At 36.0% G+C, this 72,089-nt stretch overlaps 1 protein-coding gene across 1 annotated transcript; it reads left to right on the top strand.

The window, feature by feature from the left end:
• Positions 1 to 25,240: 25,240 nt before the first annotated feature.
• Positions 25,241 to 26,635, top strand: LOC309977932 (DDB1- and CUL4-associated factor 12-like protein 2; the record flags this gene model as incomplete). Its single annotated transcript, XM_082864307.1, has 1 exon — positions 25,241 to 26,635. Exon 1 carries the CDS (start codon positions 25,262 to 25,264, stop codon positions 26,633 to 26,635), a length of 1,374 nt encoding a protein of 457 aa, XP_082720433.1. The 5' UTR covers positions 25,241 to 25,261.
• Positions 26,636 to 72,089: the final 45,454 nt, after the last annotated feature.

Here is a 72,089-nt window from a genome sequence, read left to right as displayed (position 1 = left end):
GGCAATCAAGTATTAGCATACATGTATAGATGGTGGTATGGGCACTCTTGAAATTGATTTTATTATCCAAATCATTTTTAAAATATTGTTGTAATGACTATCACATCACCTATTTTACCAAAACCTTTCTAATTTAAAATGTTTTAGAACTGCCATGTACACAGAGTCCAAATTATATGATTTTAAATTATTATCATTAATGGAAAATATTAAATTTTTATAAATTAAGTAATATGAAATACTGGTTAAAGGATATTCAAGTAGAAATTGGAAATCTGTCTATTAATTTGAAATGTGAAAAACGTTCCTACCTAAACAAAATTGTCTATGAATCTGTTTCTTGTACGAGAATATAGGAATGGCTATATAGCCTTGCATCTGATCCCAATCTTATGTTCCAGTACCCCTACTATATAAACAATACAACAGATTAAAACTGAAAGCAAAGTGGTATAATATCCATATTTTACAGAAAAAAAAAAAAGATCAGTACAGCCCTGCATTTCAGAAGGATGATGGCTTTCATTCATTTGGCAAAACCACTTTAAGGACATTTTTATTCTTAAAAAGTTTTGGTCTGATATAAATTTCCTATCCAGTGGATATTAGACTTTTACTGCAGAGCTTTTGGACATTAGATAGCTACATATGACATGAGACACCTCAGTGCTTCCAAAGTCATTATATTCACTGCTAATGAATTGAAACCTTTAGATCTATAATGTGATTCATAAATCAAAGCAACATTTTATACACATTTATATGATCTACAGTTGTGCAAACAGAAATTAACTAAATAGAACTATTAGCATCTTGGGAAAAATATGAATTTGTTTTGCAATTTAAATTACAAAGATTAAAAAAAATAATTTGCTATGTTTGGAAGTATAAGTAATTTATAAAATGCAGAGGATATGATTTTTAAAATAGAGGTTTACAGTATATGACCTATAAATAAAACTGTTACATAAAATACCCAGTGACCAGGTGGTCACATTTCACAAATCATAGATTACTGGGTTTTCTTAACACAATAATATCCTCAGTGTTTCTGTATTATGGTATAAGTTTCTAGATACTATTATAAAAAACTTTTATTTATTTATTTTCTTCTATTTAAAAAAATATAGTCGTAATAAATGTTCAAAGCTTACAAGTTTAGATTATATTATTTAGGGAGCAAAATTTGACAACTCCCTTCTCTTCTTTTGGAGAAAGAATTATAAAGGAAATCAGATATCATGAATCTATTTTATTTTACTTTTTTTTTAATAGATTTTTATTGGAGTATAATTGCTTCACAATACCGTGTTAGTTTCTGTTGCACAACAAAGTGAATCAGTCATATGCATACACATGTCCCCATATCCCCTCCCCATTGAGCCTCCCTCCCATCCTCCCTATCCCACCCTTCTAGGTCATCACAAAGCACTGACCCAATCTCCCTGTGATATGCTGCTGCTTCCCATCAGCCAACTATCTTACATTCGGGAGTGTATATATGTCGATGCTACTCTCAGCCCCAGATTCGCATTCCCACCCCATGTCATCAAGTCCACTCTCTATGCCTACCTCTTTATTCCTGCCCTGCAACTAGGTTCATCAGTACCATTTTTTTTATATTCCATATATATGCGTTAGCATATGGTATCTGTTTTTCTCTTTCTGACTTACTTCACTCTGTATGACAGACTCTAGGTCCATCCACCTCACTACAAATAACTCAATTGTGTTTCTTTTTAAGGCTGAATAATATTCCATTGTATATATGTGCCACATCTTCTTTATCCATTCATATGTGGATGGACATTTAGGTTGGTTCCATGTCCTGGCTATTGTAAATAGTGCTGCAATGAACATTGTGGTGCATGTCTCTTTATGAATTACAGTTTTCTCAGGGTATATGCCCAGTAGTGGGATTGCTGGGTCAATGGTAGTTCTATTTTTACTTTTTTAAGGAACCTCCATACTGTTCTCCATAGTGGCTGTATCAATTTACATTCCCACCAACAGTGTAGGAGGGTTCCCTTTTCACCACACCCTTTCCATCATTTATTGTTTCTAGCTTTTTTGATAATGGCCATTCTGACTGGTGTGAGGTGATACCTCATTGTGGTTTTGATTTGCATTTCTCTAATAATTAGTGATGTTGAGCATCTTTTCATGTGCCTCTTGCCCATCTGTATGTCTTTCTTGGTGAAATGTTTATTTAGGTCTTCTGCCCATTTTTTAACTGGATTGTTTGTCTTTTTGATATTGAGCTCCATGAGCTGTTTGCATTTTTGGAGATTAATCCTTTGTCTGTTGTTTGATTTGCAAATATTTTCTCCCATTCCAAGGGCTGTCTTTTTGTCTTGTTTATGGTTTCCTTTGCTGTGCAAAAGCTTTTAAGTTTAATTAAGTCCCTTTTTTTTTTTTTATTTCTGTTACTCTAGGAGGTGGGTCCAAAAAGTTCTTGCTGTGGTTTATGTCAAAGTGTTTTTCCTATGTTTTCCTCTAAAAGTTTTATAGTGTCTGATCTCACATTTAAGTCTTTAATCTATTTGGAGTTTATTTTTGTGTATGGTGTTAGGTAATGTTTTAATTTCATTCTTTTACATGTAGCTGACCAGTTTTCCCAGCACCACTTATTGAAGAGGCTGTCTTTAAATGGACAATCACAAAGAAATGGACAAATTCTTGGAAAGGTACAATTTTCCAAGACTGAACCAGGAAGAATTACAAAATATAAACAGACATATCACAAGTAATGAAATTGAAACCGTAATTAAAAATCTTCCAACAAACAAAAGTCCAGGACCAGATGGCTTCACAGGGGAATTCTGTCAAACATTTAGAGAAGAGCTAACACTGATCCTTCTCAAACTCTTCCAAAAAATTGCAGAGGGAGAAACACTCCCAAATTCATTCTACGAGGCCACCATCACCCTGATACTGAAACCAGAAAACAATATCCCCAAAAAAGAAAATTACAGACCAATATCACTGATGAACATAGATGTAAAAATCCTGAACAAAATACTAGCAAACAGAATCCAACAGCACATTAAAAGGATCATACACACCATAATCAAGTGGGATATATCCCAGGGATGCAAGGATTCTTCAATATATGCAAATCAATCAACGTGATACAACACATTAACAAATTAAGGAATAAAAACCATATGATCATCTCAATAGATGCAGAAAAAGCTTTTGACAAAATTCAACAGCCATTTATGATAAAAATTCTCCAGAAAATGGGCATAGAGGGAACCTACCTCAACATAATAAAGGCTGTATATGACAAACCCACAGCAAGCATTGTACTCAATGGTGAAAAACTGAAAGCATTTCCACTAGAATCAGGAGCAAGACAAGGATGTCCACTCTCGTCACTCTTGTTCAACATATTTTTGGAAGTCCTAGCCACAGCAATCAGAGAAGAAAAAGAAATAAAAGGAATACAAATTGGAAAAGAAGAAGTAAAACTGTCACTATTTGCCAATGACATGATACTAAACATAGAAAATCCTAAAGATGCCACCAGAAAACTACTAGAACTAATCAATGAATTTGGTAAGGTTGCAGGATACAAACTTAATGCACAGAAATCTCTGGCATTCCTATACACCAACAACAAAAAATCAGAAAGAGAAATTAAGGAAACACTCCCATTTACCATTGCAACAAAAAGAATAAAATACCTAGGAATGAATCAGCCTAAAGAGGTGAAAGACTTGTACTCAGAAAACTATAAAACACTGATGAAAGAAATCAAAGATGACAAAACAGATGGAGAAATATACCATGTTCTTGGATTGGAAGAATCAATATTGTGAAAATGACTATACTACCCAAAGCAATCTACAGATTCAGTGCAATCCCTTTCAAACTACTAATGGCATTCTTCACAGAATTAGAACAAAAAATCCTACAATTCATATGGAAACACAAAAGACCCTGAAGAGCAAAAGCAATCTTGAGAAAAAAAACTGGAGTTGGAGGAATCAGGCTCCTGGGCTTCAAACAATACCACAAAGCTACAGTAATCAAGACAGTACAGTACTGGCACAAAAACAGAAATATAGATCAATGGTACAGGATAGAATGCCCAGAGATAAACCCATGCACATGTGGGCACCTAATTTATGACAAAGGAGGAATCTATTTTAAAAACCCACCTTCAGGTAATAGCTAGAGTATATTTTCTCTCTCCATACTGTTCTACTATGAGAACTACTAGGTAAAACTAATTTCTAGGTACTCCATGGTTTACATTTATGACCTGATTATTTTATGCCCACAATAAGTTACCAAGAAAGGCATAGAGACTATACAATTTAGAAAGGCATTCATTACATGTGGGGTAGTATCCACCAGTGAAACCATCTGGTCCTGGGCTTTTCTTTATTGGAAGGTTTATGATTGCTCATTCAATCTCTTTACTGTCTGTTCAGATTTTCTATTCCTCCATGATTCAGTTTTGGTAGGTTGTATGTTTTGGGGAATTTATCCATTTTTTCTAGGTTATCCAATTTGTTTGTGTGTAATTGTTTAGAGTAGTTTCTTATGATCCTTAGTATTTATGTGGTGTCAGTGTAATGTTTCCTCTTTCATTTCTGATTTTATTCATTTGAGTCTTCTCTCTTTTTTTCTTAGTCTAGATAAAGGTTTGCCAATTTTGTTTATCTTTTCAAAAAACCAGCTTTTAGTTTTGTTGATCTTTTCTATTGTCTTTTTAGTCTCTCGGTCCTTTGTTTCCATTCTGATTGTTATTTTCTTCACCTCTACTAACTCTGGGCTTAGTTTTTTCCTTTTCTAGTTCCTTGAGGTGTAAAGTTAGATTGTTTATTAGAAATCTTTCTTTTTTCTTAATGTAGGCGTTTGTCCCTCTCAGAACTGCTTTTGTTGCAGCCTGTAAGTTTAGGTATGTTTTGTTTATATTTTCATTTGTCTCAAGATATATTTCTGCTTTGACCCATTGGCCGTTCAGGAGCATGCTGTTTAATCTCCACATATTTGTGAATTTTCCAGTTTTCCTCATTATTGATTTATTTCACAGTGTGTGTGTGTGTATAAAATCACGTTGTACACTTTAAATCTATTATATTTTTTATTTGTCAATTGTACCTCATTAAAGCTGGAAAAAATAAACTTCGCCTTCTCAGCTTAAAAATATACATAAAAATTAAACTAAATTAAATTTTTAAAAAGGTCTTCAACATCTGAGATTGAAACAAGAGACTTTCTTCTTAAGACTTGGTCAATCAAAACAAAAGCAAAACCCAGCAGCTAACAAAAACTAAAACCTGCATGCCTCAATCATTTTTATTAATTGTTATTAATTGAAATTTTACTATGTTCAATATGCTTCAAGATGTTTTAAATGTGCATTTTCATATCAGAAGTCAGGCATCAATTAAAAAACAATCTATTGACAGCTAATTTTCTATGTCTATCATTTATGATTTCACTTTCTTTTGTATCACTTTATAATATCCTCCTAAAGTTATTCTGCCACAAATTTTTAAGTTTGCATATGAAACTTCTTTGTCTTGACCAAAATGATTGTGTTATATAGATTGTAAACATTGTCCTCATAGTGACCGGCTTCCTTGAAAGAATGGTATGTGTGGGACTTCCTTGGTGGCACAGTGGTTAAGAATCCGCCTGCTAATGCAGGGGACATGGGTTCAAGCCCTGGTCTGGGAAGATCTCACATACTGTGGAGCAACTAAGCCCATGCACTGAGCCTGCGCTCTAGAGTCTGCGAACCACAACTACTGAAACCCACGGGCCTAGAGCCTGTGCTCCGCAACAAAGAGAAGCCACCGCACTGAGAAGCCTGTGCACCACAACAAAGAGTAGCCCCCGTTCACCGCAACTAGAGAAAGCCCACACTCAGCAAAGAAGACCCAAAGCAGCCAAAAATAAATTAATTAAAAAAAAAAAAAAGAATGGTATGTGTGAGTGTGTGTGCGTCTGTATGTCTGTGCCTATATCCATGTGTATGTGTGTATATGTGTGTTTCTGCAAACATGATAGAGGGAAGGAGAGAAGGAGAGAAAGAGGGAGAGAGGGAGAAAAAACACTAACTTTTATTGAGGAGAGAATTCAAGTCAAATAAGTGAGGTATACTAAAATTCAAGGAAGGGAAGTGTATATTAACTATTCATTCCTAGCCTAACCACCAATATATAAATTAATGAGACTTCCTTAAATTTTAATTTGAGGCTAGGTTTGAAAAACATTTCTGTAGTAAACAATACATATATTGACCTATTAAAAGTGTAGTTTATTTCAAGCATAACTGAATTCCTTAAATATGGAACAACTTCTGGAAAACAGCCTTTATTACACTTGATATAATTCAAATAAAAGTTAATCAATTCTTAAGGAGTGCAAGTTTTTTTTTTTTTTCCTATTGTGACCTTTTATTCCATTTCAAAACCCTTATTTTGGCTTCTATTATTATTGTTGTCGTTGTTGTTGGTTTGAGTTGGCTAAAGATTCTTTTGCAGCATCTTATTAAAGAGGAAAGAACATTAACTTTCATTGGAAAACAAAAATTACATCTTCATTCAAAATTGTGTTATGGGAGCATTCTCTTACTTTAATAAACATGTTTTTGTTTGTACCATTAACTGTGAGTCATTTGGATCTACAGAAAATAAAATCAATGCCTGTGACTTACAGTTTTATTTTCACTAAGGCCTCATCAGTAAGATGGAAAAAAAAATAAAGACAAAAATTCTAGCTCCTGAATTTCTTCTCCCTCTCAGTAAATACAGCCATCTCTCAGTAATATTTTCCATTTTGGAGGCACATCACCAAGAAGGTAATTTGTGAAAGGTAATTTGTCAGGACTTGTGATTATGTATTTCTTGGACCCATTTGATTTCCACCAAAGTCCTTCTCCCTGATTTTCTGGTTTTAAGATTTATTTTCAAATTCCTTTTGTATTTACAAATGATGTGCTTGACAGATATGTTACAAGGATTGTTATACATGCAATAGAGTGTTTTAAAAAATTACTCACTTTGCTTATAAGCCAGTTTATTGTCCTTTGTGCAAAGTAACAAGCCGTTCTGTCATGGATGAAAGATCTTGATTTGAGTGTTTACAGCGTACAACTCCTTCATGGCTGAAAGCTTCTAGTGATTTCAATCTTTCTGTCACCCATACAAATTCCGTATCTACATACAGAGTCTGATTACAATAGGTAAAGATTTATTTTTCAATTATTAGTTGCAATAGTTTCTTGATTAAATGTCTCTATTGCTAAGAGAGCTCCATCCTTTCAAGACCTCTACCACCCCTTCCACCATCACCCTTTACCCAGCTGCCATCAGAAAAATCATTACTTGACAATAAAACACCATTTCAGAAAGATTTTTGTTTGGATTGGGGCTGTCAGCTTATTTTAAATTAATTCTTTGATTTTTAACGTATCACTCAAGTTTAAAGACATTATATGTGACAATTCTGACTGTCAATTCTAAATGTAAATAGTTATACATTTAGAGAATTTTAAGGTTCATACTAGGGGTGTTCTTATTATGAATGAATAAACCAGGTTCTTAAAATGGAAAAGCTACTGTCTGGGAGTGAGCTACTTATACTGACATTTTGGAACTACCACAGTTCCATTTAGTAAAATGTTAACATAGTAGTTTAACGGCAGGGGAAAATCTGACTCAATGCCTTTCTTAGCCAAAAAAACAGATTGGATAATGAAAAATCCTTATTGACAATAGGAAACACCCTGTTACATTTGTGATTACAGTGTTCCTCTTAATCCAGTATCTCAGTATGTGTTATTACCCTTGCAATCCTTATATTAATCTGCACTAATTGGGGTAATTCTTGCTCCCATTTTGAGAACTGGGAAATGAAAAAGTAACTTTTTTCAAGGTCACGTATTATATCTATGATAGAAACTGAAACAAAAATTTATCATTGCACGTTCCGTGCAATGTGTTTCTTAAGGAATTTCTGTCATTATTCTCAGTCAACTCTCTTAACCACTGAATAACTGCTTCTGACAAATCAATGAAGGTAACTACCAAGTCAAATCTAACACAGAGAAAGCAATAATAATAAACACCTAGCAGATGCATGGTGCTCGGCACTTTACAAAGTATTTTCACACCCATTATCTCATTTTCTTTAGAACAACCTTAGACGCATGTAAGGTAGGTATTTTAATCCTTATTTTAGAGGTGTGGAATGTAAAACTCAGAGAGGTTAAATTACTCAGCCAAAATCACAGAGCTAGGAAGTAGAAGAGCCAGGATTCTAATGTAGATCTTTTGCCTCCAAACACTGCAATTTTAATACTAAAATATAGTGCCATCCAAAAACTTATAATTTGTAACTAGACAAATATCGAAGCATACTTGTCAAAACTCAAACATCATTTATCAGATAATTTCATTTTTGTTAAATGTACCTTATTTACAAAACTATGCATGTTAAGAAACAAAATATTCAGAAAACATAGATTTGAGAAACTGTTGTATCTGAGTATCTGTTCTATCCAATTATTTATAGCCTAATGAATTTTCATATCTGTTATTTAGTTATCTAAGATGAATATTACTAACCACATTTTATATGTGAAGAAACAGACTCAGAAAGTTTTAATAACTTACCTCAGATTGCAGTTCGTAACTTGGTGGAGCCAGTATTCAAACCAATATCTGTCTTGTCCTCTAAGGCTTTGCTTTTTCCTAAGTCATGTAAACAGTCAATAAAAGAGTTATTTTATTGATGGTGGAATCCTTTCTCAACATATGCATATATCAAACCATCATGTTGTACACTTTACATATATTGCAATTTTATTTGTCAACTATACTTCAAAAAATTTGGAAAAAAGTTACTTTGATATTGTAGGCTTCCCTGTACAGGAACTATTTGTATATTTTGCATATAAATGTTTTTGTTAAATATATTGCTAACTCTAACTGGGATTCCTCGAATACTTAAGAATTCAAGATCAGAGATATCTTGCAGAGCTTAAGGGTTATAGGGAGGGATTTAATGATAAGCTTGAGATGTATTCATACTTTTATTCTATATTTTAGAGTAAATGTGGAATAAACCTTTGCTGAGAATTTGTGTCAAACACTCTCCTGGACTCTGAGGATACAGAGATGTTTAAATCATGGTTCCTTCCCTTTAGAAGCTAATAGGAAATTAATTCATTCACTTATTCAAGAAGTATTTATTCAGCATCTAATAGAAAGATGGGAACGAAGAAAAAAAGGTGTATATCTACTTCAAAAGTTCGGTCACTCATAAAATAGAAGGGACTTACTTTCTAAAAGTCCTTAAGCATTCTAGGTTTTCATCTTTAAAGTTCCATGTCAACTTTAAAATATTAGTTAAAAGAATCCCTTTCAAATGCTCCAAAACAAAGAGCAACGTTATTTACACTCATTCATGCTGCATAATGAATGTATATTGAAAGTCACCATCTGCCCAGTTTTGCTTAGTGACAAAGTGTTGTCAACACTGTTAATTACCAAAATCAGAAAGGATTTTGGATAGTTGAACTTCAATGTGACATCTTGGACCAATTTACATATTACAGGAAATATGAGTCTTAATGATAATATATGTATGTGGTCATTTTAACTTATCCCAATAACCTCTGTTTATCTGGTCAAGCAAACAAAATATTCTAAGAAATTCCCTACCTTCATGTCCTGAGTTTTGTAAATCAATTAGTCAATAGCTCAGAGGGGATGAAATTAATCCATAAGGAAAGTACAAGGCTAAAAAACCAATAAATGCCTCTTATATCCCTCTCTCTGTATAATATTTTAACCTTAGTTCTCTGCTTTGTTGGCAGAGATTGTGAAATTAGATAATTCCTACCTTTATATGCTTCCAGTAATAATACTTTTACTAGTATGAGAATTTCAAGACACAATAAGTAAACCTTATGACATTTCTTCTTTTCTTTACCATTGCTGATGTCAATGTGTCAATAAAAGTTAGAATGTCTGATTCCTCCTAATCCTCCAATGCTTATAAAGCGACACATTTTATTTACACTTTTAAAATGCATATTTAATTCTTTTATTCTGTGAACATCAATATTTTTCTGCTCAGTGGATGAATATTGAGTAGGGCAACTTGCCAGCTCTCCACTGGAGAACTGGGATCTGGCACTCCCTACACTTTCAAAACACGCTCAAGCAAAGCTCCTTGTTCACATAGGGCTCACATTAAAAAGCAAACTCAAAATATCTTCAAACAACACGAGACACCCTGCTTTATGTACTTAAAGAAGGTCAGTAGTCTTTCTCATGCCAAGGAAAGCATATGATTTAAATTTCAGAACATGATTTCATCTAAAACTTGCAAAAATGTTTTTATTTGACTGGAAAGTTAAAGAAGAAAACAAAGTTGTTGCTGTTTGCATATGTTAACTCAATACCTTCAGACATTTCTCTAACAACCACAAACTCTTGAATTCTCTATGGTGGGCAATGTAATTTTTTTTAAGCTAGTAGACTTGGGTTTCTCTGGTGGCTCAATGGTTGAGAATCCGCCTGCCAATGCAGGGGACACGGGTTTGAGCCCTGGTCTGGGAGGATCCCACATGCCGCGGAGCAACGGGGCCCGTGAGCCACAACTACTGAGCCTGTGCGTCTGGAGCCTGTGTTCCACAACAAGAGAGGCCGCGACGGTGAGAGGCCCGCGCACCGCGATGAAGAGTGGCCCCCGCTCACCGCAACTAGAGAAAGTCCTCGCACAGAAACAAAGACCCAACACAGCCAAAACTAAAATAAATAAATAAATTAATTTAAAAAAAGTTAGTAGGCTTTCAAAAGACATTTTGTACTTTTGTGATAAAATAGCTTATCTACCAACCAAATAAAGAGGTTTTGAAACTCCAGGGCAAATCGCAGTAGGTGTGGTGGTGAGGGAACAACTTTATGAACATACACAAGAACAGCATGTTTAAGCTCTTAATTTTATTACCGTAAATTTATTTTCATTTGTCTCTGTAACACAGCAGGAACAGAAGAGGGAGATTGCGTGCAAGCGAACAAAAATAGCTCATTTAAGTGCATAAGTTCTGTAGATGTAAAATTAAGCTCTCCTTATTTTCAAAGCTCAGAAAGTTTTAAAGTAAATCATTAGATCTCTCTCGTTACCAATGACATGTTTCCATCTATTACCTTGTTTTCATTCTTTCTCCTCTTGAACATGCCAATTTGTACAAACAGAAAAGACACTGAACCAAATTTTTAAAACTTGAAAGTTCTTCTCCAATTCTCTTTGTGTGAACCAGAATACAGTCCAAAGGGGAGGCAGGCCATCCCAGTTTTTTTCTTTTTTTCAATTTCTTTAAAATTTTCTTTTCTGTTATTTTTTTAATAAAGATTGTATATGTTTAAGATGTGCAACGTGATGATTAGATATATATGCATAGTGAAAGGATTGCTACTATATTCACTGCAGCATTATTCACAATAGCCAACACATGGAAACAACCTAAGTGTCTATTCGTTGATGAATAAAGAATTTGTGGCATATATATGCAATGGAATATTATTCAGCCTTAAGAAAGAAGGTGATCTTGCCATTTCTGACAATATGGATGAACTTGGAAGACATTACACTAAGCGCAATAAGCCAAACGCAGAAAAAGAAAAACTGCATAATCTCACTTATATGCGGAATCTAAAAAAGTCAAATGCATAGCAGCAGAGAGTAGAATAGTGGATACCAGGGCAGGGAAGTGGATGAGATGTTGGTCAAAGGGTACAAGTAAAAGGGTCTGAGGTGACCAGTATAATCAATTAGAGTTGTTAATCTAGTTGCCTAGTGTTTTCACAACAGAGTAAGACTTTAGCTACTTACCAACCCAATGGGTTAAAAAGTTTAAAATTTTGTTAAATCCTTAGTATCGTTATTCATATTTATTTAATAGCTACTGTGTGCAGTACATTAGAATCCACCCCAGTCAAATATAACATCAAATTGGTCTGAATGCAATTTTCTTGGAATTTTTAACCAGTTGTTTTGACATAATATAGACATGAACTAAGTTCTAGAAGTTCAAATTTCTTGAGTTTTTCTTATTTATTCTTGGGGTTTTCTTGTCCCATTAGCAATTTCATAGAACATTTGCATATGAAAGAATATGGTATTTCCCTTCAAGTTTCCCACATGCATAGATGATGCTTTCGCAAACCAGGTCAACTCCTTATATTTCCACTATCACTTGGGCACAAGCGATATCTATGGAGATTATATATATCTGCCTTCAAAAAGCAATGATGCTGAAGGCAGTTGTTTTTAATAAGCAGAATAGTTTTCCTTGCCAAGATAAGAAATGGTTAATGAAAGCATCTGGATGAGATGAAATTACAACAGCATCCCATCCTCTACCTTTCTCAATGCTCTATCCTCCATCCCTCTATATTTTTTATCTTTTACTAAGTTTCTAAAGAATGGGAATTATGATGGTGCTACAGTAGTTCCTGCCTTCCCTAATACCTACCACCATAATTTGTTTAGGAATTGTTAACATGATTTTTAGCATTGTTAAATTACAAATTCTACAGTCTACTTTATCCTTTATGTCTTCCAGTATAAGAAACCAAAGAATATTAAGGTTTTGTACTTGTGACTGCTATTATGAGGAAATCAGAAGATAGGTATGTCTCAAAGGAACTTTTCAAGTTAGGAGGATGTGCTGCTTTCATTGTTTTTCTTTAACTGAGCCATCTTAAATTCATTCGTTCAATACTGAATCAATTTAGAAATCCACATCTTCACTTTCCTTTGTCTTCTCTTTTTAAATTTTCTTTTCTCTGTCAATTCTTAAGCTTAGAATTTTGTAGCCACTTGAGTAGTTTTTCTCCATCTCTTATGCCCAGGCAATACTCAAGTCTTGTTAGCATTATTTAGACATGTTTATACCTTAACTTTCATTTCCAGAGAAAATATGTCATTCTAAAACACTATTCCCCTGTGAATGGATTATTACAGCCTACTTGTCTCTACAGTCTTTTTTCTCCCTGATTAAGCCCACTCAGTAAACCATGGCTAATCTAATTTCCTTTAAATGATACACCCATCATCTCATTCATCTTCTCAAAAACCTATGGTATTTCCCTATTTACCAGTACTACTCTGCATGACTTCCAAAGCCTTCTATAATTGGATGATCCTTAGCTTAATGTTCAAGTCAATTTCCCACTTTTCCATAACACAATTACTCCGCTTTCATCAGGCTATTTTCTACACTGTGCTGCTCATGTTATCCAAATAACCTTCAAGGTTCAAGAAGGTCACAGCTCCTACATGAATTCTTCTCTCTGTGCCACAGCCTATACTGAGTAATTTCCTTCACAACCCTCCTTTATGACTCCTTGTGTTGGCACTTAATTTTATAGTCGTGAATTTTGAAAATTATTATAAATGTTATGTTATTTTCATCTTATCTTCCTAACCAAAGTAGGACGGCATGGGCCATTATTCATTTTCTTGCAGATGTTCTATGCAACCGAGAATATCATTATATACATACTAGATCCTCAATGAATATCGATTGATAAAGAAACTGTCAATATTTATTGATAAGGAGAGTTAAATGAGTTAAATCTCACTTCTGAATTTTTGACTTACTGCCATCAGATCATCCACCCAGCAAATGAGCACACTTGCCACGTACACCTTCTTCCATCATTTAATTTAACAGGGGAACACAAGTGTTTCCTTGCTTAATATAGCCTGTCAATTTATAAAACTTTACCAAAATTGAGCTAATAATTTATGCTTTAAAAACAGACTTTGGCAATTTTGAGATTCTGTATATTGTGTAGATTGACAGTCATCATCTATTTTACACTGTGGTGGTTGACATTTCTATAGCATACAGATCAGACATGCTATTATTTTTCTTTTCATCATCACATGTGTAGCCTCCCATTCTGAAATTCATAGTTTACAAAGATATATAACATACCTATATTTTTCAGTTCCAGTCTTAATCACAAACTTTCAGAGTAGGACAGAACCTTAGAGTTTATCTAATTCAAATGACCAGTCTAATGCTTGAATCTTTTATATGAAAGTTATTCATTTATTCAACACATAGTCACTGAACACCTCACATGTACTAGTCACTAAAGCAGATAGTACTTGACTACACGTAGTAACTTGCAACTCTCAATGGCGTGAAGCCGCCCATTCTATCAGATAATGCCTTGTTGGAGAGGTCTCCCTTGTATTTCACTGAAATATGCTCTCTGGAATTTCCTTTGTTTATCTCATTTTAGTTATTAGGACACTATAAAACAATTCTAGTATCTGTTCTGCAGGACAAGCCATTAGTATTTAAGATAACTCTCATGCTACCCTACAGTAATATTTCTCTTCTCTCTGTCACAACACTTCAACTCTTTCCAGTTTCCCAATGATCTGGTTCCAAGTCTCCTCACCACCCTGATTGTTCTGCCCTAAATATGTTCCAGTGCTGTTCTTATCAAGCTTATCAGAATTAATGACCATATTTTGCTACATCCCCTTTACTGAAATTAAACTCATAGGTAATATAGCCTACCTACACACATCACCTATAAAAGTCTATATAATTCTTGAACTTTAATATAAATGAGACATTCAGTGAAATAGATTTATAATAAATAACATATTTTGCAATGTGTAAGTTACAACTAAAAACTTTTTTTAAGACAAAAATCACCCCAAGTTTTCAAAGTGTCCCCTGGGGGTCAGCAGCCACCCCCACAATGCCCTTTTCCAGCGGGTCTAAAATTTTTTAAAATAAGGTGACTAATTTTGAATGCAGCCCTTCGTATGTAATCTAACGTACTCATAAAGAGTAAAATTATCTTTTGCTTCTTCTACGTATTATCACAGTCTAAAATCAGAGGACCTTTCTTATTCACTCTTTGGGATTATTATTAAATAAAATCCCAAAGTCCTTTAACATGGATTTCTAAGTGTGAAGCCATGTCATTTTATACTTAAAAATTTTAAATATGCAAATTCAGCACATATTCCCATTAAATGTCACCATGCTAGATTTGGAACATTGCCCCAATCTATTGAGATTTTTGAATCATGTTTGTTATGTTTCATATTCATTCTGCTTCCCAGTTTAATTTCATCTCTAAATTTCATCAATATTCCTTTTATGTCCTTATCAAAAAAAAAAAAAAAAAAGACTGGGAGAGAGAACCACTTAGCTAACTTCTAGGAAATGTACTGAGAATATTATAGCAGAGTTGAGACAACATGGCTATCTATTTAAGAATGCTTGCTCTAGAGTCAGCACTGGGTGCAAATCAAAGCATTGCTACTTTACTGGCTGTGCAAACTTGGAAAACTCTGTGCCTCAGTTTCCTCATCAGCCAAATGGGGTTGAATACAGTACTTCCATAGACTTGTTTTAAAGAACTAAGATAATCTTCTATGGGTCTGGTGCTTGGCAAATGCTCAGTAAATGTTTTAATGTTTCAAGAGCTCAAGTCATGTACTTGTTACGATGTTGAGTCACTAGCCCAGCCATTGTTCTGGTTGAATCAACTATTTACAAATCTGGGAAACATTTTCCCCCAATGAATAAATTATTTATTGCTATGCAAAAAATTACCCCAGAACATAATAGCTTAAAACAACACACATTCATTATCTCACAGTTTTTATAGATCAGAAAAATCTGGGCACAGCTTATGTGCGTTTCTATGGCTCAGAGTGTGTCATCAGGCTGCAAACAAGATGTCAGCCTGGGCTGTGGAGTCATCTCATAGCTCACCTGGGGGCAGGGGAGGGGGAATCCACTCCCACTCATGTGGCTGTAGGCAGGCTGACATCAAGTCCTTTACCAAGTGAGTCTCTCTAAAAGGCAACTCACAACGTGGCAGCTGGCTTCTCTCTCACAGTGAGCCAGTGAGAGAAGGGGGGAGATGGACGTCACAGTCTTTTGTAAATTACTCATGGAAGTGACATCCCATCATCTTTGCTGTATTAAATTGATTAGAGTCGAGTCACTAGGCCAGTCAAATGCCTGGTGGGGATTATATAAGGGTATGGAAACTAGGAGGCAGAGCTCATTGGGGACCATCTCAGAGGCTATGTACCACAACTAGCAAGATGCTGGCAGGGCAAAATAGGAAGGCTGGGGATCACCCAGATTGGGGTAGCTTTCCAAATCACTCAGTGGCCAGGCACCGAGACTGTAGCATATTGACTTACCTCATGCCACACTCACCACTTTTATGGTACTGGCAAAGGCCCAGAAAAGAATATTGTAGCGGACACAGTGTGATGGGGGAAAGGACACTGGCCTGGTTGGAATCTCGCCTCTGTCACTTACTAGCTATTTTACTTCACTAAACCTGAGTGTCTTCATCTATAAAATTGAAAGAATGCCCTCTGTTACACAGATTCGTTGTGAAGTATAGAGATAATATACGTAAAATCTGTAGTGCAACACAGGTTATCAAAACCTGGAAGCTATTATAAACAAATATATATATGAGGTATATATCATATTTTATATGTACTATATATATATAATATTTTATATGTACGATATATATCATATTTTATATGTACGATATATATATCATATATCTATTAAAATAGATGCAAATATATGTAAATAATAATTTTTAATTTAAAAAATATATGTGATGTACACACAGGTTCTGGCAAAGTTCCCGATACATAGTAGTTATCCATGTAAGTGTTTGGTGAATGAGTTTGGTCTCCTATCCTTCCATTCTGCCTCTTTGTCACACTAGAATGACAATTCATTGAAGGGAAAGACTTTATGTCCCATTAATCTTGGTATTTCCTAATATCTAATGCCTTCTAGCATATCACAGGCATGTAACAAATCCTTGTTGAATAAATACAACCATTAATCATTAATCATTCACACTGCAATCTACCTTATTGTCCTAGCATCTTGCCCATTTTTTTCGATTTTTTTCACAAGCATATCTGTGATCATTTCAAATGCATATTCCATAATAGGTCTCTTTAGTTAGAGGACATATTGTAAAGTAATTGTTTCTTCTTTAATTTATATCCCAAAGAACAGTATGATATGGTCTACCTGAAGGAAATTAGGATATGAGCAAAGTCAGTATTCTGCATTCTTCCCTCATTTCCAGCTTTTTCTCTTTTCAAAATATTTTAACCATTTTCTCCCCTTCTATTCTCTTCCTCATGTCCTTTTCCTCTAAGCAATCCTTCCTGTCTTTGATCCTCCTGATTCTGATGACAAGTAATAGTTTAATGTATATTCATGTATTTACATTTCAAGAGTCCTATTGGAAGAGGAATCCCTAATGGTGAGATGTAATATATTGTGGCACCTAAAGGGGGGCACTTGTAGAAATATTGGGGTTTTCTTCTCTGTCCCTTAAATCTCGACATTTCCTATACTACATTAGTCTATGATAATTATAACTTTAGGGTTTTTAACTAATGGAGATTTTTGTTGTTGCTGTAGTTCAGAGTTCACAGGTAATAATCCTTTTATATATTTTATGTGCCTCCTTTCCATAATTAATTGAAGTAGTTTTAAAAAATAAAATTCAAAGAAAATTAAAATCAGGTCAAGAAAAAGTGGAAAAGTTGATATAGCTGCTATAGTTAAGTATCAAGTTTGCCTCTGTGCTTCCTAGCAGCCAAGGGGAAAAAATTAAATGATTTTTACTATATACTGTATACATATTGTGTGCCAGGAACTTTGCTAGGTGCACTGACATTGTATCTATCTTCACTACAGCCACGGAGAGTAAGTGTTATAGTCCTCATCTTACAGATGAAGTTACTGAAGTTGGAAAAATGATCTTGCCCAGTGTCACAAAACTAAACCCTTAAGTGGAGCCAAGATTCAAATCCAAGGACTCTCTGACTTCATAGTCTGAACTCTGATATAGTTCTCAAGGTCAGAAAGGAGGAAATATAATAATTCCAGAGATAAAGGCTTTTGTCATTATATTATAAAATTAATTTTCTGTGTGACATTGTATAAAGGGGACATTAAACAATGTGATGAACAGTGCCCTTCATAACAGATTTACAATAAATGCAGAACGAATATCCGTATAGCTGTTTGGCTATTTTTTTTAATGACCTTTGATAACTGCCTAAAGCATAACATTAAAGTGCAAGCGAGTGAAACTGATTCAGCAAATACTAAGCTAATATGATCCTATGATACAGTCTCCTGGTGGCCTAAGGTGATTCAAGAATAAAACTGAAAGTATGTGAATCAGCCTTCAGAATGCTATTATATTTTATTAGCAAGGGTTTGGCTAGAGGCCGAATTCATTTGTTCATTCATTCAGCAAAAGTGCATGGGCCATCTATATGCCAGGCAGTGTGCTAGGTTCTGGGGATCCAAATATATTTTAAAAAATATTTCTACTTCAAAGGGGCTTGCACTTATTTTAGAATTAGATGAGTCAATGCCTGCAATGAAGTAAGTTAATTGCTATAATGGAAGTATGTACGTACTGTACAAAAAAAGATGCTCTTAGGCCTATCTGGTAGAGTCAAAGAAGTGATCATAGTGGAGAAGGTAATGTTTGACTTGACGGTAGCAAAAGTTCTTCCCTCCAAGCTGTGTTCAGTTAGAAGTGGTTGATCAAACAGCATGAAGTTTGGGGGTTCTGATGTACCAGTTAAACAGAGATCCAGGGTCTCTAAAATTTCTGTCAGTATTATTCAACAAACACCGATTATTTCTATGACATGCTAAATACTGGAGATACAGTAGTGAGCACAATGGATACTGCCTCTGTCCTCACGAAGTTTTCATTCAATATTTTGGTAGATACAGACATTAAACAAAGAGTCACAGAAATAACCATGCCATTTCACCTGTGGTGAATGCCATGAAATAAAGTTAAGGGGATCTCCATGTATAATAGATCGGTCCTAGTCTGGGTAGTCAGAGTTTCCATAAGAAAGTGATAACTTACCTAAAATCTGAAGGATAAGAACTTAACAAGGTCAGGTATCTGTGGGGGTTAAAAGGTGGGAAGACCTGCAGGTAGAAAGCTTTCCAGGCAGAGAGAACAGCATACAAAAAAGGATCTGAGGCATGAACTTATGTAATGTCACTGAAGAAATTAAAAAGGGCCAGTGTGTCTTGGAGCAGAAAAAGCAAAGAAAAGAAGGTAGAAATGTAGCTGGAGAACATAAGTCAGATCATGCTGGGTCTCATAGGCTGTGTTAGAGATTTTGGTCTTTATCCTAAGACAGTAGGAAAACACTGGTTTGTTTAAATCAGATCAGTGACATGGCCATATTTGCATTTTGAAAATATCACTCTGGCTGCAGTGTGGAGAGTGGAGGAGAGCAAAAGTGGTTGCAGGAAAATCAGTTAGGAGGCTACTGTAGTTGTCAAGTCAAGACGAAACAGTAGCTCAGGAAAGGGTGGTAGCAGTGGAGAGGGTGAGAATTGAGTGGATTTGAAAAATGTTAGAAGATAGATATGGGACCTGAAGATGAGGAGCATTGGGTTTCAAGGATAATTCTTAGGACTCAAGTTTACACAGCTGGACTGATGGTGGTGCTATTCATTAAGATAGGAAACAGTAAAAGATCAGGTGCATGGGAGTCACATTCAAGATCTTGAGCTTATACATGCTGAGTTTGAAGTTCTTTCTTGATGTCCAAAATGTCAAGCAGAAAGTTGGCCATGTCAGTTTGGGACAAAGATAAAAAGTTGGGAGGCATTGGCATATATGGTGTAGTTGAGGCTAGGTGTAAGTGGGTATCTAAGTTAGGGAAAGTAATAACTGGGTATCTCTATCCAGTTAAGACACTACAGAACATGGAATAGAATTGTTTATCAATGAACTTTACGGGCTTCCTTTATGTACCCATCTGACATTAGAGTGTGATCTATATACATTTTTACAGTCACTTCTGTCCAATTTAACTACTATCATCAGTGGGCAATGCCCCCAATCAAAGAAAAGATCTATTTTTTGTACAGTGGTTCATCTACTAGCATACTATAAAGTTGTTCCTACAATACATTCTTCCCATATGAATATTTATCTATAACTCTATAGATAACCCTAACACTAACCCTATAGATTGGACAGAATGTTTATCTATAGGTTGGATAGATAATGGAGATTGATGAGCTGTATGTGAGCAGACAAGTAGCTAGCTCTCCAAATATTTTATCCCTGTGTGTACTAGTGTATAAGTGTGTGTTGTGCTGCAGTTCACACTCAAAAACCCCCTTTCTGCAGCTTCCAAGTTGTCTTCATAAAGTTAAATAAGGGAAAGAAGGGAAAGCCATTAGGGTTTAAGAGAAATTTATTAAGAGCTTATAGTCTTCCACTGTTCTTAGTGGGTTTTATGTATTAACTCATTCAATCATCAAAACTACCCCAGGACATAGGTGTTATTATCCTGTTTATAGATAAGGGAATAAATCCAAAGAAGGTATACTAACTGACCCAGTGCCAAGACCAGAAAACCACAGAAACAGAATCAAACCATGTTATGTGACTTCAAAGTCTACTCTCTTAACCACTACACTGTTGTGCCTCCCATAAAACATATAACCAGCATCGAATCTACCCTCTCAATAAACAAAGTCCAAGCTTGGGCTCTGACACATTTCTTCCTCTTAGAGAAGATAGAGAGAGAAAGGGCAAGGAAGAGGTCATAGAGTCAAAATTGCCTCTTTCCCTATAATTCTGTTTTTAGTAAATGAAATAATGTGATAAATCTTTCCGTTATTCTCCCATCTGACAGCATATGCCTTTAGTAGTGCCTTTGTTGGGGGAAACATAGCCTGCTGAGTCATCTCCACCAGTTTCTGCATCATGAGGTTTGGAGGAAGCCTCCCATTTGACTACAAACCAGGTTCACAGCTGCTTATCTTAGGAGGCTTGACAAGGTCACAGCTTGAAATGCTATGGCTGTATTATAATCAGAGATTAAGTGAAAATGTATTCAATTTAATCATTCAAGAATAGTTTGCCTTGTGTCTGTTATAAATAACAGTGTATCATTATCATATATTATTTTCAAACAAGCTTAATTAACTATATTTCGTTTTTTATTTAGTGCCTTATACTTGTTGATAAAGATAATGGAAAAGCTATACATACAAATATAGACAAGATGTCAAAAATATTCTTGAGGATAGCCTTGCTTTACATCTATATACAATGTATCAGAAACAATTATAAACCTCATTTCTGAAGACAAATGCCTTTATACCTGACAATGTGCTCCAATCTCTAAAGCCTGTATTTGTAAGATCTATTTTTGTATAGAAGAATGTGAAAAGAAAGTTTCAGAATTGATCAGTTCTTCAAAAAGACTTGTTGCTAACCTTCCAATTTTCTTATTACCCTGCCTTTCTCTTTCAGTGCCTTTGTCCTGAGACTGTTTTAGTTTTGAAGTGAAAAATAGTAATATTTTCAAAATAATTTAAGTCATATTTAACAACCAAGTTTATGTTCATTATATCACAGTAAAATATCTTCGGCCTTAACTAATTTTAAACTGGTAATCTAACATTTTTTGGCTACACAGATACTTTTCTTCATTCATAGATTAGAAAGGTAGACACAGTTGATAAAATTATTCAGTAGGCTGAAAAGAAACATATAAATATAGAGAGATAAATTGATATAGATAATAATTCCACATAACTTTTTTGAATATATATAGATATATAGATCAATATAGATACCTATATTGAAGTTATATATATATTTATATAACTTCAAACAAGTTATGTGGCAATATTACAAATCAATTCAAATCCTTCACTTTCTCCCTTAAGTAATTTGATTTCAAAATATCTTACTTGTAATTTTTTGATATTTCATTTTGTTTTCTCTCCTTTCTTCTATTAGTTTATCAACAGGACAATCAAGTTTTACAAACCATTTAGTGCATATCTAGAAGGATGTGATGGTGTGAAAGAAGTAGAAAACATTACCTAACCCCTTGAGGAGTTTACAATCTGATTAAGAAAATAACATTTAAACATATTAAGTGATTAGAGAACAGGATAAGACAGTGCCCTGAAACCACACATAAAAGCCCCTATCCAATGGAGGGGAATATCGTGTAGGGGAGATAGGTGAGGCTAATACAAATTTATCCGGGTATATGTTAGTAGCACAAAGCAGTAATGAATGTACAAATAGATTAGTAAGGACTGACAAGATGTTCACACTCATACACACAGTGGTCTTCACAGGTAACAAAAAGTAATGGAGACCCTGACATTCAGAGGGCCATGCAGACATCTGAAATTTTATCATCAGGCCATTACATCTACTGCTTTAACAATAAATGTACTGTGCATGACTTTATATATTATCAGACATTGTGTTTTCCTAAAAATGGAAGCAATAAAATGTAAATAAAGGTTCAAATTTGTAAGTTGACATAAAAAACTGTAAATCTCTCAACATAACTTGGCTCTGGTCTGGAAGTTTTACATCTTTAAGTACAAAGCTCAGAGAAATTTGAAAGTGCAGACATAAATGAAATGAAATGCGTTTCATGTATTGTATTCCAGATAAAATTAACACACTTCATTTATCAATACAAAATAGTAATCTGCACACTGACTACAAACACATTACTATACATAAATATTGCATATTTATATTATCAAAAAAGTGGAGACATAATACCAGGACAATTTATATGGATGTTATTTTTACCAAACAAAAACCAAACAAATGTAGGCACATATTATTACATTTCATAAATATTAATTTAAAAGAATTTGTAAAAAAAATGTGCTTCAGAGATCGTATTTTTGCCTTTAAATATTCTACGGAAAGTGTTATACATAATTTGCATTCAGTATTCATGTATTTTAGAAATTGTGGCTGTCTCTCAAAAATGCACAAGATGCAACACCTGTAAAATTTCCATGATGGGGTAGTTTACACGGTTTTTAAAGAGGCAGAAATAGAAAAATTGTATTTATAGAATAATATAGAGTAGTTGTTAGTCTTAAAAGCTTTGGAGTCAGACCAGGATTCACAACCCGACTTTACCATTTACTAGCTGTGTGACCATGGGGGAGTCATCATTACTCTTTCTGGGCCTCAGTTCTCTCATTTTAAATTATGGCTATAAAAATAGAACCTACGTCACCAAGCTATTGTGAGACTGAGTGCACATAAAGCATTCGAAGTGTTTAGCACAGCCCTCCAGCCCATGACACAAATAGGCTCTCAATAAGTAATAGCTGTTATAAGAATTATTTTTACAATTGAAATATGTCTGTATCTATCTATCTATCTATCTATCTATCTATCTATCTATCTATCTATATCCCCAAACGTTCAGCCTATTTGTTCTACCACAACAGTAAAAAATATGCCATGAAGTCTTACTGTATAATATCCATTTTTCTGAGGTTGAATTAAAAAAAAAAAAAGGAAAACATCATGGTAGGTTAAGTTAAAGGAATTTGCAGTCAGTTATTCTCGAGTAACATCAGTTCTAATTATGAAGTTGTCAGCACTCTTTTCATTGTCAGGTCACTCCCTATCCACCATCCTCACCCACATCTTGATATCGCATTAAACATGGGGAGGAATATGGGGGAGGAGTGGGCACTGGGACTTCGCAGCTGGACTGGAGTGGTGGGAAGGACCCATGGTTTACATACTTGGAGTTTGTGCATTTGAGGTGGGGTCGCAAAAAGGGCTTGGTGAAGGGGCATAAAAGCAGCAACAAACTCCCATGCTTTCCACTGATGGATCAGAAAAGTTAATCCACCTCCCCTCCCCATATGCACCCACTGAGCAAACACAGTTTTATAGCAGAAGATTGGGGTGTGTGCAGAGTTGGTATCAGCCACCAGCCACTTGTAACTCTGCGTAACTGAGCATGCCTGGATAGGGGCTTGCCACTGCGGCTGCTCTGAAGCTGCAGAGCCACGTATGGACCGTCCAAATCCTTAGACTGCTAAACGCATGCTCTGAATTCCTACTCTTCACCACTGTGTTTATGTGGTTATATCCTTTTGGAAAGTTCTTCACTATGTGATTCTGGAAATCCTGTGCATCCCTCAGGGCCCTGCGCCAACGTCCCAGGGGGCCTCTCACACATGACAGGGCTCTGCCCAGGCTCCCCGGGCTTCTCCTGAGACTGACAGTGAGGATTGACCCTTCCTCCCCAGAGCAGAGAAAGGGGTATCCCTCAGTCTCCTAGCCCTCTTCCAGTCAGCTCCACCGCCTGAGGGCTCTGAGGTTCAAGAGAAGTCAACACCCTGAACACCCACGCCCATCCTCAGTGCCGTCCCCTCAGATCCTGAGGCTTCCCTCTTGACCACAGGGTCCTAACCCCACCCCGGCGGGAAGTGGAGCCTGGGGAACTACATTTGGAATGCACCCCTCAAAGATTCTGGTGCAGGAGCTCAGGGGACTCAATTTGAGAAATACAGGGAGAAACTGGTTTAAAAAATAGGTTGAAAAATTTTAACAGACACCGGTAGAGGGGCTGAGACAGGAGGGGCTGCAGGCGGGATCTAATGGCGAGGGCCTCTTTGCCTCTGCCAAACACTACCATCCCTGGTCAAGTTCACTATCTAATTGCAGCAAAGAGTCTCCCGAAATTGCACCGAGGGCACATTTGTTTCTTCGACAGATAACTTCAGCGCTCCTTCTAGCCTCATACTTGACTGTATTTTAGCTTTCAGAATTATTTAAGTAAGGATTTTAAGAAGGCTACTTGGTTCCTGTCCAGAGGGTAGTGAAACTCCCCAAGTAGGATATCAGGGGGCATGGGCAGGCGCACTAGATGTGTCCACACGGAGAAGCCTTGGGAATCCCGAAGCGCTGGTCCTGGGTGAGTCTCCCCCTCCTCGCGGGCTCCACTTCCCCCCCTCGCTCCCGCACCTATCCCACCCCTCCCAGTCCGGCGTGTGCTATCCAGTACCCCAGGCCCGCTCCCCCCGCCGCCTCCGCCCCCTCACACTCGCCCCCCGCGTCGTCCTCGTCCCACATCGACTTCGCTCCCGCCGCGCCGCCGGCCGCGCTTCCCGCCCTCGCTTCGATTCGCGCCGCCGCCACCCCAGCCGCCGCGCGCCGCCTGCGCTCCGCTCCCCCCGGCCACCTCTCCTCGCCCGGCCCGGCCGCCCTCGCCTCCGTCGCCGCCGCGCCCCGGACTCTGTTGGCTCCGCGCCCCGCGGACGCCCCGGCCCCCGGCCGACGCAGCCGTCCCCGCCGCCGCCACTCGCCCGCCGCCCACCATGGCCCCGAGGCAAACAGGTAGCAGGAAGCGGAAAGCGCCGGCGCTCGCGGCGTCGTCGCTGGGCTCGGCGGCGGGTGGGGACGGGCCGCTGCCTCCCAAGAAGCCCAAGCGGCCGGCGGCGCTGCGCTCGCTGCTGCACTACCTGAAGGGCCGCGAGGTGGGGGCGCGGGGCCGCGCCGGGCTCCCGGGCTTCGAGGGCAAGCTGCGCGGCTACGCGGTGCGGAAGCTGCCCGAGCTGCTGAGGGAGCGCGAGCTGGCGCTGGGCACCCTCAACAAGGTGTTCGCGTCGCAGTGGCTGAACGCCAGGCAGGTGGTGTGCGGCACCAAGTGCAACACGCTCTTCGTGGTGGACGTGCAGTCGGGCCACATCACGCGCATCCCCCTGATGCGGGACCGCGGGCCCGCGTCGGCCCGCGCCCAGCCGAACTGTGGCATCCACGCCATCCAGCTGAATCCCTCCAAGACGCTTCTGGCCACCGGGGGCGAGAACCCCAACAGCCTGGCCGTCTACCAGCTGCCCACGCTGGACCCCGTGTGCCTGGGCGACCGCCACGGCCACAAGGACTGGATCTTCGCCATCGCCTGGATGAGCGACACGGTGGCCGTGAGTGGCTCCCGCGACGGCACCGTGGCGCTCTGGAAGATGGACCCCGACATGTTCCACGGCAGCATCGCCTGGCACAACGACGCGGGCCTCCCCCTGTACGCCCACATCCGTCCCAGGGACGTGGAGACCATCCCCAGGGCCAGCACCAACCCCAGTAACCGCAAGGTGCGGGCCCTGGCCTTCAGCGGCAAGAACCAGGAGCTGGGAGCCGTGTCCCTGGACGGCTACTTCCACCTGTGGAAAGCCCAGAGCAACCTGTCCAGGCTGCTGTCCATCAGGCTGCCCTACTGCCGAGAGAACGTGTGCCTGACCTACTGCGACGAGTTGTCCCTGTACGCGGTGGGCTCCCAGTCCCACGTCTCCTTCCTGGATCCGCGGCAGCGCCAGCAGAACATCCGGCCCCTGTGCTCCCGAGAGGGCGGCACGGGTGTGCGCTCCCTGAGCTTCTACCAGCACATCGTCACCGTGGGCACGGGCCACGGCTGCCTGCTCTTCTATGACATCCGCGCGCAGACGTTCCTGGAGGAGAGGGCCTCGGCCAGCCCGCACTTCTCTCCGGGGCCCGCAGGGAGGAAGCTCAAGCTCACCTGTGGCAGAGGCTGGCTCAACCACGATGACCTGTGGGTGAACTACTTCGGTGGCATCGGCGAGCTCCCCAACGCGCTCTACACGCACTGCTACAACTGGCCCGAGATGAAACTCTTCGTCGCTGGGGGGCCTCTCCCTTCCGGCCTCCACGGGAACTATGCCGGCCTCTGGAGCTAAGGATGGCCTCCGTGTCCTCAAAGTGCCCAGATACACCTTCCGGTCCCCTCTCGATTTCCTCCTTCACTCTGTGTTTGTGCTTTTACTCTGGGTGGCTTTTATCTTCCAGGTGGAAAGGGCCCAACTTACCTCTGCTCAGTGTGTTAGGCAAAGAGAGAGAAAGAAACAGAAGGCAAAAGTGGTCTCTTGGGCAATCAAAACTTGGCTTTCAGATTTTTCTGCACCTCCTCCAATATCACCATTTTTTTTTTTTTGCCTCTCTTACAAAGAATTTTGACTAATCCTTAACTGTGTTCTCTCTGAGTGATTCACATATGCTGTTTCTCTTGGCTGATGTAGTCATGGTTCCGACAACAATTTAGTACTTTAGTTTTATCAATATTTCAACAGTATGTTCAGGTCTTTTACACATTTCAGATGTATTTCTGGAAAATGTGTGCTAAAAAGTGTCTTTTGGGCTGGTCTGAGGAACAACCCATCATGTAACAGAGCAGGTTTATAGCCCTGCTCCAATTAGAAAATGCATTTCAAGTTCTAGATTGCCACCATTTGGGGTATGTTTCATTTGGAGGTTGGAAACTCAGTGTTTGTTGTTTGTATATTGTTGGTGTATAAAATACTTTAAAATATGTTCTCTTTGTTAAGAAATCTTACAATGATGTTCATCCTATTAATCACAGTTTTGATTATTTAGTAGAAATTTAGCCTTCTTGTTTAAATCTGCTGTATTATGGCCTGCTTCCTTGGGTAGCATTTATGGTACAGTTTTTAAGAGCTAATCAAAACTGGCCTATATGTGGCAGGACAATCAGGGAGGTACTTTTTGGGGTAAACATTTCTTTACATTTCAGGTAACACTATCCAGGCAGCCATTTACAGAGAAAGGCTGACTGTTGTGCTCAATGCAGGTGTTGACGATTTTTTATTGTATACCTGGCTAAGTCTTCTATCTGGATTGAGTATATGATGTATTGCAGGAAAAAAAAAATAAAACATATTCAGCATTTTAGTAATTAAGTGCTAGGCTGAAGTTTTTGAATGCTTAAACGTACATTTTACTTTTTCTTAATTGTCCTTCTAGGAATATATTTATCAAAGTCAAAATCTTCCAGGAGAGAAACTGAAGCTGAAATATCACCTATGCATACAGTACTCTGTACATTTGTTTTTGAACAGCAAACTTATTCTATTATGGGTTAAAACATTCAATGACATCTTCAATACCTTATCTAAATATACTTGCTACAGGTTAGGACAGTTAGGGGTCTTGTCGTGCTTTTAAGATGATTTAACACACTGGTTTTCATTTACACAAACATACATATTGTGCTTATAACCACCTACTCACATATACTGTGTATTTGTGTACATGTATATGTTACTTCCCATGTGAGGAAAAGGCATAGATGTATGCCATTTTACATATGCAGATATTTCATATATTTTAAACTACATCTATCAAGACTTCCCACTTGGTCTCTATTTTTGTTTTGTTTTATTTTAACTTAAGTAATACTTGCATATGAAAAAAGAATCATACTTTATAAAAGGTGTATAGTGAAAAGTGAGTGTCATACCCCAAGTTCCCTGATCTGCCCATAGCTCAAAGGCAGTACATCTTGTGTGTCTATCCATTTAGAGATAGTCTATACATATATAAACACATATGTATGTGTATGCAATTTTTACACAAATGGTAGCACATGTTTTACATACCTGTGCCTTTTTTATCACAAAACCTTAGAGTCTTTCTCATACATATCTACCTAATTCATTTTAATTGTATATTATTCCCTAAAATATGGCTGGAACATATTTTATTTCTTCATTACACTTTTGATGAGCATTTATATTGGTTCTTATTTTCTGTTACTATGAACTGTTCTGCAATGATTACTTAGGTGCATACATCTTTATGCACATGTGTAAGTGTATCTGCAGGGATAAATTCCTAGAAATGAAATTTCTGGGTCAATTTTATATTTAATAGCCATTGCCAAATTACCCTCCAAAGAGGTCCTATCAACTTAACCTCCCATAAGTAATGTATGCAAGCCTGCTTTACCACACTCTTGCCAACAGTGTGTCATCAAATTCTGTGCTCTTTGCCAATCAGATATCCACTTGATCTTGATCCTTTGTTTCTAAGCCACTGTGGCTGAGTTAACTAGATTTGTGGTCAGAGTACCAAGTAGGTTCTGAAACAAAGATCAAGAATATGAGGAAATGAGGGCAAGCAATAAAAATACTGTCAAACCAAAGGCAGAGAACACCTACAGTTCAGGTTCACATATCTGCAGATGGATTATAAAAGACTACATTTCTTAAATGCTTAGCTGGAGCTAGTAGCGTTTCCTGGTTTATTGCACCCTGGTTTCTCTTGTATTCAATGCATCACATGTCACTGAAGAAAATCCAAGAAGGAGATGATGAGAGCCTGCGCTAGGATATTTGAGGTAAGTGTGGAGAGGGAGGAAGGTATTAGAAAAATGAGGGGAAAATTAAGTGAACAAGCAGTATTTGGTATTTCACGTTAAGGGTGAAGAAAGCCAAAGAATTTAGGTGGACTCTAAGGCTCTGAGATTGAATGCAAATGAATAGTGGCAACAGATGAATATAGAAAATGTAGCCACAGATGATACACGTGGAGGGTGATTAACTCAATTGCGGACATGTTGAATTTGCGGTGCCTATTTGGCATCAGGAGAACACACCCAGTGAAGAACTGGTTATATATTCCAGAATGAGATTTCTCACTGCTGGGAAGGTGAGTGATATGAAACGCTGGGAAACGCTCCCTTTTAGGGGCAAGCAGAATAGAAAAGCTTATAAAAGGGGGGGGGGATATAAAATAGAAGAGGCTTATTTTACTCAAATGCCATGACCTCATCAGCATGAGACAACAAATATTTCTAATTATTTTATAATTACAATAACTTTTGAGTCTCCACCTCAGTCACAAAAGGCCAGTTTTACTGCTGGCACCAGTATGCCTGGCAGTCATGCCAAAGCCCTGGCAGCCTCACAGAGTTGGAGTATCACCTCATCACCAGCTGCTACTAGCCTGTGTTTGAGTTCCTGCCTCAATCCCACAGGTGCAGGTCTCTGCCACTTTTCCCATTCTACCAAAGGACAAATGGGGTGTCCAGGGGAGGATGCTCTTTTCCTCAGCATCACGATCACAAAAGCACAAATACAGAGAATTAGAGGTGAAAAAGAAAAAATAACCACAGGCACAGATTTATTTATAAGGCAGGTAACTGTAAAATCTGAGTGAAGAAATTATCAGAAGATACAAATAACTAAACTTTTTCCCAGAAGAAATGAGAAACAAGAACAGAAAACTGTGAATGCTATCTTGTTTAACCTTCCCTTTCCTCCAAGAAAATCACACACATAAACATATAAACATATAATAGGCATGCTCAGCCTGACGGTCTCACAAATAAATTATTTCACATTGTCAAGGAATATTTCATTTTGAGCCACTTCAGGGCCCAAAGAGAAAAGTTTACTCTTTCCTATATGAGGCCAGCATAGTATTAATAAAAAACCTGACTAAAATTGTGCAAAATGAGAAGAGACCAGTTTTACATATATAGATAAATAAATGAAATGTATCTTTTAAAAACACTGAATATAATCCATCAGTGTATTAAAAGGAAACCATACCCTGGCAAAGTGAAGCTAGTTCCTTGAAGCATGTTCACTTATTGAGAAATCTATTATTTCAATGTATCATATTAACAGGTCAAATAACACACATGCTCATGTTAATAAATTCTAATAAATAATTTAATAAAACCCTACTACAATTCTGATAAAGTCCTTAGTAAAGTATGAAGAAATATAATCTTCACATGGTGAGTGTGTACGTGTGTTGTGTTTCAAACCTGAACCATAGTCTTCTTTAATGGTACAACATTGAATAGAGTTAAATAGAACAATAAAATTCCTCACAGAGGAATTCCTATGAAAGTAAGGAACAAAACAAGGATTCTAAAAATCATCACTAGTATTTAATATTATTATAAAAATTCCAGATATGGCAGTTTTAAAAGATAGGAAAATAAAAAGTATAAATATTGGAAAAGAAAGAAGTTATAATTATTTGCAGATGATATGACTGTAAAAAAAAAAAAAAAGAAATCCAAAAGAGCATCACTAGCAGGAGTGATTTTTGAAACGGCAAGCACAGTTGGAGAACTGTCCATGGATGGGCTTGGCTAGCTGGACCCTTCTCCAAATGATGGAATACTAGACAATTCTGGAGTTGATTATTTACTGACATGGAGAAGTAGCCTTGATAATGTTAGATGAAATAAGAAAATTGCAAACCAGAGGCATACTATAATCCCATTTTTGTTTCAACTAGGAGGAGGAAGATGAGAGGAATAAGCATACAGTATATATAAGAATATATACAAAAGCGTTAACTGTATGTCTCTAAGAGATGGTATAATAGGGGACTTTTTTCTTATTTTATATATTTATGTAATATTTGAACAGTCTGTACTGACATGTATTTCTTTAGTAAACATAAGGGGAAAAAAACAATGAAGACACATTTTAAAAGGCCTGATTGGAGAGGGGAGGAGGAGGAAATGATCAATGGTGCTCAATGCAGCAAGACGCTAAAGGTGAGACAAATTCGTTTTCATGTAATGTGGAAGTCCACGGAGGCCTTTTGCCAGAACAATTGCAATAGTAATCAACTGCATGCTCTCCAAGAAGGATAAAGATTTCAGTGTGTTTCAAAATTGACCATGGGACCCTTGGTCCCATTAATACATGACAGACTGGTTTTCTATTTACCTCTTCTCATCAAACCAGTTGATTTCAGACAAGTAGGGTGAGAGTTACATAGGCACTACCTCAGTGTCTGCAGAATAGTGATTAAATGTTCCTGATCCAGATGCGGAGCAAAGAGAAGACATGACCCAGCACCTACCAATTTCAAGAATCTGTGTTGTACTTTAGCCTTTCCTGGTTAAAATTATAATATGTTATAATAATAATTATAATATAATATATATATGAATTATATATACATATATATATATAAAATTCATAGCCAGAGGCTAATTTGAAGAACCTCTAACACTAGAGACTTTCAGTTTTTTTGGATACTCATTTTTTCCCCCAAAACATCCTGCTTATTATATGCCACAATTTTAGTTTGAGTCTTGACACCTAAATGTCCATTAATCTTCTCTAGCTCCACATTCCCAACTATAATTATAGGGGAGTGGTGAATTTTAGCTTTGGAATAGACCAAGGTATATTCTCAGTAATTGCTGTAACACTTAAATCCATTCCCATCTCTGATAACCTTAACTGATAATAAGGCCAGTCCTACACTATATTCATCTAATTTCTGATGAGGTTTTATTATTTATAGGAGGCTAGGAGAAATATAATCACTAAGAACTTTTAAAAGGTGTATTGAGTCTATAGTCACAGATGGGGGAGAAACATAATTCATAAAGTCTTTTTTTTCCTCAATATTAGGACTTGAGCACTGTTAACACGTGGGAACATATTTGCTGCACATACTTCCCTATGGTTAATCAGAGGTCTTCTGAAATCTAGACACTTTCACTTACAAAGGATTAAATATCACAAATATTTAACATTGGGAATATAAAGCAAAACTGAGATATAATACATAAATTTGCTCATTTGTCTTGCTTTTCACTAGGTTTTACCCAGTAATTACTCATGATATTGACACACAACATAATAGCTGATTGATATAACTATAAATGAGTCGATTCATTGAGAATCATTCAAACCAGTGATTTAGACTAATGTGGACCAAACCACCAACTGTTAACAGTAATAATCTTCCTCAGCCAGCCCATCTAGCTGTTTTCAATTTGGCAACCTGAGAATACAATATTGTTCTGGAAAACCAAATAAATATTCTCTATCGAAGAAGATAAAAGACTAAAATCATGCATTAAATAATTCCCTTCTTAAAAGGCAACTTCCCATAAGCAAAGAAGCAGAGACATCATAGTAGGATCAGAACCTTCTGCTGAGAAGGAGCATTAGATAGAGACAGATATTTGACCTTCAAGATCTCAATAGAATAATGATCCTTGTGTCACATCTATATACATAAGTAGTAGCCAGTATTTCATCTTCACTTGCAAAGGGATTTCATTACTATGCCTGTTTATTGGGGTCTCTATCTTTGTGTGAGTGTTCACATATATAAACACTTGCTCCAGACAGAGATAAACTATCTTCAACGTGAGGAGCTCAAGGTAATGTCTTATTAAAATCTTGAATCTTCTTTGTTTTACGTTATAACTCTCTCTGGGTGATTCACCCAGTCTCAAAATGAAAAACACAAGTCAAACTAATGGCAGAGCACTGCAGTCACCCCCGGCATCTGTTATTGTTGTTGTATTTTTTCCAATTTGCTGGTATGAGCTTTGAGTAATGAATGATAACTTGGCACCACCATTCTTTGAGAATATATAAACATTTTAAAAAATCTCAAAACTTCAAATCTAAGTAATAACCAAGTCTTCATTTTACCTCAATATTTTGAGTTGCTGCTCAGATAATGGCAATTAGTTCTGACATTGTAAATGTCAAATATCAAGGTACAAAGTGTATACTGTTCATTATGCAGCGCTTATGGGAAATCAGATGACGGAAGTGACTACCTTTCAGAATCTATACTACCAATTAAGCTTTTCCTAAGGTCACTTCTTATAAAGAAAAAGAAAATGGTAAATAAATATGACAGTTTATTCATCTGTTATTATGAGTATGCACCTACAGAATATATGGTCAAGAATAGGTAGGTGTAGGTCTATACATTAAAGATCACATAGTAAAACACTCTGATTTTTAAGGATCAAGATAATTCTATAATGGTCATTTTAAATGTATTTCCTGACTTATAATTTTTAAAATGACAAAATGTACACATAATGTAACAAAAACTCATGTTTCTACCTTCTAGAATTAACTGAAAGTAAAACCATGGATGAAGTAGAAGCCCTCCTTGAACGCTATAAATTACCTTCTCACCTCCCCAGAGGTAAACACTCACTATAACAGTTCAGCAAGTATCTGTCCAGTTCAAGTTTTATACTGTTATCTATTTATATTTACTTAACAAGTTCTTAAGTACTTAGCATGTGCTAGACAGTTAACACTTTCCAAAGATTTGCTTACTTAACCCTCATAGTAATCCACATTTTACGGATGATCACTTTACAAAGGAATAATTAAATAATTTGCCCAAGGTCATAAGAGGTGGTAAGATGCTGAGTTATATCCAGAGTCAGTCCATACATATAAATGTTTCCATCTATAATATACAGAATGACTTTTATTAATTTTGAGTGCATTACAAAATTTACATAAATTATATACTGAATTTATTCAGCAATTTGTTCTTTTTTTACTCAACATTATGTAATTACAATCTTCTAAGGATACGTGTATGTATCTATTTAGTTTATTTTCACCATTGGATCATTTATTATATGAATATACCACAATTGGTGTATTATATCAATGGACAATTGGGTTCTTACCAAATTTTCTGTGTTTCAAACTATGTTGCAATACACACATTTTAAAAAATATTGTGATGCACACATGAGATAACTACTCTAGATTTTTCTTAAATGAAGAGGACTTGTCATTTTACAGAGTGTGTGCATTTTCAATTTGCTTCATGCTGCCAAAACAGAACTCTAAGCTTCCTGGGGTAAGAGTAATTCTGATGACCCCAAGGATGGCTGGCCTCAGGTATACATACACCTTCTCCCAGCAATACAAGAAATAATCATGCTGTTAGGGGATTTTGCAGATATAATTAAAATCTCAAATCAGTGGATTTTAAAATAGGGAGATTATCTGGGGTGGACTTAATCAGGTGAACTCTTAAAAGGGACTGGGCTCTTCCTGGAGAGAAAAAAATTGAACCACGAGAGGTTTTTTGACACAAGAGATATTCTCTGTTGCTGGCTTTGAAGATGGAGAAGTGACATTAATAGGATCTGTGGGTGGCTTATAGGAGTTGATAGTGACCCCCAGCCAACAGTCAGCAAGAAAATGGGAATTTCAGTCCTTCAACCACACACACACACAAAAGACAAAAACATAAACAAAAAACTGAATTCTGACAACAACACGAACAAACTTAGAAGTAGATTCTTCCCCAGAGTCTCTCTCTGGACAAGAACAAGGTAGACCAAGATCTTGATTTCATCCTTGTAAGATTCTAAGCAGATAACCCAATTCTGTTGTGTCTGGACTTCTAACCTACAGAAGTGTGGGGTAATAAATGGAGATTGTTTTAAGCTGCTCAGTTTGTGGTAATTTGTTGGGCAGCAATAGAAAACTAACACTGGCTGTGTCAAGTTTTATTCTTGTAAATGGTGTATAAAATTTCCTTTTGTGTCATATCCTCACCAACACTTGATATTTTTAAATATTTTCATTTTTTCCAGTCTGGTGGATAAAATATGACATGTTATTGTTGTAATTTGAATATCCTTGTTTACTAGCAACCAGATGATTTTATAGAGGATTAAAGTTAAACCAGAGTGAATGTGTTTACTCATGTCATACAGCTAATTAAGAAGCAAAACAAGGATTAAACGTTTGACTTAATAAAATGAGATATATCACTCTTCTGAAAACCCACTGAAAAAGCTTTTATCTTAGTCATTCAATAAATATAAAGGGAATGTATGTCTTACATCTACATCACTGTACGTTGTTTATCACTGTACTGTAAGTATATTCTACAGCTGAAAGACAAGCTGAGAAAAACATGGTTGAGATGAGGAAAGGGATAATTACGTATCTCATTGCTTTTTTATAAAATGTGTCTTAATGACTACATTTTTACTAATCATTAGAGCTGCCACTGTCAAAACAAGCATGCACTGTTCCCTAATTCTCTTTCCATTAACAATTAAATAACAGTGATAGAACCTGAAAGAATAAACGTGCACTGTGAATTCAGTACTATTTTACAGTAGCTACTACATAACTGCTACCCAAGTTCCTCATATGCTTTGCAAATATAAAATAGAAGAATATCCATCTTTAGACAATAGTGATAGGAAAACCTCTGTAGATTACAAATTCTACAGACTCTTACCTTACAAAGTTAAGAGTCACAGATTTTTCCTTGCTTATTTATTCAGTATAATAATAGCACAAGCATTGCATGCTAAGTGTATTTTTCTATGTAAAAATAAATATTGAAACTTCTAATTAAATTAAAAAATAAGAATGGCAATCCTTAAAATTGTAATGGTAACTGTTAACATGTTCACATCTGTAGTGAATACACTTTTTCTACCAATGAGTTCCAGATTTTGGTCAATTGAATAATGGCAGAGTTTAGAGGGAATGCCTCTATGTTGCTAAACATTAACAAACAAGCCTAAACAGATGTACACATATCAAGGTGAGGTCTAGACATATAGCAGGGCTTAAGACTAGACTCCTCCCTCTCCATTCCCCTAAATCATCAACCTATTCATGTCTAGTCTAAAATGTCTCTTGGATTTTTCTCCTCAGGTTATTTCCTGCTACTACTGGCCTAATTCTGACCCTTGTCTCCTCAAAATGGAATTTTTAAACAATTTCCTATATTGTCCTACATCCTCATTCTTTACCAATCCATATTTTATTGTCAATATTTACCTTCCTAAATCCAGGTCTCCTTCTATGCTGTCCAGTATGGTAGCCACTAGTGACATGTGGCTAGTAAAATTAAAATTAATTAAAATGAAATAAAATTTCACCACAGTTCCGACAAGTGGTTAATAATAACATCTGGCCAGCAGCTACCGCTTTGGATGTTGCCAATACACACTACTTCCACTATTGCAGAAGATTATAATAGACAGTGATGCTCTAGATTATTGGTTCACAGTTTTAGTGGGATATCAGAATCAAACTTTGGATCCACACAGAATTTGTACAAGAATGCTTATAGCAACATTACTAATAATAGCCATTAGGTAAAAATAACCCAAATAGTGATCAACTGAAAAATGGATAAACAACTTATGATATATCTATACAATGGTATATTATTCAACAATAGATGGGAATAAAGTATAATACATGCTATAACATGGATGACCCCTGAAAAAATGCCAAGTGAAAGAAGCCACTCACAAAAGACCGCCTATTTTATTATTCTGTTTATATGAAAGGTCCAGAATAAGCAAATCCATAGAGGTAGAAAGTAGATAGTTCTGATTGTTGCAAAACTCTGTAAATATACTGTAAACCAAAGAATTACACACTTTTAAAGTTGTGAATTTTATGATGTGTGAATTATATCTCAATAAAGCTGTTATAAACAACAAAAAGAATTGAATTGTGGAGGTTTTAAACATCAGACCCTGGGTCGTAACTCAGTCCCACAAAATTAGAATCCCTATGCAGGATACAGGAAGATAGATAGATAGATAGAGCAAGCTAGAGATATAATATATAATGTCTCTATAATGTCTATTTACCTACCATCTATCATGTATATATATATATATCAACAAGTTACCCTGATGTTCATACAGGGTTGAGAACTACTGCTGTTTGCTATGATTCCCTCAAGGGCAGGGACCATGTCTTATTGAGCCTTTGATATTCAAAAATACTATAAACGAATCAAAATTGAATTGTAAAAAATGTTCAAATAACCCACAGCAAAGTAGGAAAAGTAAAAGAGTCAACCAAAAGTGGAGAGAACAAAGACATAAGCAAAAGAATACAATGGCAGACTTAAGCCCTAACACATCAATAATTGTATTAAATGTATATGATCTAAATATGCCAATTAAAACTCAGAGATTATTACAATGGATTTATAAAGCCTGACCCAGCTGTATTCTGTCTACAAGAAACTTTCTTCAAATATAGTAATATAGTCAGGTTGAATGTAAATATATATATATATATATATATATATATATACACACACACACACATATATATAATGCAAAATTTAATCAAAGGAAAGCAGGAGTGGCTATATTAATATCAGATAAAGTCAACTTCAGAGCAAAGAAAATTGCCAAAGACAGAGAAGGATATTATATAAAAGAGTCAATACCCCAAGGACACATAGAAACTCTAAATGTGTATATATCAAAGAACAGAAATGCAAATTATAGGAGACAAAGCTCATAGAATTGAAAGAAGAAGTAGACAAATCCACAATACTTTAACACCCTTCTCCTGACAACTGATAAAACATCTAAGTAGAATATAGCAAGGGCATAGAAGAAAACAATACCATCATCTAATAGCATCTAATTGACATTTATGGCATACTCTACCCAACAACAGCAGAATACATATTCTTTACATGTTCCCATACAATATGTACAAGATAGACCATATCCTCAGACAAAAAAGAGAATTCAACAAATATAAACATTTGAAATCATACAGAGTGTATTCTTTAAACACAATGAAATCAAGCTAAATTAAATAACATAATGATATTAGGGAAATCCAAGCACTTGGAAACTAAACAACACACATTTAAATAATGCATGTGTCAAAGAGGAAGTCTCATAGGGTAATAAAATATACAGTTGACCCCTGAACAACATGGGGGTTAGGGACACTGACTCTCCGAGTAGTCGAAAATCCACATGTAACTAATAGTTGGCCCTCTGTATACATGGTTCCTCCATATCTCGGTTCCACATCTGCAGATTCAACAAACCACAGATCTGATAGTACTGCTGTATTTACAACTGAAAAAAATCTGTGCATGAGGGGAACCACACAGTTCCAATCTGTATTGTTCAAGGATCAACTGTACATTGAAATGAATGAAAATGAAAGTAAAAAATATCAAAATTTGTAGGAAGCAGCTAAAGCAGTACTGAGATGGAAATTTATAGCACTGAACATGTACATTAGAAAAAAAGAAAAGTCTCAAATCAATAATCTAAGCTCCCATCTCAAAAACCTACGAAAAGAAGAGCAAAATAGGTCCAAAGAAAATAGAAGAAAGAATATAATAAAGATTTTAAAAATCAATGGAATTGAAAACAGGAAAACAATAGAGAAAATCAGTGAAACTAAAGATTTGATTCTTTGAAAAGTTCAATAAAATTGACAAACGTCTAGCAAGACTTACAAAGAGCAAAGATACATATAATCAACATTGGAAATAAAACAAAGGATATCAATACAGACCCTAAAGACATCAAAGGATAATAAGAGAAAACTACAAAAATCTCTTCACAGATAAATTTGATAAATTAGGTGAAAAGGATCTATTCCTTGAAAAACAAAAACTACCTCGTTACTTAATATGAAATATACAATTTTAATAGAAGTGTAATTATTAATGAACTTTAATTGGTAATTTAATAACTCTCCCCCAAAATCTAGAAATCTATCAAATGTTTAAAGAAGAATTAACACCAATTTCCAATTCATTTTCTGAAGTTAGTAATACCCTGATACCGAAACCAGACAAAGAGAATACAAGAAAACTACAGACCATTATCCCTCCTGAATATACATGCAGACATCCTTAACTAATATTGGCAAACAGAATTCAGCAATATATACAAAGAATTATTCACCATGACCATATAAGTAAGGTTTTTCCAGGTATGCAAGGCTGGTTAAATATTTGAAAATCAATTAGTATAATTCATCATATTAAAAGCCTAAAGAAAAAAATCACATGAGCATATCAATCAATGCAGAAAAAGCACTTGACAAAATTCAATACTCGTTCATGATAAATAATTACAGAAAAATAGGAATAGAAGGAAACTTCTTCATCTTAATTAGGACTAGCTACAAAGAGACAACATCTAACGTTATACGTAATGGTGAAAAAGCTTTCTCCTAAGTTCATGGACAAGGCAAGGATGTCCTCGCTCACAATTCTCACTTACCATAGTGATGAAAATCCTAAACATTGCAAGGTAAATAAATAAATTAATTAAATATGAATCATAAAGGAAGAAGTAAAATTGTCCTTATTTGGAGATGACATCTGATTGTCTATATAGAAAATCCCAGAGAATCTACAAAAAGAAATCATAGAACACACGATTTCAGCAAGATCATAGGCTATATGAAAACATGCAAAAATTAATTGCATTTCCACATGCTAGCAATCAACATGTAGACACCAAAATTTAAAATACAATACTACTTACAATTTCTCAAAAAACTGAGGGGTTTCCCTGGTGGCGCAGTGGTTAAGAGTCTGCCTGCCAATGCGGACATGGGTTCAAGCCCTGGTCCGGGAAGATCCCACGTGCTGCAGAGCAACTAAGACCGTGCACCACAACTACTGAGCCTAAGCTCTAGAGCCCGTGAGCCACAACTGCTGAGGCCCGCATGCCTGGGTCCCATGCTCTGAAACAGAGAGGGTCCACTGCGGTGAAAGGTCTGTGCACTGCAGCGAAGAGTGGCCCCTGCTCGCTGCAGCTAGGGAAAGCCCACGTGCAGCAACAAAGACCCAACGCAGCCAAAAATAAAATAAATAAAAATAAATAAATTTATTTTAAAAAGAAAAAAAAAAAGTGAGATACCAGGGCTGGTATCCCTGTCTGGGCAAGGCCAAAGGCTTTGCTCAGAAATTGTGCTAGTCCATAGGCTATCCTCTGTCGTGAGGCAGGGCTGGAGGAAGAGCTCTGCAGCTGCCCTGGTACTCTGGCTAAGCTTCTTGGTAGAGCAGGACTGGAGACTATGCTCCACGGGAAGGGCTGCTAACTCATTTCCCTGTCCAGGTGGGCCACAGCATGTGCTCCACGACTGCCAGACATCTATGGCTAGGCTTCCTGTTGGGGTGAACCAGAGGCTATGCTAAGCAGTTAGGTGGGGCAGTGAACTTGCTTCCCTGACTGAGGAGGACTGTATATAGAATGGGCCCCATTGCCAGTATGATATGTTAGCTGGAGACCCATACTAGGCAGAACCACCTACTGAGCTCCCTGGCCAGACAAAGCCACCAGTTAAGCTCTGCAAATGGGCCAAGCCACTGGCTGCGTTCTCAACATGGGGGCCACCACCTGCCAGAACATGGTCTGCCAAGATCTGAGCACGGTTGCTGTAATCCCTGTTTCTATTTGATCCCACATGGTCCAGCTCCACAGATTACCCCAAGATCCCTGTGAGATGAAAACCAAGTGGTTCTCCCCAGAAGTGTCCTGCAATGCTGGAAGAGCTGAATGTTCACCTTGGGCTCTCTTTTTCTCACTGGAGAAACCTTAGGCCCAGTGTGGTGCTAAGTTAAATTTTTGCCACCTTTTTCGAGGACAATTCTGCAATGTACATCACACCATGTCTACTTCTATATCTTAAAGAAGTAATTAAAGTTGTGCAAAAATATGTACAAATATCAGCATTCACAAAGTGGAAAGGGCCGTTGATTTATTATTATTTAATTTTGGATGTAAAGGTCTGGAACTTTCTGCCGGTCCTAGAAATGGACTATGTACAATTATTTGAAGAATTTGAATGCTATTACAAAACAGTTTATGGGTGACTTTGCATGGTGCTTGACATGACTTCAATATGTTCATTCCAGTGGAAACAGGAATTCTTGATTTAAAAAAAGAAGGTACTGGGAGGGATAACACATAAAGCCATTCATGTTTAGAGTGAATGGGTTCCTCATCTAAAACACAGAACATTAAAAAAAAAAAACTATTTGAGTAATTCTTTTCTAAATTTCCCCAAAGATAGAATGGAACTAGAACCATTCTAGTTGCACAAGTAGAGTTACTTCATTACATACAAGGAATGCCTTAGGGCATTTGTGCTTAATTTTAATTCTCTCTCTAGAACCCAATTGAGAAAGGGTAGCAGCTATTGATATGAAAAGCAGAGAATAGGTTTCTAATAACCAGACCCTGCCAGGAGGTAAATTTGGATACGGGAGAATGTAGGAGGGAGAGATCTAGGACGTGGGGCGTTTCCTGGACTAACTGGACATATGTGGTTAGCTCTATCTTGGGGCCCTAAGTGACAAGAGGAAACTGGGCACTGTCATTCATTTGTTTGACAAATATTCATTTGGTACACAGACTTTGATAGGCATTGAGTATAATAAAGAAAATAAAACATAGTCCCTGTCCTCAAGAAACTCACTGCAATTATTACTAAGCAATTATTTTTTTAAACTACATAATGCTAAATAAAAGTAAATATTAATCAATGTGTTAAGTGATTATATTTGTTTTCTATTGCTACACCACAAATCACCACAAACCTAACAACTTAATCACACATCTACTTCTTACTTCACGGTTCTGTAAGTCAGGAGTCCAGGCACAGGTTAGCTGGGTCCTCTGATCAGGGATTCACCAGACTGAAATCAAGGTGTTGGCTGAACTATGTTTTGATCTGGAGCTCACGATTCTTTCTAAAAATCATTCAGGTTTACACTTCAAATCTCTCTGACTTCAGGAAGGGCTCAGTCCCTTTTAAAGGCTCTCCTGATTAGGTCAGGCCGTGCAGGATAATATTCCTTTTGAAGAACTCAAGTTTAACTAGTTAGTGCCCTAATAATGGGAGTAACATCCCATCATATTCACAGGCCCTGTCCACACTCAAGGGAAGAGGATTATACAGAGCATATACACCAGAGGGTGGAAATCTTGGAGTCCAGGTGAGAATTCTGCTTAGCACAGTGATATAAAATATATAAATAAATTCAGTACCCCAAACCACAGAGCAGGGGCATCAAACACTGTTTAGGGAAGGAATAGTAAGTAGCAGGCTCACCTGCCACATTCTCCCTTACCTGTGGCAGAACTCCTTTGCTAATGGCTCCAGGCAATTTCTCACTAAACTGAAACGTGCTTTAACAATCCATTTGTAACAAAACAAGTTGAAACTGCTTTCTGATTCTTAGCCTAGGGTAATTAGGTAAGTTGTCACAGAGGACTTGATGTTTGTGCCTCTAAGAATGGATACAAAATCATTATGTGAAAAAAAGCAGAGGAAGTACAGTTCAGGCAGAAAGAACTATTTGTTCAAGAATATAAAATACAGCAATGCACGGGATTTTCAGGGTAAATAGTTTCTTGTTTCTGGAGGGTAAAGTACAAGTAGAAAAGATAGAGTGGGAAGTACAGCCGGGGACCAGACTATAAAGAAGTTCATAAATTGGGTTAGTGACTCCATCCTATGGATAGGTTGATATCATCTAAGCTGGAACACTTTTGAAATGGAAAGGTGGAACTATTAATGATAATGACAGGACTACAGGTATAAACTGGAGTTGCCCCAAGCAAACCCTACTTATAGGCAATGACAAACCAAAGAAGGATTTTAATCTGGATAGTGACCTTGAACAAGGGCATAGAATAAAAGAAGGTGGTTGGAAAATCAAAGGCCTATTTTATTCAAATGCAGTTTCCCCCTTGGCTGCTCATGCTGATAATTGTACCAATTTGTTAGATGGTCCTGGCTTTTGTTAAAGGTTTTCTCTAAAGTTTTGGTAATCACAGTGAGAATTGCACTAGCTATTTTAGATTATTGCTGAATTACTTCTGGTTGATGTGAAAAAGTATGCCTACCCTCCTATAATATTTAGGGCATCATGATGTTGTAGTCAATGGAAAATTCAAGGGCAGGATGACCATAACTTAATACACATACATTTAAAAAGTTTAAAAAAAATCCAAGCTATGGTTTTTCTGATTGGTGCAATAAATACAGATTAAAAACCAACCTCAGTTCTGTGATGCTGTTATTTTCTGTGTCATTTTGTGAAAACATAAGCTGAATAAATAGCTCAAGTCATATGAAAATACAGCAGGAAGAAGGCTGTTCCTCTGAATAAATACCCTTTAATGAACTGAACTCCATTGTGGTGATATAATTTTAGATTCAACCATGTAAAATAGACACATGATTCTAAATTACTCTAAAGTTTTTGATCTGGATAACAAATAGAAGTTTGCTTTTCCTATTTCTCTTCATCTGGGATGACATGATGTGGTTAAATGTGACTTAAATTCACCATGTAAATTGGGTAGAGACTATAATGTGAACCACTAACAATGGAATAAATTCCAGCTATTTTCCCTAGGGTATGGTATCTCAGTTTATGAATGTATTTGTATTTCATAAATCATTCTCAAGAGCAAAGAGAAAAAATGGAAATACATTTTCTTTAGACCCCATGGGTCTTCACTTAATGTTTAATGAAATAGGGAAGATACTTTATCAATGGCAACAATAAAATAGTTTCCACATTCAGCTTTGCAAAAAGACTTATTGAAAATGTCAAAGACCTTCCAAACATAATGGATTTGTAAAGGAGAATGCGGGGTGAGAGAAGAAGAAATATTGTAATAGTATTTAACTCTGAAAAGTGGAGAATGACCAAAATGTAACAATATGTGATAGCATCATGCAATGCTCCCCATTTCAGCATGAAACAGATAAAGAATTTTGGATATTTAAAAGACCACTAAATTTTCCAAGGCAGATAGTTGTCAGTGTGCCACTATATTTTCCAGATTTGCTCATTATTTGAAAGCTATTCTTTTGGATTGTGACAATTATCAATTTGTACTTGATATGTTAGTGTCTACTCGACTGAATTTTTTAGTTACATCTTGCAAATTGTAACAAAAACTAGGAGAGAAAAATTATAGTTAACTGAAAATTTTGTTGACCCAGTGAACACTTTTGTCCCTAATTTTGTTCGTCTCTCATACCTTTTTATATTCATATATTCACTCAGTCATTTGTTCATGCATTCATTATTTATATAGGGACTATTATATGCAATAAAACAGACAAGGTACAGTGATGGATAGCGAAATATATGTCTTAGTTCTAGTAAGATTTACATAACGAAAATACAAAAAGAAAAGTTTTGGGCAGATCAAGAGAAGTACATACAAAGGGAGGATTTTAGGAAAGGTGTCATAGAGAAGTTGAAAAAATAGAGTCTGAAAAAAAGGGAAAGAAGATAGAAAACATCAGAACAATAAATAGTCATGTTTTCCTGGACACTTGGAAATCACTTTTGGTGTATGCAGACCAGTGGCAGGAGAGAAGTATGGAAATGTGGGTTTGGGTGAAATTAAGCAGTGACTTGAAAGGCAAAATTAGACACTTAGAATCTGCTAAACTTCTGAGTATCATTTAAGGATCTGTCATTGTTATTGTTTGTTTTATCATGTAAATCATATTTTAAATCAATTTCATGGAGTCATAATTTATACATAAATGTACTCATTTTAAATCTATAATTTGAGGAATTTTGACATATATACAAAACCATGTAACCACTACTACCGTCAAGAAACATCCCCAATGCCCTAAACATCTCCTTATGCCCCTGTGCACTTAAATTCTAACTCCTTATTTCCTTTGTGACTAGTAAGGTTGAGTGTCTATTTGTGTGCTTATTAAACACTTGTACATCTTTGTGTCACGTACATTTTTATTGGGTTATTTACCTTTTCATTATTGGTTTGCAGGTGTCCTTTATATGGTCTATATGTAAGTCCTTGGTTAGACACATGTTCTACAAATATTTTCTCCCAGTACATATTTTGCCTTTTTATTTTACTAATAGTGTCTTTCAAAGAGCAGAATTTTTTTTTATTTTAACAAAGCTCAATTTATCGTTTTGATTTTTTTGTGTTTGTTTCTTAGTAATTCCTGCCTTTTGTGTCCTATATAAGAAATCATTGGCTACTTCTAGTTTCGGAAAATATGCTATTTTTCCATAAATATTATAGCTTTATCTTTAGGTTTCTGATTAATTTTATGTTAATTTTTATTTATGGCATGAGGCACAATTTGAGGTTTCTACAATTTCTATATAAGGATACCAGTTGTTCCAGCACCACTTGTTGAAAATACTATTGTTTCCTGTGTTAGTTTTCTATTGCTGTGATAAATTTCTACAAACTTACGAGCTTGAAACTACACAAATTTATTATCTTACAGTCTGTAGTTCAGAAGCATGACATGGGTCTCACCGGGCCAAAATCAAGGGATTCTCAGGCCTGTGTTCCCTTCCGGAGGCTCTAAGGGAGAATCCATTTCCTTGTTCATTCAGGTTATTGGCAGGGCCCAGTTCCTTGTGATTGTAGGTATGAGGCCCCTGTTCCCTTGCTGGTTGTCAGCTGAGGGTTGTTACCAACTTCTAGAGGCCACCCCCATTCCTGTGTCCTCTTTCTATATTCAGTGCTAGCAGTGGTTGGTCAAGTATCTCTTATACTTTGAATATCTCCTGCCTCTTTTTCTGTCTCATCTATCTGATTGACACTTCTGCCTTCACTTTTAAGAACCCATGTGTTTACATTAGGCCCATGTGGATTATCCAGGACAATCTCCCTATTTACGGTCCGTAACTTTAATTCCATCTGCAAAGTCCCTTCACCATGAAACATAACATACATAGGTGTAACAAGAAGGGGCAAAGGTCATGAGGGTCAAAATCCTGCCTACCACACTTCCCTTTCAAATTGCCTTGGCACCTTGTAAGTAAAACCAATTATCCAAATATGTGTGGTTCTATTTCTGAACTCTCTATTCTGTTTCATGGATCTATGTTGCAGTTTATCTTATGACAGGGTTTCCGAAAGTAAGCTCATCACACGGGATGAATTGTGCTGAAGGACAGCAGTAGAGGGCTGCCGCTCGCTCAGGCAAAACAGCGCCACCGTCTGTCCTGCTGTGGTAGCTTTTCTTAAAGCATTATCTATGTTTACATTTTAAGTCTTGTTTTCTTAACATTCCAGAAATGCCAAAGCAGCAACATATGCTTTTATTTATTATACAAGCAACAATGGGCTTTCTTGAAGACATGCCGTGCTTCGTCCTTGAGCTCACAAGCAGCACAAGGACATCTCCTTGTGTTCCCATCATTTTGATTATACTAAAGTAGCACAAGGACGTTTCCTTGTGTTCTGATTATACTGAGGTCATTTCATGGATCAGTGCCCAAAGTATCCAGGACTGCCTGCAGTCCTGGCTTATTCGTCCGCCCTCGGTTTGCCGAGGGGTGCCAGCCCCTTGCCTTGCAGAGGGGTTCTGGCTTATGGGTCACGTCTCCTTTCCATGTCCTCAGTTATTCCACTACAGATCTACATCTATTCTATGCCAATAACACACTGTCTTGATTACTGTAGATTTATAGCAAGTCTTGATATTTGGTAGTTCTAGCCTCCAATTTGTTCTTTCCCAAAATTGTTTTGGCTATGCAGGATCATTTGCATTTCCATATGAATTCTATATGCAGATTGTCAATACATTCATAATTGAATTGAATCTAAAGTTAAATTTGGGGATAATTAGCATCATAACTATATTGAGTCCTCCAAATCATGAACATGATACACTTCACTTATTTAGGCCTTCCTTAATTTTTCTTTTATTTAAGGTGTTTATATTTTCAAAAAATTTGGTAAGGTGAATTCTGGTCTCATGAAAATAGCTGGAATGCATTCCCCCCTCTTATATTTCCAAAAGAGTTTGTAAAGGATTGATATTATTTCTTCCTTGGTATTTGATAGAATTCACCATTGAAACCACTGTCTGGGCCTACAGTTTTCTTTATGAGAACGTATTTCATTACAAATTCCTTCTCTTTAATAGCTGTATTTGTATTTCCTATGTTTACTTGTATCAGTTTTAGTAGTTTGCATCTTTTAAGAAATTCTTCCATTTCATCAAAGTTATCAAATTTACTGGCATAAGTATTATATTTATTCATAATATTCCCTTATTCTTTTAAAATGTTACATCGCTGGTGAGTTTCTCTTTTCCATTCTTGATATTGCTAATTTGTGTTTCCTCTCTTTATTTCTTAATTCATTTAAATAGAGTCTTTTCAGTTTTACTTACCTTTGATTATTTTTATAAGAAACAGCTTTTGGTTACCTCTAATGTTTATTCATTTTCTCTGTCATGGGTCTCTTATTTTTATTCTGCCCTTCTATTTTTCTTTATTATTTATTTATTTATTTATTTTTGCAGTACGTGGGCTTCTCACTGCTGTGGCCTCTCCCGTTGCGGAGCACAGGCTCCGGACGCACAGGCTCAGCGGCCATGGCTCACGGGCCCAGCCGCTCCGCGGCATGTGGGATCTTCCCGGACCGGGGCACGAACCCGTGTCCCCTGCATCGGCAGGCGGACTCTCAACCACTGCGCCACCAGGGAAGCCCTGTCCTTCTATTTTAGGTTTATTTTGCTTGTTTATTTTATACTTTTATAAGGTGGCATCCTAAATCATTTATCTTAGATTTAGTTATTTTTTAATATGAGTATTTAATGATGCTATATAACATCCTCTGAAAGCTAAAGTAGCTGTATTTCACTTTTGATATCTTTTTTCATTATAATTCACTTCAAGATATTTTCTAATTTCCCTTATGATTTCTTATTTGATCCGACGGTGCTGGTTACTTGCCAAATGTTTGGGTACGTTTCAGATAACTTTCAGTTATTGGTTTCTAATTTAGTTTTTATTTTGTTTATTTATTTATTTATTTTTGCGGTATGTGGGCCTCTCACTGTTGTGGCCTCTCCCGTTGCGGAGCACAGGCTCCGGACGCGCAGGCTCAACGGCCATGGCTCACGGGCCCAGCCGCTCCGCGGCATGTGGGATCTTCCTGGACCGGGGCATGAACCCGTGTCCCCTGCATCGGCAGGTGGACTCTCAACCACTGCGCCACCAGGGAAGCCCTCTAATTTAGTTTTATTCAAGTTCAGAGGGAATGGGGATACACAGTGTGGTTTCAATCTGTTTAACTTTACTGAGACTTGCGAGGTAGCTCTGAACATGGTCTACCTTGGAGAATGTCCAGGTACACCTGAAAAGAATGTGTGCTCTGCTGTTTTTAGTTGGAGAGTTCTACAAATGTCAACTAGGTCAAGTTCTTCACTAGTGTTTTCTATGTTTCTACATACTTACTGATTTCTGTTTTTTCAAGTGTTAAATTATCCAACTGTAAGTGGGATTTGTTTATTTTACTTTCCTTTCTGTCAGTTTTTTCCATTTTATGTATTATGAAGATCTGTTTTTAAGTACATACACATTTAGGACTGTTACATCTTTTTAATGAATTGAACTGCTATACTCATAAAATGCCCCTCTTAGCCTCCGATGATATTTATTATCCTGAAGTTTACTGTCTGACATTACACAATCTAGCTGTGTTATGATTAAAGTTTGCATGGTATGTCTCACTCTATCATTTTACTTCTAACCAATCATCAATATTTACATTTAAAGTGAGTTTTCTCTGCACAGCATAAAGTTAGATCTTGCTTTTTAAACCAGTTTTATAACCTCTGCCTTCTAATTCAAGTGCTTAGAAATTTTACGCTTAATGCAATTTTTTATACTGTTTGCTTTAAATCTACCATTTTCCTATGTTTTTCTATTGGTCTGTATCTTATTTGTTCATAAATTTCCATCATTTCCTGCATTTATTGAGGGCAATTATTACATTTTTAATATTCCATTTTATCTCCATTCTTTACTTAATAGCTATTCCACATTGTTTCATGTTAAGTGTCTGTTTTGGGATCGTTATGTGCATCTCTAACTTATCATAATCTGTCTTAAAATAATATAGCATTTCACATCTAATTTAAGAACGTTAGGAGTTTACAATAGTCTATTTCCATTTACTCTTTTGTGTTACTGTTACTTAAAATTTCACTGCTACATATTTTATAAGTTCCACAATACAGTGTTATTATTTTAGCTTTAAATTGTCAACAATGTGTTTAAAATTTATTAAAAAATTTATATTTGGCCACATATTTAACATTCCCATCATTCTTTACGTTTTCATGTATAGTCAAATTTTCAGTTAGCATCATTTTTCTTCACTCTAAAGAGTGAAGAATGTTCCTTTAACATTTCTTATAATGTAGGTTCACTAAAATTCTCTCTGCTTTTGTCTATTTGAAAAACTATTCATTTTACTCTCAATTTTGAAGAATAGTTTCCTCTGTATAGAAATCTAAGTTGACAGTTTCTTCTGTCAACAGTTTAGATATTGTTTCGTTGTCTTCTGGCTTGCATTATTTCTGACAAGAAGTCTGCATTCATTCTTGCTTTTGTTCCTTTATAATAATGTCTTTTTTCCTCTGGTGATTTTAAGATTTTCTCTGTATCGCTGATTTTCAGCAATTTGATTTTGATGTGCCTTGGCATGTTGTTCATATGTATTCTACTTGTGTTTGTTGAGTTTTGTGGTTATGTGGGTTTATTATTTTCATCAAATTTGGAAAAGGGGCCATTTATTTTTTCAAATAGTTTTTACTGTCTACCCTCTTTCCCTCTTTCTAGACTTCAATTATATATATGGTAGACAGCTTGATAGTATCACACAAGTCACTGTCACTCTGTTCATGGATTTTAAAGCTTTGTTTTTCCTCTGTGCATTTCATTTTTGATAATTTCCATTGCTGTAACTTCAAGTTCACTGATCATTATTCTGCAATGTCTAGTTTGCTGTTAGACTTATACAGTGAAACTTTTTTCAAATATTGTATTTTTAGTTCTCAGTGTTTTATTATATTTTTCATTTATCTCTTATGTTCATACTTTTCTTTAAAACTTGAATGTATTTAATAGCTCCTTTAAATCCTTTTTTTAAAAAATTTGGTTAACCATACAACCTGTATCATGTGTTGAATATAATGTATTCTATTGAATGATATTTTCTCCTGTACTTCTTCTTCATATGTCTAGTAACTTCTGATTAGATGCTAAACATTGCAGTGCTGTGTTGTTCAATTTCTGGATTTTGTCGTCACCCTTGAAGGGATGTTGAAAATTGTTTTTTAGGTTGTTAGGTTAATTGCGAGTCAAACTGATCCTTTTGTGGCTTGTTTTATAGCTTTGTTATGGTGATATCTCTAGCAGCTTTAAATTTAGTGTTATTTTAGCCTCACTACTAAGGTGTGACCTTTCTGGTGTCTCTACCAAATGCCCTGGATATTCAAGCAAACTATGCAGTCTAAAAGGTGGGAATTAGAATGATTCCCAGCCCTGTGTGAATGCTAGGAATTGCTCAGGTTGCAACTCACTGGTAGTTTCTTACCCAGCCTTGTGGAATTTCATTTTAAGCATGTCACATAGTATTCAGCAACAGACTCAGGGATGCCTATGTGGATTTTTAGAAATTTTTCTCTGCATAGCTATTCTATTCTCTTGTCTTCTGCCTCAATCTCACTAAACATTGTTCTCTGAATTTTCAACAAAGTAAAACCACTGCTATCTGCTTGGGATTTCTCTCTCTTTCTGTGACCCAGGGACACTTTTAGGACTCACTTCATTTGTTGTCCTTTTATGGACTATATTTTTATTTTCTTTTCGCCCCACATACCAGCACTACAGAGGGAAGAGTTCAGGCTTGCAAGAACTTTGGATGGTGCTCAAGGGGCTATAGCCTCAGAGGCATCTGTCCAGTCTGCTACATAATGATAGATAATGTTGTTTTTCCCCCTAGTTTTATTGAGATGTGGTTGACATGTTTAAAATGTAAACTTTGATAAGTTTTGATATATGCATGTACCCATGAAACTATCAACACAATCAAGATAATGAACTCTCCATTAACTGAAAAAGTTTCCTTTTTATACCTTGAAACCCTTCCACCCACTCTTCCTCCTACCCAAGGCCCTAGGCAACCACTGATATGTTCTATGTCACTACAGAATAGTTTCCAACTTCTAGAACTTTAAATAAATGGGATGATACCATATATACTCTTTTATTGGCTTGACTTCTTTGATTCAAGCTAATTATTTTTAAAGTCGTCCACATTGGTACATGTTAATAATTAATTAATTTTTATTTCTGAGTAATATTCCATTGTCTACACACACCAGACTTTGTTTATGCATTCTCATATTAACGGACATTTGGTTGTTTTCAGTTCTTGAGTATTGCTAATAAAATCATTATGAACATTCTCATACAAGTCTTTGTGTGGACATGTGCTTTCAGTTTTCTTGGATATATACCTAGGAGTGGAATGCCTAGGTCAATTGGAAGACTTATGGTGAACTTTTCTAGGAACTGTCAAACGTGTTTTCAAAGCAGTTGTGACATTTTACACTCCAACAAGCAGTCTTTAAGTGGTCTAGTTGCTCCACATCCTCACCAAGACTTTATATGGTTAGACTTTTTAACTTTACACATTCTGGTTGGGGTGTAGTGCTATCTCACTGTGGTTTTAATTTTCATTTCACTAATGAATAATGATGCTGAACATCTTTTATGTGCTTACATACCACTTGTATATGTTACGTGATGAAATGTCCGTTTAAATCTGTAGGCAATTTTTATTGTGTTGTGTGCTTTCATATTATTGCATTTTGAGAGATTTCTTTTATAGTCTGTATACAAGTCCTTTATCACAGGGGTCTCCAACGCCCGGGCTGCGGACCGGTACCAGTCTGCGGCCTGTTAGGAACTGGGCCACACAGCAGGAAATGAGCAGCTGGTGAGCAAGTGAAGCTTCCTCTGCCACTCCCCATTGCTCGCATTACCGCCTGAACAATCCCCCCCAACCCCTACCCCAGTCCGTAGAAAACTTGTCTTCCACAAAACTGGTCCCTGGTGCCAAAAAGGTTGGGAACCACTGCTTTATCAGATGTAAGATTTACAATACATTTTCTCCCAATATTTGACCTATATTTTCATTCTTCTTATGAGCTTTGAAGAGTGAGAATCTTAATTCTTATAAAAATCGATATATCATTTTTTCTTTTATGGATTATGCTGTTGATGTTATATATTTAGATTTCATTGAATTTCTGGATCACTGGGTTTATTATAGTTTTCATCATACTTGGATATTTTTCAGCCATAGTTTCTTCAAATATTTTTTTCTGCCCCTCACTTTCTCATCCCGTTTGAGGACTGCAATTACACATATAATAAGCTACTTGAAGTTGTTCCGGAGCTCCCCAAAGCTATTTTCATTTTATTCTCCACTCTTTTCTCTTTCTGTTTCATTTTGGATATTTTCTACTGCTAGTCATGCAAGTTCACTAATATTTTCTTCTACAACGTCTAATCTGTTTAATCTTATCAGTATATTTTATCTCAGATATTTTGTTTTACATTTCCAAAATTTCATTTGGAATATTTATATTTTCATTGTCTCTACTTAACATGCTTGACCTTTTCTTTACGTTCTTAAATATGTGTATAGTAACTCTTTTAATGACTTTGACTCCTATCATCTCTGTCTTTTAAAAAATCTGTTTCTATTGATTGCATTCTTACCTTATTATTTCTTATATTTTCCTGCTTTTTTGCTTGCTGGGTAATTTTTATTGTGTGCCACATATTGTGAATTTTACCTTGCTGAGGGCCAGATTTTTTGTATTCCTCTGAATATTCTTGATCTTTATTCTGAGACATAGTTAAGTTATTGAGATTTAGCTTGATTCTTTCAAGCCTTATTTCTAAGTTTGTTAGGTGGGACCAGAATAGCCTTTAGTCTAGGGATATTTTTGCCCCACTAGTGAGGCAATATTCTTCTGAGTACTGTACCAATTCCTCATGAATTACAAGGATTTCTGCTGGCTGGTGGGAACAGGTACTCTTCTTGGCCCTATGCAGTTTTCATCGATTGTTCCCTCTGCTCCTTATGGGTGGCGTTTTTTTTTTTTTGGCCTCAGGTAGATTTTAGCACATGCAGGAACTGATCAATACTTGGCTCAAGACTCAAGATGAATCCTCTGTAGATATCCAGAGCACTCTCTCAATGCAACCCTTGCCTCTCCATTACTCTATCCTGTGAACTCTAGCCTTTTTCACCAGTTTGGTCACTCCACTCAGCTTTTCAACTCAGAGAGACTGCCAGGTTCCTCTCAGCTTCTGTCCACTGCATTGCAATATGGAACCTCTCTCCAGAAGGTAAGCTGGGGCACTCGTAGGACTCACCTCATTTATTTCCTTCCTCTCAGGAAACACTGTCCTGTGTTGACTAATGTCTGATGTCCAGAAAATGTTGTTTCATACATTTTGTCCAGAATGTTATTCGTTCCAGGTGGGAAGGTAAATTTGTTCCCTGTTTTTCCATTTTCATTCTTCTCAAAGCAGGAGTTCCAATCCTCTGGGTTTTGACATTTCAATATAGAAAGGCATATGTTTCATATATTTTGCCCAGTTTTCTCATTGTTAACTTACAGAGGAATCATGGACAGAAGTGGAAGTCCCCATCAATGATTTTGAACATGCTTGCAGGATGGGTTATATTTTAAAAGGAGTCATAATTGAATAAATAGAATGAGTAGAAAGGTGAAGAAGATAAAAAATAGAAATCAAGTAAATGACTAATGAAGACTACAATTATGATGCAATAGATGATAAATTGTGTTTTAACAAACAACCCAATCAAAAAATGGGCAGAAGACCTAAATAGACACTTTTCCAAAGAAGACATGCAGATGGCCAAGAGGCACATGAAAAGATGCTCAACATCACTACTTATGAGAGAAATGCAAATCAAAACTACACTAAGGTATCATCTCACACCAGTCAGAACGGCCATCATCAAAAAATCTACAAACAATAAATGCTGGAGAGGGTGTGGAGAAAACAGAACCCTCTTGCACTGTTGGTGGGAATGTAAAATGATACAGCCACTATGGAGAACAGTATGGAGGTTCCTTAAAAAACTAAAAATAGAACTACCATATGACCCAGCAATCCCACTACTGGGCATATATGTTGAGAAAACCATAATTCAGAAAGAGTCATATACCACAATGTTCATTGCAGCACTATTTACAATAGCCAGGACATGGAAGCAACCTAAGTGTCCATCGACAGATGAATGGATAAAGAAGATATGGCACATATATACAATGGAATATTACACAGCCATAAAAATGAACGGAATTGGGTCATTTGTAGAGACATGGATGGACCTAGAGACTGTCATACAGAGTGAAGTAAGTCTGAAAGGTAAAAACAAATATCGTATATTAACATAAATATGTGGAATCTAGAAAAATGGTACAGATGAACCTGTTAGCAAGGCAGAAATAGAGATACAGACGTAGAGAACAAACATATGGACACCAAGGGGGGAAAGGGAGGCTGGGATGAATTGGAAGATTGGGATTGACATATATACACTAATATGTATAAAACAGATAACTAATGAGAACCTGCTGTATAGCACAGGGAACTCTACTTAGTGCTCTGTGGTGGCCTAAATGGGAAGGAAATCCACAAAAGAGGGGATATATGTATACATATGGCTGATTCACTTTGCCCTACAGTAGAAACTAACACAACAGTGTAAAACAACTATACCCCAATAAAAATAAAATAAAAATTTAAAAAAAGATTATAAATTGTGTTTTAGATATGTATAACTTGTGGTATCAATGAGACATCCAGAAAGATATCAATCAGGAAACTGGAAGTACAGGACTGGAATTTGGGAGAAAGGTCAGAGCCATACTGCCAAGGAAGAAAGAGAGAAGAAAGAAAATAATGTTGGAAAATAGCTCGGGGTCTTATTCATATTTATAATTGCAACACTTAGCATAATGCCTCGCATCCTGTAATTGCTCAGTACATGAATGCTGAATAAATGAATGAAAAAAATTAGAGCTACATTTACTATAAAGAATAAGAAAAAAAGTCAGACAAAAGATGATTAGAGAGGCAAGAGTTTCCTTGATATTAAATTCTTGAAAACAAAGTCCTGTAAAATTTGACTTGTGAGCAGTTTTGGAAAAAAACTATATTTTTTAAAAATAATGAAAAGCTGAGGAGACAAAAGTAGTATTTTTGTAGTCATCTGTAGTTTCTGTATGCCATCTACAAAATAAATGGCATGATATACACTTCTCTGTGCAGTCATTACCTGGCCCTTATTGCCAATCAGATCAAGCTGCCTCATTATTGCATTCCTCTTCAGGTTTATAAATGGAAGGCTTAAAATATCTATAGAACCAAACGTAATTGGCACTGCATTGTGTGCTTTTAACTCTCTCATTTTTTTCGTCAGTGAAGTCATCCACGACTTTAGAAGAGTGTTTTCCAACAAAGAATCAGTTTTCAAATGAAAACTTTGCTTTGCTGTTATATTGGCTGTGTGAATTACACTACTACGATTTTGCTACTGAAATATAAGTGGCTTTTGTTTAAATAAAGAAATATATTAATCCAGAAAATATCATAAATTGTAATCTTATTTTTTTAGGAAAAAGTTAATTGCATTTCCGGGCTACCAATATAATTTATTTTCATCATATTTTATTTAGCATAGCATCACTCATCTGATCCTGCAAACTGTATCCTCCTTAGAAGGCATTTATATATTTTACAACAGTTAAAAGTAGTTCCATAACATAACATAAATAAAACCTCCCTTTGGAGGTTTTTATATCCAAAAAATATTTTAAATTTCTTAAATTGAAACTTTTAAAATTACACTTAACTTTAGTCTTCTCATTATGGGTTGGGCAAATGTATCAAATATAGAATGACAATAACAAGACTACTATCTTTTTACATGTGTAGACTTTTATCTATTTGTGATTTTAAAAATTAGCCATTCTAAACTTTTGGGTTTCATTAAATCATTTTGTGATCAAGATATATTTTGTAATAGGAAATATATTTGATAGATGAAGTTAAAGCACATTAAAACCTCAGACTTAATTTTATGAAAAATAAGAGTAGCTGGTTTGCTTGTCCTCTGCCTTTTCTAAAACTCTGCTTCTCGGTGAAACAATAATCATCTTACTTTAAAACCATTTTGACCATGTCATTTCCCTTTTCAAAAGCCTGTAGTTCCTTACCACTGGTTTTTGTAAAATTTCTCTTATCAGGTATCTGTGGCCTCCATCAGCTCCCACTTTCCCATCTCATTATGCTACAATTCACCAACTTTATTTTTCGATACTCCCTACCATGATCTGCTCTCCAGCCAAGAAAAGTAACTTCTCATCCCTACTGAAACTTTCTTACATCTTATATCTGCCTCCACAGGTTACACTTAATTGTTCAATGACCATTCTCCCTAGCCATATTTATACTTGATTTCTTTTAAAATCTTGATTTAAAAAATATTCTATTGCAGAACTCTTCCTTAATTAGCACAAACCATATGTATACATTTTGTATCCCTCTACCATTGATTCATACAGCTTGCTCTACATAATCAATACTTATTTATACATTTATATTATACATTATGATTGACATTTTCACAGTTGTCTATTTTGGTAACTCATTATGACCTGATTTCACTCTGGTTTGTATGTCTCTCTATGGAATTCTAAGAAACATTAATCTAGCAAAGCCATCTCTGAGACAATATTATGCCAGAGAGAGAGCACTGGCCCTGGCCTGGAGTCATAGCCCAGGTTCCAGTCCTAGTTTATAACTGTTGGTTTGACCTTTGGTAATTTACCTAACATTTCTGAGCCTCCATTAGCTAATTACTCCATATATAAAATGGGGTCATAGCAGTAGCTGCTTCCTAACTTTAATCTGAAGATTAAATTAAATAAGCATATAATAAGCACTCAGTAACTGAAGGTTTATCGGCATTAGTATGGCCCATTCTACCAAATTAATAGTGATCCCAAAGGATTTGTTTCTCATCAACAGCTTCCATAATCTTGTTGCCCTTTGCACATTTGCTCTACTGCATGTGTACTCTATTAGCTGAATCTTGTTAGTGGGCCAATCTAGCAGTTGTTTACACTGTCCCATTTCCTCTATCCTTCTGAAATCAGTTCTGCATTCCTAGGGATTTGGTGAGAGGTCATTTGTCCCACGTGGCCTCACCCACTCTGATGCTTGTAGGCAGGCATATTCAGAAAGTTAGTCTAGATTTCATAAACTCTGAATAAAGTTAGAAAGTGATAAGTACCTTAAGGACGGTACAGAGAAAATTATGTAGGAGTTCTGAAAGTTAGCACTTAAAAGTCAACTACAGGGCTTCCCTGGTGGCGCAGTGGTTGAGAGTCCGCCTGCCGATGCAGGGGACACGGGTTCGTGCCCCAGTCCGGGAAGATCCCACATGCTGCGGAGCGGCTGGGCCCGTGAGCCATGGCTGCTGAGCCTGCGCGTCCGGAGCCTGTGCTCTGCAACGGGAGAGGCCACAACATTGAGAGGCCCGCGTACAGCAAAAAAAAAAAAAAAAAAAAAAAAATATATATATATATATATATATATACACACACACTCCATGACCCAGCAATTCACTACTAGGTATATACTGAAGAAAGATGAAAATGAGTACATGTGTCTAAGGAAAGATTTCTACAAGCATGCTCTTAGCAACTTTATTGATAATAGTCAAAACAACTAATAAACACTAAAAGTACCCCAAATATCCATGAAGCTGGAATAGATAAACAAATTGTGGTATATTCACAAAATGGAATACTATCCATCGATAAAAAGTACAAGCTACTGATATATGGAACATCGTGGATGAAACTAAAAAAAATAGTATGTCAAACAAAAAAAGAAGCCATGTACAAAAGAGTATATGTTATATGATTCAAATTATATGAGGTCTGGAACAAACAAGGACTAATTATGGTATCAGAAATCAGAATAGTGGTTAACATTGGAGGAGTATTTACTGGGAGAGATCTTGTCTGGAAAGCAGCATCTCTGGGGGTGATGAAAATGCAATATTGCTCTAGATAAGATTACAAGAGTATCCATACATAGATAGAATTTCTTCACAAAGTATGCATTGTGCTATATATAAGTTCTACTTCAATAGAAAATGCAAAAGTACAAAGCAACAAGGAGGCAGATGTCTAGTAAAATATTAAAAGATGACTTCTACAATGTGTAAGTAATGTTTACCTGTGGGGGGGTGGGAAAATATAAAAATATATATATATTTGTTTTTCATTATTCCTTTCCTCTAATATATGCTGTTATGAGCTTTACTTTTTTAATTATTATTTTTCATTTCTAAAATATATCAAAGTTATGCTGCATTTTCACTGTTGGCATGGGGCTCCTGATATCTCAGGACAAATGTTTACAACTCTTTTAAAATAAAAGTTATTATTGGCTTGGCCGACTGCAAAATATTTATCTAAGGATCACTCAATAGGAGGATAGTTGATTATTAGTCTAGTTTAATAACTTGATCTCATAAATTTTGAAGCCTGAAGCATCATGGAGGACTATTTTTTTGGATGCATACTTGACCATATTGTATATTTTTAAAGATTCTTTTACAAGTGTTCATAACCTAAGGCTAATGTTGTATTTCAGTATTTTAAAGCAAACTAGCAAATGCCATAGTGCTGACAAAGTAATAGGCTCTGACTTATTTGACGTGAGAGCTCTCTCTTGCCTGTTGCATCCGTCCTCCAATCAGTTTCTAAGCTTTATGAAGAAGTTCTTAAAACTGGTATGAGAAGCATCCAACCTTGTGAATATGAAGGGAGGTAAAACATAAAACAAGCTGTACAAAGCTACTCTGCATGAAAATGCTCTTCTACTAGTGTGCCTTTGTTCGAATAAATTTTAACTGACTTAATTAAATGAACACTGATGTGTCAAAATAATTAATAACAACTAACAATTGTATAGCACTCTCTAATCTACAGAGTGCTTTTGCAGGTTTTGTCTCATTTGGTAGCCTATTATATTTGGACAGGAACACTTAATGGAATGTTTTGCTTATAGAGTGTTCCCATACACCACAGTCTTGTTACTTGACTAGAACCATTATGGATATGGCAATCTGGACTCTAATTCTGAATATACGAATGTCTCTTTCATTTTGGCTTTGTGGAGAACTGAGTAGTTCGACATAAGTGGATTTTCCAGATAAATACAACTTAGCATTAAAAGCACCAAGATGATTAATTATAACCACTTTTAAGAGGAATCATTATAAAATCTATATAACTTTTTATCTCCTTTGTACAAGTCACGTTTGACATGTATTTTAGTTGTAAAGAAATACAGGACCACATTATAATATTTGGAAAATATAGAAATGTGTGAGGAAGAAAAAAAAAATTCCATATTCCTACAGTGTTTATTCAAAGATAAACACTGTTAATATTGCAGTATGATTTCAGCCTTTCTACAGTGAAATATATTTCTATGTGTATAAATATAGTTACATATTAATCTTATACTTTACATACTGTTTTATCTTGCTTTTAAAATCAGTATTATATCATGATTATATTTTTCATATCATTTCATGTCTAGACATACTAATTACTAGTCATATTTTCTATATCCTTTTTATCTACCTTTTAAGGTAATTGCTAAGTAATTGTATTATAATTTAATTAAATAAATGTTTAATCAGTTTCATGATTATATTTACATTAAAAATTAAGGATGCTTAAATTATAAATAACAGACTTCAATCTATTCTCATAAATCTATATATCATACTACATAATTTATAAAGAATTGAACAACAATTCAGTGAATAAAGAATCTATGCTATGTAGTTGGAGAAAATCTTTTTATATAGTTATTCTGTGATTATTTGTAGTTGTCTAAAATATGATCTCAATCTTGAGAATCTGTGAAAGATTTAAAATAGACACTGTGTAGAAAGTTCTTAATAGGGTTAAATTTAAATTCAGCATTCTCTATGTTTCTTAGTATGCTTCATTACTTTGAAATATAAAATACTAACAATAAACACAATAACAGTGAAGCAATAATTAACCTGAAGCTTCAAAATATATATGCACTACTAAGTATAAAGTTGTATGATACTGTAAACATAGGATAAAAAGGCCTTCAAAATTTCACAAAAAAGGAACACATCTCTCTATTATCGAATCAGAAAACTTCAAGGTGCCTTCCTCCTTGAGATCCTAGGAAACACAACATTAAAATGGGGGTGACATCTGCGTTTATATTGAGTGATAGGTACAAAGATAGCTACCTACACAAATATACTTTATATGGTTCCTTCTCGACATTGAGAATGACAGATGACAAATATAAACCCTTAGGGCTTTATTTATAAAGTCACATCTGTACATTCATATTGGCTCTGTTTATAAGAAGAGACAGACTGGAAAAAAATAGTCAGGTATGATAACCCAATGAAGTGCTCAGAGAATGTTGTAAAACACATAGTCAACTATAAACCAATTGGCCCTGTATTAGGGCCAATTATTCAGAAAACTCTAATATAAATTTTCCTTAAAATCACACTAAACCACAATTTTGTCTCTTCTTTGAATTTTAACGTGGGTACAGTAATTCTACAAGCTCCATGAGGACAGGACCCGTGAGCATTTTGTTCTCTCTTGTATTCCTAGCACCAAGTATAGTGCCCCACATTCAGTAGGTGCTCAATAAATACTTTCATTGAATAAAAAAATATAGATTGGTTATAAACTATTTGGAAATTAGAAATAGGACATCCTGGGGAGATTAAAGGTTGCAGCTACATATATGATAATATTCATATGCAGGTATATGGATATTTACATTATAAAGTAATTTAAAAACATAAAAGTCTCAATAAAGTTTTAATCAATACTTTCTTTTCCCTCAGAAAAATGTATCATTTAAAAAATATTTTCATCCCCTTAGTGCAAAGATCTGAGTTAAGAAATTTTAAGAAAACAATATGATTTAACTAGTTACTAATAGTGTTTAATATTGCCAAGAGATGTAGCAAAACTTTCAGGCATTATGTAAGGAGGTACAGGACACGGGTTAACTATATGTAGATATTATGGCAGGCAGGCTAGGCCTGTCCAAAACGCTGCCTTTAAATTTTTACTGTTTTTTTCTTGTTCATCTTTGGTACTCATAAGCTAATGTCTTCTATTTTTAGGAATCATCTTCAATGTAGTGTCTTTGAGAGTTCTGGCTGTGGTAGATGGGACCTAAGGTAGTGAGAGATATTTGTTGGTGTTGGTCATTTTAGGTTGAATATATAGAATATGATCTATATACATTACACTGAATATTTTCTTTGCTCAAATAAAAGGGAAAATATTTAAAATCTTAAACAAAATAGTGGAGTGTTCTGTCTATGCATATCTCTATACAGATGCATATGTCTTTGTGTAGGTCTTAGACATGTGTATTCATTTTACTTGTACTGGAGACTGTTTAGCATGCAGTTCATTAAAATATGTCATCATTTTCCCAATGATTTTATAAAAATACCAAAACTGCCATTTTACACATCAGGAAAATTGTCCTCTGCTACAATATAAAAGCAAAGGTTTGTACATCACTTTCATCTTAATGAGTTTTGTGGTAGTAGGTGATTTATGCTTCTTTTATCTTTTTATTCAGTGAATGCTAGTATAACAGGATGACAGTTTGTTCATCATAGCTTCATTGAATTGATTTTCATGATATTTAAATAATGAATGCTATTTTTTAATAAATGTGTGTTTCGAAATAACGTTCTGGTATATTTTCTCATTTTAAAATGTGTGTGTGTATGTGTCTGTGTGTGCGTGTGTGTTTTGATTTGAAGATTTTCTGCTGCTATCTTTGATACAGCTGTTAATGATCTCTCATTCAATTCAATGGTTCTTTTATACCCCACCCATCAGAAAATGAAGGAATGCAAATTTTAAATTGAGCTAGAGATACCAATGCCCAAGAAACAGGCATTTCAATATATAAAGGGTTTTATAGTTTTGATGAGGTATCATTATATTTTGTTGCCTAACCGCCATTTAAACACCAGAACTCAATATGAAAAATAAAAGGAAGCTCATTTGCACTGTAGGGGGCTCTCTCCTCAGTGTGCAAGTTACTCTCTAGGAGTCAGTCACTTAGGTAAGGTCAGTAAGTTTTTTAGTGTTGAGCCTCCCTAAAAACCAACCAAGTGGTAACTGAGTGACTTTAAGTGTATTAAAATTAACATAATGCATTGGGGTACACAGCTTTAGTTAATTCCTACAGCAATCGTGTGAGATATGTTTTTATCCCCATTTTGCAGATGAATAATCTAAAACTCAGAAAGACTAAAAACATTGCCCAAAGTCCTAGAGCTAGTAAGAGACAGCTGAGATCCCATCATTGCTCTTACCTCAAAGCCCGTGTTTCCTTTTCTACTCTGTTCTGTCTCCCAGTAATGTTAACACTGTATTTAGAAGGCTAAATTTTAACTTAAAGCTTCTAAACGTATACCCCTTTCAAAACTGCTCTCATGTTTACTCAGAAAAGTCACTGAATGTAAATGAATATTTGCCTCCCATTCAGTTGGTATTCCCTAGAAAAACTCCCGACCATCTTATTCTACAGTGAAACACTCCACTGCTATTTCGAGAAAATACTTATGGCATTGAATAGTTGGAATGCTTCACAGGGTAAAATACCAGTTCTTTTTGCTCCAGCTCTAGCTAGATTTGAAATGTCAGGTTGAGTCATTTCTCTATATTCTGAAAGAATGTGAGACAGTAGGGATTATTTGGAGATGCTAGACACATACAATGTGGCATCCAGACCAAGGGGAGTGATAGGTCATTGCCTGGCAGATGGCATAATGAGCTGGAGAGGCTAATGGCAGATAGACTTGACGATTTGGGCAAAGCAAAAGAGCGTTTGGCTACTAACACAAAGTACTAGGAAAGCATTGAAGGAGTCTACTCCGATCTGATGATGATGCCAACTTGGATTTAGCAGATGATATGGTGAGAATGAGGCATATGGATGATAAAGTGGTATTTTTTTCTAGGTATGGTAAGGAAAAGGCAGCTAATGTAAGCGAAGTGTTGAGGTTTTTGGTTAACTAAACTCGTGTGTAGGGACATATTTTTAATATACTCAGCAATGCTTTCATATTGTCAAGGTAAAGTATGAATTTATAAATTGTTCGTTAATACTATAAGGTTAAACTTTAAATCTTACCACAGCCTTCATGAGTTAAGCAAATTAACTCCAATTATATATTTTATATTTTGTTAGAAAAATGAGATACTCATACCACTTAAAACAACTGTAGTAAGTAGATTTTCTAAGCTATATTTTTGCTCTGAAACTACTTGAAAGGAGCCACTATTTTTTCATTTATTGATCAAGGTAGCTTTTTGTGAGTGTAATGTCCTATCCATCTAAAAAGATGAAACTATTAAACAACCAATAACAGAGCTTTGAGATGTTTCCTCCAGTAGTGATGATTAATTTCCACCAATTCCACCAAATTCTTTTATCCATCTGTAACACATACTATGTTGAATAATTGATTGGCAATTTCTGGTTAAAATGTATCTGAACTTTAGCCCCTGCGGAAGTCTCTCCCAACTTCCTATGGAAATATTATGAATCCATAGAAAATGATGAGAACACACAGATCAAAAGATTAAAACAAACAAAACAAAACAAAAAAGCCAGTATCTGGGTTAATGAGACCAGACTAAGTTATGAGCAAAAGTTTGCCTCATGAAACTAAGATGGGTAGGGGTAAGATGCGTGAGGTTTTGCAATTCTACACTATGGCCGATGGCCCAGAGTCCCAAGATCTATACTAACCAAAACTCTGGACAGCCATATCTCTACTGTGAAGTTGCTACTTTATGAGGCAAAAAGAGTAGGCTTACCCTCATCCATTTTACTATGTTCATTGAAAGACAGCAGCTCCCAGAACTGATAGTAGTATATTTTATCCTGGGAACACGTAAGACTCACAAATAAACTGCGATAACTGGAGACTAAAAATTATAAATGTTTATTGTACATTCTGGAACAAGGTTAAGGGTAGGAAAAAAGTTACTGAAGTAAAGCAAAGCTATGTTAAGCACGTGGTAGCTGAAAACTGGAAATAGGACTTAAATATGTGGGCATTAACCTATCCTCTAACTATGGACCAAAAAAAGCTATTCAACCATTCTCTGAATTGAGAAAGACTGGGACCAAAGGCAAACAACTCGCTGGTTCTGTTGCCAAAAATTTTGTCTGAAGAGAACTTGCCTCATTTGAAAATGAGTAAAGAGAAAAAACTCACCACATGGTTATGAAAAAAATCACACAGGACTGGGGAAATGGAACATAAATTTCAAAAGAAGAGAAAATGAGTCCCTACAAGATCCAGTAGAAAATATCTTAAAACTCTTTGCCATCCTAAACACATTGGGAGAAAAAACATGTCTTGGAGATACAAAAGCACAAAGTCACAGGGACAACATTCTGAGATGTACAGGCAACAAAAATAGGTGAAAAGGGATATGGGCAAGATAAATAAGGGTTTCAATGTAACTAAAAATGCAATAGAAGATTAGGAAATTAAATGCATATTGGAGTTACTAAAAAGAAGAAATATACTGCAGAATATCAAATTAGTAATGCAGGATAAAAACTTAGGAAGCTTTACTGGGGTCCTGAGAAAAGGAAAAGGATGAAAATGAGAGGGAAAATGAGAGCTATGGAGGAAAGAAAATGGAGATCTAGCCTATGAATAATTGATGTATCTGAGGAACAAATGTTACAGAAGTTGTTAAAAATATAGTGGAAGACAACTTTTATGAATTCAAAAAATACCCATGTATGTACCTTGAAATGGCTTACTAAATTTCCAGAAAAAATAATGAAAGGAAACTCATATCTAAATGTATTCTGGTTAATTTCTTACATTATAAGGATACATTTTAAAGTCCTGCAGGCATCTGAGAAGGGGAAAATATAATAAAGATAATCTAGAAAAAAGAAAGCTGGCTCTGGATTTATCTGTGACATCTTAGTCCTGAAGGCAATGTAACAACATCTAAAGAGGCAAAACTAGAGGTGACAAAAGGATTTGACATGTCTTTTATATTCAGCCACGATGACTTCCATGTGTGAAGGCAATAGAAGTAAATCTTCAGATGCAAAAGGATTCAGATACTATACCACCCACTTAGATTTTTCAAAGAATTTACTTTAGGCTTTATTACAGCCAATTATGATATATATATATTTTTTACTCTGAACATCATGTTGAAGAATCATGGTAAGACTGTATGTTTTCAGGTGGATTCTGTAACCTGTCTTCAGATGCTATTCTTCTTTCATTTCCACTCCTTTTTAGTACCAAGAAATGTGTTTTCCAAGCCGTGTCTTTTATCTCACAGTTCAGATGGAATCTTGTCATGTTTAATGACAACTTACAACAATTATTGGTGGTGTACCATTCCAGCACTTGTTAGCAATAGGTAAACAATTTACATAATCACTGTACCAGAACACTGTGCCAAGAGAATTACTGAATAATTTTTACTCTCTACAAAATCATACCTACTTAAAGGAATATAACAGACTTATTCATTATAAAGAAACTTGAGTAATAATTTACTGCATCTTTAAAATGCATTGACTGTCTTGACTAATTGCTACTATAGATTGATGCTTTGTGATTTACCACATGCAAACTCAGGTGTGATCACGATAATTCATTGAGTAATTACTAAGGTTATGGGGGTGGTTTGAGAATTTTGAGATGCATCTTATTCACCAAAATATCTCATTTGCACTAGAATGTGGAATCTTGTGTAAAAAAAGAGAAAAGAAAAGAAAAACAGTAAATGCAGAATCTTCCACCTTAACTTCGACCAACACCCTTAATTACACTAAGATCAATATTGATGACCCAGGGCTTCCCTGGTGGCGCAGTGGTTGAGAATCTGCCTGCTACTGCAGGGGACATGGGTTTGAGCCCTGGTCTGGGAGGATCCCACATGCCGCTGAGCAACTAGGCCCGTGAGCCACAACTACTGAGCCTGCGCGTCTGGAGCCTGTGCTACACAACGAGAGGCCGCGATAGTAAGAGGCCCGCGCACCGCGATGAAGAGCGGCCCCCACGCGCCACAACTAGAGAAAGCCCTTGCACAGAAACGAAGACCCAACACAGCAAAAATAAATAAATTAATTAATAAACTCCTACCAACATCTAAAAAAAAAAAGTCTTATTTAAACAAATATATTGATGACCCAGATACAGAGCATTATTCATTTATTCAGTCAACAAATATTTATTGAAGTACTCCTGTGTACAAAGGATTTTACTGGAACCTAGATACACATCTGTGATAACCTTGCCTGGTGATCACCTCTTTTCCACTTTCTCACGCTTAGTAAACCTTTTCTTCAAAACCATTGAAATATTCAGACCACCATCATACTACTTTAACGATCTCCTGGATTTAAATCACTCCATACCTGTGCCACAGCACAAAGCCAATCATTCCAACTCCACTCTTACCATTGTCCTCAATTCCCTGATCATTTTTATTTTTGCTGATAATCTCTGACTGTATAACAGACTTTATGATATATGATGGGAAGGTTTTTGATCAGAAAATACTGACAAGGCAAATATTTATCTTAGTAAAACAAAATAATACAAACATAAAACCTATTACCCAGTGCTACATGTACTTCAGGAGTTGGAGCTAATTTTACCAATATTATGTGAAAATAAAGTAAGAACCTAAAATTGGGACATAAGAAAATGTTCTACCATTCTCCCAACTGACATTTCCCACTGGGACTTTGGAATTCAGGTCTTTGGTAGATAAGGTTGAATTTAATCTTTGTAAATATGTGTGTAGCTTTCGGGGTGAAAATCTAAAGATTATCTTGAAAGGAGATGTGCCTTGTCTACATCATTCTTGCAAACGCTATGCAGTAATTTTTATATATGAGTTTACTCACAGTTACCAATTATATGTGAAGGCAAGTTGTACATAACCTTCCCATAAGTATAACTTCGAGGACGATCAATTTAGATCTCCCTTTACTTCAAGAAAATAAGTCTCCCACTCAGCATCACATACTATGAATGGAGGGTCAAGTGAGGATGAAGGAAAGTTATGAAAGCTATATATAGGTTATATTTTTTTAATGGGTTCTCATGGACACCCTGCAGAAAGTTGGGAGGTATAGAAAGAAGAATTGATTTAAATAGTTTACTGAAAGTTCAGGCCATATTACTCTATGTCCATCTTCTTCTTACCGTCCCATTTCTCATTATTTTATCATAAATAAATTTCCAATATATTTGTATTAGGGTGTTTTTCTTTAAAAAGTTTCTGTGGGAAGTTGTATGGCATAATGCACAACAGAGCAAGAGTCTGAAACCAAGTTACTTGGGTTTGAATCCCTGGGTATGTGACCTGGTACTTCAGTTTTTCAGTTTCCTCATCTGTAAAATAAAGGTAAACGTTATACCCATAAAAAATTCCTATGAGGCATATGGAATAATATTAGTACCTGACTCAGTGTGGTTTTAAGAATTCAATTATATTTATCTGTATATAGGCAGAGTCTGAATGCCATAGATAGATAGACAGATGATAGATAGATACTTGCTTTTACCTACGTCTATCTTCTTTAATCCTCACAACAACTTTATGAGGTAGGTATTCTAATTATTGTCCTTATTTTGTCGATGACTAAATTGAGCCATTGAAAGGTTAAATAAGTTGCTCAAGATAACACAGCCAATGAGTGGGAGAGCTGAGTTTTGATTTAATACAGTCTAGCTTCTGAGTCTGTCCTCCTGACCACATTATCTGTTTCAACCCTATAATGAGCGAAATTTACTCCAGGAGCATTTATTAATATCCAGGGCTAAAAACTCAATTGCTAGTACTTCAGCACTTAGTTTTCTTGATGTTTTAAAGATAGGCTTGCTCTTCTGCTTTTAATAAGAAATCTGTTAGTTATCTGTATCCTTTCATTAGTCAACTAAAGGTGAAATAGAATATAATAGCAAAAATCATGACTGCATTTACAGGTGGCACTAAAATTCATAAATTATCCACATCTCCATACTCCAATTTCCATGTCACTTACATGAGAAATTGCTGATACGATTCAGAGCAACAGTTGATGACTGATTTTTAACTTCTCTTGCACTGTCATTAAGAAATAGGAATATTTAAATGTGCAGGTGGTTGTCTCTGCCCTTCACATATTGGCCTTTAGAACTTATTACCAATAGCTTCAGGCATTTAATAATGTATTTTATAGCAAGATAATATTAGTGGGGTCTTTCCTATGCCAACATTTTTCCCAAAGAATTCTTAAACCCAAACTGCATCTTTACATTGGAACTAACTCTCAGAATATTTAATGATGAAATGAGCTGTAATAGGTAAAATAAGAATATAGGTGGAGAGCCAAGTGAATAAGTACATGTTATATCTATCACCAACTCATATTTTTAAAATGCTTAACAGTAAGACAACTCTCACTCTGATAATCAATGACTACATCTCTATGTTAATGTCCATGATTTTTAATAACATTGTCACATGAAATCGTATATCTATATTGAATATCCTGAGAATAAATTAATAAGGCGCTACTGAACTTGGTTTTCAGAAGCTGTTAAAGCGAATAATGGATATTACTAATGTTAAGATATTTCTGTCACTAGCACAAAATATTTATATGTATATGTACATCCAGATTAAGTATTGTTTTAATAAAATAACCCCTGATTGCAAAATATTTCTTCAAATGTTTAAAAAGAACTTTATACCTCACATCTCACAACACCCACCCCTATATACTTTGATCCAACCACAAAAGTACTTACCAAAGCCTTGCCTTGGACTAAAAGACCCCACATATATTTGCCTGAATCCTTCATTAATCTGTAAATTCTTAGAAGATAGGGACTATGCTTAACCCGATGCACATCAAAATAGTTAACACGTAGTAGGTGCTCAAAATATTCCTTAAATAAATGAAAGAGCCGTTAAATGAAAAATTAAAAATTTGATTAGCATACAGATAAAAACTGAGGACAAGGGAAGAAATTATGTTTTCCAGAAATGACTGTCAAAGTGAGAATATAAAAATGGACATGCATAGAGCCCAAGGAAGCCCAGAATTAAATGAAAGGGTAAGTGATCGGAACAAATAAAGGATGTTCAAAGAGGCAGGAGAAAAAAGAGAGAGTAGTTATAAAAGGGAAAAGAAACATTCTAGGAGTTGGGACTTACTGACAATGGCAAATGTGGAAAAACTAAGCAGTTTGAACACTGAAATTAACTATGATTGTTAAATCATTCTTAGATATGAAATTTTATGTATAGTGTGGCAGTGTCAATTCTAGCAATGCTAAAAATTTAGAACAAATAATTTGAATTAAAGTTACTCCACACATGGTAAATCACCAAAGCTGGTCCATGTTGTACACTACAGAAGCAATACGAGACTTAAGGTAAAGGTGTTTATTAAAAACAAGATATTTAGTTTTCCTTTTGCATTTTAAGAGAATGTTGGAATAGGAGACACAAATTAACAACGTTTATTGCTGAATATACAATTTCAATCAGAATTTAAAAGCCTTGAAACATCTAAATGGAAGTAAAATTAATAAATACGGGAACTTTAATTAGAATAAAAGTAAAAATGTTCTTTTAGCATTTATCTCAGATACAGTGATTATTTTTACAGTGCAAATGAATTCAAATTTCATACTTTTAAGCTGATTAAATAGATCCTCCTCATTCAATTTCATGAAACTGCCCAATTCACAGAGAATTTGGGTATTAAAATTTACTGTATGTGACAACTAGACTCATTCTCAGAATGCAGTCTACCACCTCTATGTGGTTAGATTTCCTATTATAAGCTCTGAAAAGGTTGATGAAAACCGTTGCCAAGCAGCTCAGGTTTTATAATTGGGCGTAATAAGTAGATACGGCAATGGAGTTCTTCGTTAATGTAATTGTAATGCAGTTCGCAATGTGTTATAAAAACAACACAGTGAGGGATCTAAAGAGAAATAAAGACACACACACTTGTTGCTTGTAAATATGATCGAGAAATACATTGTATGTTTCTATTTGTCTATTAACTGCAAAATATACCTCAGAAACAACTATTTATTCTTTTAAACTCTAAAGAAAGTTAGAATGGCCTGGTGACTTGAATTCCAATCTCTCTCTCCCAGCCCCCTGATGAGAAAGACAGAGAGAGAGAGAGAGAGAGAGAGAGAGAGAGAGAGAGGAGAAGGAAAGCTAGGGAGGGAAGAAAAGAGAGAGAAGAGAGAAATGAGGTATGAGAATATTTGCTCTTCTTTGTTACCTGTGTTTCCTCTCCGCTTACCATGAAAACAACATACTTCAAGTATTAATCTAAAGTTTACTTCCCCCAGGACAACTGTAATGAACGCCGCCCTACACAATTATCGCTTGCTTCCTGATCCTTAACTTGTACTTTATTCATAAAAGCTGTTACCTGTACATTTATCTATAGCACAGTGGTTAAGAGCACAAACTCTGGAGACAAGCCTGCCTACATTCAAATCTCAATTCTGGTTAACTCTTAGCTGTGTGCTCTTGAGAAAGGAATTTAAAATATACTTAAAGCAGTGTATTTCCTGCACTATACCCTGACTAATATTGATATCAAGGTGTTTTCCAGCTTGGCTCAGGCTTTCCTTCCAAGCCTCATCTTCTATGACTTCTCCCTAATGTGATATGCTCTACCCTAGCACATGTTCTTAAACACATTGTCCATCTGAATGCCTGTGTCTCAGCTTGTACTATTCCTTTTGCCTGTAAAACTTCATACCGTAGGAGAAGCTACTACATTTTAACATTCAAATGCCGCCTCCTCTTTGAAGCCCTCCCTAAATACAGTGAAGCCTTTCCTCATCTGTGATTTTATAGCATTTACAATTCTTCCCCCTAAATGAAAATCTGCTTTCAAAGTTTATTGGTGAGGTGTGAGGGAAAAGAACAGTGGAGTAAGGTAGTTTTCAATGCTATTTATGTTCTAGAGTAATCTAAAATTTTTAATAATGTAACTTGAAAAGATTTGCTTGGTTAAAAAAAGTGAAACATCAGGATTGTTCTATGGTTTTTCAGAAATTACATGATGGTTGTATCGGAAATAAAATCAACTACTAAAAAAATTCTGAACTATATCCATATATTCTCCTGGTTCTTTTTAACTCACTAAGCCAGATCCCTTTTCAGAAGGTCTGCCTTCTCAATAGGACTTTTCTCTGATTGTCTCCTTGTTTGTGAATGCAATGGGAATTTTAGGCAATTTAAGACGTACCTACTCAGGCTTTTATAGACTTTAAAAAATGACACTTATTCTGAACAGTATTACCAATTTGTGTGTTAACTTGCATTTAACAAAATATCAAACAGGCATTGAGGAAAGCCACTGGTGAGTATTTCAAATAATCTTGGGTAAAGAGCATGTCAACTCCAACTAGTCATACAGATGAAGGTAAAAAAAAGTCTAAGTTAATTATTTCCATACATCCCTTAAACCAGGAATTTAAAACCCACATAAGCCCAAATAAATTAGTGTTACCTTTCTGCTACTTTCTATTTCCAGAAATGCTTAAAATACCTTATATTTACAACATATAATAAAAATGTGGGGAAACAAAGAAAGCCATGGTAGGGAATAAGCACATGTGAAGGAGATGTGTAAAGGCAGAGAGAGGAAAGAAAATAGAGAGGCAGAAAAGAAAAAGTGGTAGCAATTAAC

This window comes from Leucopleurus acutus (genome assembly GCF_964270905.1).
Source record: "Leucopleurus acutus genome assembly, chromosome: X".
In the NCBI taxonomy this organism is placed as follows: domain Eukaryota; kingdom Metazoa; phylum Chordata; class Mammalia; order Artiodactyla; family Delphinidae; genus Leucopleurus; species Leucopleurus acutus.
This window is presented reverse-complemented; position numbering and strand designations above follow the sequence as displayed.